Raw genomic sequence first — 61,173 nt, 5'->3', positions numbered from 1 at the left:
CCCCAGCAGTCTGACATCAGGAATCCACCCATCTTACTTTATCCTTATCATTACTTCACTCATTTCCCACTTCTTGGAGTATCTACACCACCATGCTCAAGAGCCCATCAATGGATCAGCCTGGATGCTCACCCCTTATCAGTAAGCAGTCTATCAGTAAGCAGTCCATCTTCTGGGAGGCCTGATTAGAGAGTGGAGTAAGGAGGAGGCCCAGGCAAGCCAACACCTACTCCACCCTAACAACCCTCTGCCCAGCTACTTCCTTTTGGGCCGGGTTCCCCCTTAAGGGCAGGGATTTTGTATCTATAATCCCTATCATTTAGCACCGTGGGTGTTTATTTAATAAATGTTTACTGAACAACTCCAGGCAAAAGTGAACACTTTTCCTTTCACTCTTATTTTGAGCTGGGTTTATATCTTGGAACCCCTTTTTTCAACTCCTGAATTTTACAGATGAGAAAGTTGAGACCTCGAGAGGTGGTGTCAACCAGGTTAGGAGCAGGTTCAGGTCCTCCAATGGATTTCAAATCGTCCTTTCCACTGTACCACAAAAAGAAGTTGAGAGCCCACCCCAAGGGGCAGAGTAACTTAATCCAAGTCAGAGAGGGAAAAAAAAATCCTGTTGAAGTGTTAAGTGGGATCCCAATTCTGCCAGACTTCAGGGTGTTGTGTTCCCATTTCTATAGTATCTGACCCCAAAGTAAATCTTCCCAGGTATGCTTGGTGTGAGCAGGTCATCCTGGGTTTTCCATCACAGCACAAGTACTGACCCCATTTGACTAAAATGGCAAAGCTTTGAAAGCAAGTCTCCAAGCCCAAGGCCCGGCTCAGAGGGCAGCCCACAAACAAGACCAAGAGGGCTCTGGGAATGCAGGTCACTTACACCTAAAAGATTACAGTTTTTTGAAGAACCCTAGTTGGAGACCTGTCTTAAGTTCTTTGTAAAAAAGGACTAGTTCCTGGCTTGCGCTAAATTAGCTAGATTCCCAAGAACAGAAACCACACTCAAGGAAAGCTATTTTTGAGAGGCTGGATTCTATTCTTTGTAATTCAGTACCCTAAAGTTCAAAGGGTCATTTTTGTAGGCTAGCTAACATTCTTTTGTTCTCAATTTCTGTCCAGTTTCTTCTCTCCGCCCCCCCCCCCCATCATCTTGGCAGCTCTACTGAAGTCAAGGAAAAACAGGCTATACATATAATTGGAGATCAGAAACTGATGCCAAATATCTGCCATTAGATGTCAAGGCTGACCCTTCTGGGCTGAGGATGTCGATTTGCTTGCTTATGAATTATTTCTCTGTTCTATGAGTGACTGAAGGATTTAGACATGAGCCTCTTTTCTACCTTAAGTTATTTTTCCACTGCTCATTTTGAGAAAAATAATTATTACTGATGAAGGTTCAATCTACTACCTAAACCTAGTTACCCAAATCAAATTTCCAAACTGTGCTGGAAAGAGGAACAGAATCTGAAGAGGACATAAATCACAACAGAGACACAAACAAAATTACAAAATGAAATTTATTCCAAAAGCATAGGGGAACATTTACATTTGAACAAGGTGATAAACAGGTGTCTTTAAAAAGGGGAAAAGAATCACGCATGTGACGTTTTTGTTCTCAAATCTGGAGCAAAAATAGCCCTCCTCTAGTATACACTATTGCCTCTGGAAGGACGAAAGGGGAGGGAAATAGTTGTGGGTGTAGAGAATAGAGAGGAAGACAGTCAAACCAACATCAAACTTCAGTGAGCAAAATCACTTATGCTCAGGTCTATGGATCTAAAAAATGTACTTCAAATTAAAAGAGGAAAATAAGAATAAAAAGGCCCAAATTTACAAAAATGTAGTCGCAATAGTTTCTAAGGTCAAAATGGCCTTAAGCCACCTGCTGGTCTGAAATCCAAGGGCCAGACTAGCTGGTCACATCTTTCTCAATGGTGTATATCTATTCCTATGTTTGTCCAGATTCCAAGTGAGCTTAGGTTCAATTCAGAAGCTTATGGAATGTTTGAATATTATTGCCACCACTCCAAACTGATCAATTACCTCTGCTCATTTGTTATCATTATTTTAGCTTTAAAAAAATTTCTTTTTTCATGACAAGGTGCAGTAGTATCAACAAGAGGGCTTTAAACCCCCCCCCCCCCAATGCAGTGATAACTACTAAAGCACAGTGAACATTAACAAAGACACCTTGGCATTGGAATCACAAACTATTCCCCACAAAGACATTAAAATACCTAGAAAATGTTACCTAGGTATCCGATTTGGGGATGAAAACTAGGGAAGGGGGAAGATTAACTCCTGAACCAAAAAAATATGAAAAAGCCTATGCTATTAAAAAATACCGATGACATTTGAAAACTCCTCAAATTCACTTCTGGTGATGCCATCTAAGATTTGTTTCATCCACTATTCCGTATTTATTCTGTATTAAATTTGAATTTTGATTAACCTGAGAAGTTAAAAATTTCAAAAGTGGCAAAGCAAAATTAAGAGAGCATCTTTTCCTTATTAACCACTTTTGAAATATTTTTTTCCCCGAAGGTCTGGCTAACAGAATCCTAGGTTAACCCACCCACGCTGTGAAGGATGCTATTTTCAAGTCAGATTTAGTATCTGGTTATATTTGTCCAAAATATGGTTTATTTTTATGTATGTAGACTTTATGTGTTTTTATTTTTAAATAACAATAATGTTAAGTGCAAGTTGACTCATAACCCCTTACTATTAGGGGGGGAAAGTCGACCAACTTACTCCAAAGAGGACAATTACTGCATCACAGACTACCCATTCCTGAAGTGTTTCTACTTTTTATTGATTTGTTTTGTATAGTAAAGTTTCACAGCATATATATATGTGCACACACATATTTTTATACTGAACATTAAAACCTCATATTCCAAACAAGTTTGCATCACAACACATGGAGAAGAGTTATGTAAGCAGTGTAAAAGCAACTTACTTTGCCCCATTAATGTCATTCCCAGAGATTAACTAAATCAATTGTCTGCATTTAAGAAAGAGCTTGTAAATATTTTCCTGTTACGACAAAAAAAAAATCTGTAGGGCTGCATCAGTGTATGGCAGCTCAATTAAAAGAAATAAAAGAATGTGAACATTTGACTATTACACTCTTCTCCATATATTGGGTGGGAGGAGGATGGAGGGGGAGAGGAAAACCAGCAACACATCATCACTGATGTGAACCCTTCATGAATGATCCTTTCTCTCAGTTATCAAAGCAGACTCTACATTATTACATCACATTACATTACATGTTTTAGCCACAAACAGATTTCTGGTTAACATATAAACTGTCAAGATGTTTTAAGAGAAACCACATACACTATGATTTCCAAATTTGAATAAACCCTGAAGACACTGCAAAAAACACAAGTTTGCTGACAAAGCATCCAAAATACAGTGGTGATTTCTCCTTGGACACGTCCGTATTCCGTTACAAAAGTAGATCAGACATACAAAGGTATAAAGAACATTGAAATCTTTACCTGAAGGCAGCAGGCTTTAAGGGCTATTCCCAGCAACCCAATGAGTGGTAGTTTAAGAGTGTTTTAAGCTTGTGACAGCGCTGAAGAATGTGGTGTGTTCAGTAGAGTCTTCCCCGACTACGATTTCCTCGTCCTCCCCAACCTCGGCCACCTCTACTTCCCCTGAAGCCCCCTCTCTGCTCTACGAGAAATCGAACAATGAATTAGCTCTCGTTCAAGAATTGACAGGACAGCAAAGAGGGAGGGAACGTTGTTCTGAGAGCAGAACTGGGAGGGAGGCCCCAGAGGAGTGGGCTATTCCTCAGGGAGAATAGGTGTAACATGCACTCTGATGCAGAAGACTGACCTTAGTTTGATTACTATAGAATAATAAAGTTGCAATACAACTGTGCCACCTTATCTGCACACATTTAGTTGCCTAACTAGTTGCAGGTAATCAGAGGTTGAAATACTTTTGGTACTATAAAATTATTTCTATATTGAATGGACACCAAAAAACCACTAGCCTTTCAAAAAATATACAAGGGCACATAGGTATCCATTTCATGACATCAAATTAATAAGAATAGGATTCAATATACACAAAGACCCTCAGGGTAAGAGCAAGAACAAGAGGTGGGAAAAATAAGAGTATGCTAAAAAAATTAATCTATTCGTACATACTTTATTAAGAACTGCTTTGAATGGAACAAGAGGCTAAAGATAATGGAAAATGTTCAAACCTCAACAAAAAAACAAATCTGTAATCTGATACCACTGCAAAATCCTTCCTTACATGTAAAATGCTTTAAAGAAAGCTTCACATTTCTTGTATTGCAGTTAGTGATATAATGGATAATGGGCTGATCTTTAATTTAGAAAGAACTGGGTTCAAATCGTCTCTCCTACTCTATCTGGTTGGAAAACTGTAAACTCCCAGTGTTCCTGGGAACTATCAAATGACAAGAAATGCTTTGGGAGTTCCCCTATCCTGAAGAAATACTAACAGCCTCTCCTCCCTCCCAATCAGGAAATTTAAAAGCTACAAAGTTAACCCAGAATGAAACAAAGATGACTAAGGAGAGACATAAATCAAATGTTTAGTCACCTGATTCTTCAAAAAATACTTTTGAGGAGAAAAGAAAAATGATCCTGCTCTGAAGAAAATAAGCTTTCTTTACCCATTACCCTATGTCAAATCAGTTTGCATTAATATCACTTATACTTGCTCCCCCAGAGTCCTAGAGAGTGGCTGCTAATACCTCAGGAGCACACCCCTTGCCTGCCCGCCAGCCTCTGCAGATAGTATACCAGGGGAGATTCTCTCAGTGCCTAAATTATTCCTTGATTTTCAAGTGGGCACTTTGAGATGGCAAATGTCACCAAACAGTCTCATCAGTAGATACTCCCTGAACTCTTTCATCTATGCAAGACCACCTCAATGGGCAGGAGCCACTTAGGCACTGAGGGAATCGGGGTCAGGATCTAGATAGAACACTGGACTGGAAGCATTCTGCTCGCAGTCTAATTCCATGGGCTGCTACTTGTACCCAAACGCCAACGCTCACCATAATTAAAGTTGCTCAGATTGCTGCTGTATTTTCCACTAGGAGGATTATAGATTTGCCGAGCATCCCGTTTTGGTCCAGCTGCAGCTTTTTTGGGTGGTGAACCTGAAGTTGTATCTTCATTTGTCCTCTTTTGACTAAAAGAAAAGGATTTAAAACAAACAAAAAAAGTAACTTTAGAAAGTTCTGCTACCACTTGCTGTATACTTAAGTCCCCGATCAAAACCGACTGACATTCAGAGGATAGGAGCTGCTGCCCACCCTAGTCCTGCCCAATGGAACACACCCTGGGACTTCCCAGCCCTGGGAAGCTGGTTGCTGAATGAAGCCTGCAGCTTTGTAAAGGATGTAGCTCTAGGATCTATCAGTAGTAGTATTAAAGGGCAGACAAGAAACGAAATTAAATGATCAGAGTCTGTGTGCTTTCTCTCGGCCAGGCCCTGTGGGCTTTACATATCTGATCTCACTTGATCATCACAACAACAATGGGAAGTAGGTCCCATTATTACCCCATTTTAAGTTGGGGAAACTGAGAAAAACAGTGACCTGCTCAGGGTTACATGGTGAGTGTTTAATTTTGAACTCAGGTCTTTCAGATCTATTGCTCTATTCATCATGCCATTTAGCTATCTTTAATATTACTGTGCAATATTCCTTCAAGGACATTTACTGATTTGTAAAATAAGTTAAATTACTTATAATGCAAGGGACTAGTCAAGAAAAGCTACTTAATGCCAAAGAAATACAATTCTGAATACAAAATATCAGAAATACAAAAAAAATCAGAAATTTGTATTATGAATGTTAGAATTTACTTGAGTATTTCAGACTCACTAAGAATACTGAAGTATCCTATTTTGACAAATTCAGAGAGAACAGCTAAACCCCAAAGACTTTCCTTACCCCAATTCAGCCTTCTGTACAGGTTTCCAGGACAATGTCACTGTGCTCTTGTAAGAAGGAGGAATGTGAAAAAGGTCCTGAAAAGATAAAATGGACAATTTCTTCAGTCAAGTCAGTTTCTAAAAATCAAAACAAACCCCTCCAAGGAATTCAGAGAAACAAGAACTTCCCCGTGTTTTTTAAATGATGACAACATTAGCTCAATTATGCAGAGTTGATGTTTACAAAGCATTTTCCTAACAAAAAGAGCCCTGTGAAAGTAGAGAATCACAGATATGAATGCTAAGTGGCCCTGAGACCCTCACATGATGAAGCTGATGACTAGAAACTTCTCTGAAATAAAAGCAGGAGTAAGACCAATACAAACACACTGGGGAACAAGGAGAATCCTGCTGGGGACTTAACACGTTTTGAAGCGTTAAAGTAAATTATTTTGCTGACAAGTTTTACTTAAGCTTTTTTTCTTTCCTATCCCCTTCTTTTTTCATTAGACCCTTCTCCATTAGAGTGTGAGCCCCGTGAGGGCAGAGATAGTCTTTGGTCTCCTTTCTACTCCTGGTTTGACACAGAGGAGGCACTGAGTCAATGTTTAGTCACTGATTCTCTCCCTCATTCAGGTGCCTTCACTGTAACAAAGATTTTTAAACATCATCACACCACACCAGGGTAGCTGTACCCAACACATCCTCAGACTCTGCCTTTGAGCACATTCAACAGGAGAGGCAGTTCATTCATCTTTAGGAAGCAACCACCTGGGGTAGCCAGGGGTCCCTGTAGGTCAGAGGTGAGCACCAGGCAAACAAGTACAGGGATGATGATGCCTCTCACTGCTGCACAATATAGTATTTAATAAAAGAAGTTATTAAAAGATATTTAAGTTCCCAGATTTGTCCAAATTTTTACACCATAAGAATGACTAGATGTTAAAACCTTTCTTTTTTTTGTGTAAATCTAAACACGATTTGGATGACCTACTTACTATGGGAAGCATAGCAGATGCTAATATGAAGGAAAAAAGCTCAAGAGCTAACATACTAAATGTATGTTTTAACTAGCAAATACATATCAGTCATGTAAGAGGATACAATATAATCGACCACAAAACCATTACTTTCAACTACTAAATTAAAAAAAAAGATACATGCAATTCATTTGTAACTAGATTAGTTCTTTCCTCATCTCTTGTACTGTGGGAGATGCAATCACATAAGGGTCCTCTTCCACTGAACCAAAAGTATGAGTGTCATGGGGAAGGGGAAGAAGGGAGTGCTGCACCCAAACAGGAGTGCCAGGACCTGATGGAGAATTGGATCTTTAACCCATTCTATAAAACTGATCAGGAGAAAAGTATTTCATTGTAGAGAACCAAAACCAGTCAACAGATGATAAGTGAGGCCTCTTCCACAGAAGGGAATGAAGGAAAGTCTTGATTCTGAGTTGTTTCAATGGAATAAATAGGCTTCCTGATTTCTCTGACCAAATCTGGTGACAGAGTTCAGAAATAGGAACCTCAGGTTTGAGGCCTCCCCCTGCCACTTGACCAAGGTCAAGCCTCCAAATCTGAACTGAGTCTCCATTTTCTTATCTGTAAAATGGAAATACTAAGTACTTATTTAAAAGATTTAAACAACTTTTTGTCCCAGATAGACCAGATGCTCCCTGTAAATGATGTGGGATCTTTAGTCTTATGGAAAAAAAATGAGACTGAAAAATAAGGATTCTAGTTTCACTTCACTTAGGCATATGGTTTCTATGAAGAAAGTGCTTTGTATATTGTAGGCACCAATATGAAATATGCACCTGGGTTTTTTTCATTATTCAAAATGACAATCTTATCACGGGCAGGTAATCAACAAAAATGTGGACAAAAGACATTCTTTTAACATTCAAGGAAGAACAGATGGAGAAAGAATTACCTTGATTAAAACATTGATGTTGTTCGTTATTTTCAAAGCAACAACTTTAATTTTGTTCTGTAAAAGGAAAACAATGTAACAATTTTAACATTTGATTTTATATATTTTTCAGTTCAGAAACATTTATAATCACATCCAACTTTTAAGAACAATTGTTACAGCGAGGAATTCCCTGGTTTAAATCTCTAGAGGTTGACATATTCTTTGGCATTTAATGCTAATCATCAGTTCTGCCTCACTCAACTCTTGAGGGTGGCATCAGAGACTGGGACCCTTCCGTTACCCTTCACTGACTTTATCAATAAAGCCTGATTTACAATTTAGATGAAAAATAAAGGGAACAAAGTCACAGGCTCTCAAAAGGGAGCAGAAATCAATGTCTGATATTGAAAAACATACAAATAAAACAAGCAACCCACCCCCTTACCCCCAACCTTTTGCCCTATTTCTGTGGCAAAAAAGTACAGAATCCAAGTGCTAGGACTACAACATAACCAGAGGGTCTGATTTAACAGACTCTTCTGTTGAGGATTAACTGCCTACAATCTATTCCCTCTCTTTCACATGAAATTCAAACATTAAGGAACTACTGTGTACATGACAAAGAAAAACTAGATCCCAAATAAGCCCTGTGGTCAAAGGTTTTAATGAGAGGAAGAGGAGAGAGAGAGTAACTAACCCTGGAGAGGGAAGCAAGGACTCCTTTTGGGAGGCCTATTTTTTTTAGTTGTTTTTTTTGTCTTTTTTTTTTTTTTTTTTTTTTTTGCTAGGCAATGGGGTTAAGTGGCTTGCCCAAGGCCACACAGCTAGGTAATCATTAAGTGTCTGAGACCGGATTTGAACTCAGGTACTCCCGGACTCCAGGGCCAGTGCTCTACCCACTGCGCCACCTAGCTGCCCCAGGGGAGGCCTATTTTTAATACAATTTATTCAGTCTATTTGAAATTCTCCCTCATCTATTGAAAAAGGACTATGAAGGAGAATAATCTATATTATTTTACATAGACAGTTTAGTTTTACACATATCAATTTTAAGGGAGATGGAAACAAATGCAGAATGTGAAACAAATGCAGAATGTGGCAGTTTTCAAAATGATCACAAACACTACACTTTTTCATCCAGCATTTATAAACCTGCTATTATTCTTTCAAACTAATCAACAGATTGAATAAGATCAGAATTAATAATGTAATCACTGTAAGTATTAGTTAAATAACAGAAACTATCAACCCATCTAGCATTTCAACAAAAATCCTGCTCATCAGAAGTGTCAAAGAGAATAACAGGCAGGAATGGCATGTTTATTTACTATATAATAATCTACTATGCCATTCTGAAAATAAATTCATTTTTAATTTTATGAGATTCCAACACCCTTCCTCACACTGAGGCAAAAATGATGATGGGGTTTACTGGGCTCTTTTTTATTGATCCAAATAAATTTTATCGGAAAATGGTCAATAAAAAATGAGCTATATACACACACATTCAGCTACTGCTCTAAGCTGGAGCAGTTTCCTTCACAGGAAGGTGTCTAGCATTCTTACCTCTTCTGTTTTTAAGGCTTCACCTGTTTTCCCCTGGAGAGCCAAACGAAGTTGTCTGATATACACCTGTAAACCTCGGGCAAAGTACTGCAGCCTAACACAAAAAGACAGTTGTTAATTCCTGAACTCCCATGCACCTGAGAACATTTACAAATCAACTTTTATATTAACTATCAAAGAAAGACTGTACATTACTTCAAAGCAAAGAAATAAGAACAGATCATTTCTATCCATGGGTTGTGTGACTGAAATACAATCCCAAACTTTTAGGTTAGTGCAAGGGTCCTAAAAATAAGTTTCCTGCCTTTGTTACACAGGGATAGAGTTCTGTCCATAAGAAATGTCAAACATGAAGTTAGGAACCTGAAGTGTGGCCCAAACCAGATTAAATACATTATCAAAATAATTAAAATGCAAATAATTGACAAAATAAAATAAAAAAATCAATACAACTTAATGTTAACTTGGGATTTTCTAAGTCACAGACCTTTCCTGTGCTCAGAGGGCATCATTTGATAAACTCCCAACAATGAAAATATCCCAGATGTCACCAGGCTGGAGCAGAGGGCAGCAGTGGTTGGCCCGTCTGCCTTCTCCCCACCACAAATGTGGGCTAACTTGGAGGCACCAAAACTTTCCAGCCTTTCCCAGATGCCCTGATCACCTCTGGCCACATCTCCCCATCTTTCTTGTCACATGTCTGCCTCTATCCAGGGAATCCGGCCTAACTACCTGCCCCCTTCATGCTCACGCATCTGCTCTGCTCCAGGGAACCCTGGGGGTCTTTAGAGTCCCTCCAGTCCCTTGAGGCTGCTTCCCATCCCTACAACAAGCTGCAAACTGGGCTACCCTTCGTGACTCCAGGCAACTACAAGAGAAGCTACCTCGCCTGGCCATGAAGGAGAGGAATCTGCTCTTCTCACGAGGTTATGTAAAGGATAATCCCCGCTGCCCAAGGCCTGGATCCCTCTGTTCAGTTGAACATTACCTGATTTTGAAGTCCTTCAATTTTTCTGCATTCAACTTGGCTGTCAAGAAATCTGGAAGTTTTCTGCCCAGTTGGTGAAAACTGTACAACAAGCACTCTACATAGCTGAACTGCAACTTGGGCTCTTCATTGCCAGCATTCTCCCCATTTTCTGCTTCTTCTGGGGGGAGTGGCATGTATTCCTGATAGACAAAAAAGAGCGGAAATACATGAATGAGAAACTGGGAATGTTTCTAAGGATTACTGGTGACAAAACAAACAGAATCTAAAACCATTGTAATGAGGTTCTTCCAATTAACAGGTCAGCAGTCGATTGTCAGTCCTTGCAGAGTGACAAGTGTGGCCAAAATAGATTCAGGCATTTTCTATTCTTAAAAAAAAACCAAAAAAAACCCACAAAAAAAACCACACCAAAAAACCCCTTCCTTTTCAAGTATGCCTATTCACAGGTCCAAGACTTCTGAATGTACAACTTGGATCTATGCAATGACATGGCTCTCAGATGAGGTCTGCATCTGTCATATTTAAATTATGACATGATTCTCTTATGCATAAATGATAGCTCTTTTATGGGAAGACTTAGTAGACTTAGGGGTTCAAACTACCATTTTCATGACCATAAAACATTCCCAGAAGGATGTGAACTACTTCTTGAAGCCAAACAAATATCATGATACTACTTCTGATAAAGAAATAAGAGGATGTGATATGCCAGTTATAAAGAAGAATGGCACTAATAGCCAAGGCTATTAAAAAGAAATAACCTCTAAAACAAAGCAAAATTGATAAAATTGCAGACCAGGAATAAAGATCAGCAACTGGGAATTCCTTTGGTTAAATTCTATTTTGGTAGCTAAAAGAATATTCAGTTTGAGAATTGATCCTAAAATACCATTTTTTAGTTGTGTATTAATTAGCGGGGGGGGGGGGGTTTCCTTACCAACAATTTATCAAATAGTTTCTTTAAATTTGTTTCTAATTTTTCCATGTCACCACAAAATGAACTCATCTCTGCAAGTAGTTTCAAAACCTAAAAAGAAAAAATCATTGTTAGATAAGAATCTGGATTACAATCCATATTCATTATTTGTTCAATATTCTCAACAATATTATCAAAACAACTAAACTTGCTTTGCAACTCTGAATTTAAACAAATAGCTAGGTACAAATGTCTTAATTTTTTGATTAATTCTTCTAATTATTCACCAGGATATCATTTACTTTTTCCTCTTAAATGGGGAATTTTTTAATGTGAATTTTGTTGTTTCTTGTCTTTTGCTTTACACTAATTCATAAACAACTTTTCTGATTACTTTATATACCTCTTACTTATTGACTTTAATTACATTACAGCATTACAATGTATTTATGTACTATAATTTATCTAACCATTCCCCTATTGTTAAGTTATTTGGTAGTTGAAATTAAAACCTGTTAAATGAACTAGCTTTGGAACAAATCTTTGGATTTTATCAGGTTCTATTTTTTTGAACCTATTCCCAATGTACAAAGGCAAAGGGATTCTTAACCTGAAGCCCATAAAATTTTTTTTAAAACACTGTAGTAATAACTGAATATAATCAGTCTTCTTTATAATCCTACATATTTTACATTATATATTTAAAGAATTATTCAGAGAAGGGGCTCAAAATACAAAAAAACTTTTTGAGAATACTTGCACTAAGAAAGTAACCTTGTTGGACTGAATACTGTCATTTTTATTATAGAAGCCTGACTAATTTGTGATTATTGTATCTTCTAATTCTTTAGGCTTCTCTTTATTTCTATTATAGTTTCATTGCTATTCTGAGGCTGATCATGAGTATTTCTGGTTAGGTAATTTTAAAATCCATTGATGCCAGACACATCAAATTTAAGCAGTCTACTCACAGCCACTTATTTATGTGAAGGGAAATAAAAAGAAAAGGATCAAGATAAGCACAATAGCCAGATGATGGTTGGTTTCTTTACCCTCTCTTATTCCCCCTTTTCTTAAAAAAAAAAAAAGAATAAAATTCTTTATGATGAAGGATATTTCTCTAGGAGGAATAGAATAAGAGAAAGCTATCAAAACTATTTTAAAAGATGTATTTAAGTCTTTAAAAGCTAAAATGAATGTTTTTACAGTAATTATAAATCAATGTATAGAAGTGTCTAATTGTACTAATTTGTTAATATCATCATCAATACAATTTTATCCTTTAAATTTGCCTCTTGTCACTATTCTCAGGGTTCTATGAATGTTTTCTTTACACTCAATCATTAGACAAGCACCCTTGGGTCACACAAGGTAGGCAAAAGTGTGCATGTATAATGTAAAAGATGATGTTTTTTTAATCCTGAAGAATTTTGCAGTGGTTTTAGTGGTAATTCATACTTCCAATATTGAAAAGCTTTCATCAGTTGGGAGGCACCTCTCTCCCCAAAAGTTTAGTAGGGGGCTTCATGAAAATTCTCCAAATTCACCAGCTCGCAGGTTGGTCCCTGACACATAGCAGTTGTTGATTAAAATGCCTGTTGCCTGTTGCCTGATTGGTTGGCTGATGAAAAAGTTTTCTGGTTAATGGGCTTTTAGCAGATTATCAGCTTTTTCACTGCCTCTGGCAAGCTCCTAGGGCATAGACTGAAGAGAATTCTGGGCCCCTTTCACAACACAAGTCACCAGAAGATATTTTGGAAACAGTCTTTGTAGCATTATTATCATAGTACGATAGTCTTGTAACTGAAATTCCTAAAATAAAAATGTTTTTCTGTCTGGTAGGTAAGATGGGGCAACATGCGAGCTGCAAACACAGATAGTGTCATCTACTATTTAAATGCCTAATAAAAACATTCAAAAATGAATTAACAAAATTTATACCTAATGCAATGGAATATGAACCGGACCTGTGGTTTACTGGGTATAGGCAACTGCAAATGTGTAGCTGAGTCTTAGAGTACTAACAGGTTAAGAAATATACCCCAGTCACAAAGCCAGTATGTGTCAAAACCTGGAGTGATTTATTATGCATTGTACATAATTACAGAATTAACTCAAATATCGGCAGTGCTTTTCCAGTATTAGATGCTAATTGCCTGATGACAATGTGTGAAGGTTCTCTCTGTACTAAATAATGGTTCTTTATAATCTAGGAAACTTAATTAATCAAGGTCTTTAAATCATTCTGGTAAATATCAAGAACTATGTTCTTATATAAATGATAATTTTAAATTTAAAGTCATTAATAAAATGAGAATATATTTCATGATTCAGGAGAGAAAATGAATTTACCTCTAACTGTATATCAAGGCCTTCCACTGGAGTAGTCAAAGAGCTGAGGTTTGGCAGAACATGTTCACAGAAGTAAGTCACAAACCTTGTGGAATGAACATTTTTCTGTTTAAAAAAAAAAAAGATAATTATAATCATTTAGGACCAATACACGTCTAATTTAAACCACCGTCAAATTCACTAGGAAAGTAGAACTACAGTAGAAGATAGACAATAATAAGCAGCATCATATGGTATCTCACAAACTGGAGCTGAGCACTTTATAAATATAACCTCATTTCATTCTCAACAATCCTGGAAAGCAGATCCTATTATAATCCATATATTACAGTTGAAAAAAACCAAGGTCATGCAGTAAGAAATTTATAAGGCTAAATTTGAACTCAGCTGTTCCAGACTCCAGAACTCTACCCTACTGATCTGGGATGAGGAGTCCTAAGTTAAACTGCTACTTGTTACATCAACAAACTGATTTGGTTATTTTCCTTATTAGCCCTTTCTTAAGCCAGCCCTTATGACAGGGACCAGTTTCAAGACTGACTCTCCTGGGATGACTTCAACATTCCCTACCTGAATAGCTACTCTACCAACAAGGCCATTTATTTTATTCATTTTCTGGAAACTCTTCACGTTAAGCTGAGCTGTGATTTTGCTCAGCTGATCTCTGTCTGCCCAGACTTTTTTCCCCCCTTAGGTTTTTGCAGCAATGGGGTTAAGTGGCTTGCCCAAGGCCACACAGCTAGGTAATTATTAAGTGTCTGAGGCAGGATTTGAACTCAGGTCCTCCTAACTCCAGGACCAGTGCTCTATCCATTGAGCCACAAAGCCACCCCCTCCCCAGACTTTTTAATGTTCTAAGGGGAGATCACCTAGTGCTTGCAGCATGCTTTCAAAGAGAGACTTGAAAGTTAAATATTTCTTGTCTCATAGTTCCAGGAAAATAGGAGTTATATAACAAAGTAGAAGAGAAAGGGAGCTTTTGAGTTTAGCCCTTTAAGTCTGAGAGGAAAGTTCAAAGTGGCTCATGCTCACTACAGTTCATACCCGAGTACAGGATGTAGGGCAAAAGCCATAGCTTTTAAACTGGAACGGAACATATGTTAACATAAGGAGTCCCCCAATGTTGACACATAGTTAAGAAGGTGAAATTTCCAAAGATCACAAAATCACAGAACTGGAAGGGGCAGCAGAAATGATCTAGGCTAATCTATAGGTGAATAAAGAATCTCTTTGAAAGAGAATCTACTAACAGCCACAGCAGTCTATTCCACTGTTGGATAGTCTGAATTCTAACAATTTTTCCTTGCATCAAATCAAGTTTAAAGTTGCCTCTTCCCAACTTTTAAACCCATAGTTCTGACCTCTAGTGCCAAGATGCCAAGTCTAGTCCCATTCCTCAAGGCAACTCTTCAAATACATGTAGAGAACTAATGTGTACCTACCCCTTAATACCTCTCCAGACTAAATGTGTCCAATTCATTCACTTGATCTTCAAAAAGCACAACTTTCATTAAGCATGACCTCAAAAGAATCCAGTTTTTTCAGTGTCTTGCTTGAGACACTGATCAGCTTAATTTTTCCTTCTTGAAATGGGGCATCCAAAACTAGATAGAGTCTGACCAGGGCAGAGTAGAGCAGAACTAACTATTCCCAGCTTCTTTATTCTTAGTGGAGCTTTGTCTCTCAAATATAGCACAAGACTATATTTGCTTTCATGATCACCATATTACAATAGCAATTAATAAAGAACCTGCAAATATACTACAATCCACAGATCTTTTAGATTTCACGGAGATTTTCTCCACTCATAATAATACTTTATGCATTACCAATGCAACTGAATAGATTGTTTTGCCTCTTCAATATTCATAAAATTGATTTTTTGAACAGAACTGTAGGTATCACTTCATTCCAGGGCACTCCAACTTATTAATGCTTGGCCCAGTGGTCTAATACCTGTCCAAATCGGTTTCATTCCTGACCAGCAGTTCATCTGCAGAGGTAAGCATGCCAATGTCTTCATGCCACCTCAAGCTCAGACAAATGACCTTCTTGCTGGGTCGTAGTCAACAGTCCATACCACCAGCTCTCCCTAATGCCTGGATGCATTCTCTTCTCACCTCTGCCTATGAGTATCTTTACTTTCTTTCACAGTTCAGTTAAGCTTCAGGTTTCAAACCTGCTTCACCTTTTCTTAATCCCTGAAGCCTCTTCCAATCCTGCTTAATGCTAAGGCCTGCCCCTCTGGGCATGTACTCCTTTTTATCTCATAAGAACATAGCTGGTTTTATGCAGTCTCCTTCATTAGCCTATGTGCCCCAGGTCCAGCCCATGCTGGGAGCTAAAGTACAAGTGAACTGATCTTAAAACTGCTACTTTCCAAAAAGGGGAGGTGGACAGGTTCTCAGAGACCTTTCAACCGGACCTCCTCACTCGGCTCGTGATGAATGAGACCCTTCTGCCTTTCCCAAGGTTCACTGCCCTTGTGATTACTTAGATTAGCCAATCTTTCTATGTGGATAATGGAGTTAAATGTGCTTCGTTGAATGTCAGACTGTCCATTCTCCTGCAACCCAGATCCCCAAAGGAATAAGCCTAAATTTTCTTCTTTGTGTATCTTTGTCCATCTTTGTGTGTGACTCCAGTTATTCAAGAGAAAAATTAAATAGGACTTACAGAGAAAAGTGGGACTGCCTGCCGTGTACACTGTAAGAGTCTGTCCACACAGTCTGGATCAGCTGGGTTGAAAGTCTGCTCCAGGTCAGCTTGTTCAGCCACTAACTCTACGAGCTGCTGTCTTCCACTGACTGTCTGTAAGCTTTTTAACCCAGAGAGTATCTTCATGAAGAGTACAAATTCTTCACCTGTCACATCTTCGAGGACCTTAAGAATGAAATAAATCCAAAATGTGGCAAATATTACAATATCATAGGGACTGCCAGCTGCTGCTCCATGTGGCTCAGCTTTCTTTGTTAAAGAGAAGCATTACTCTGGTTCATGGGGCATCATTTAAAAAGAATGGGAAACTACTAATAGAGCTAAAAGAAAAATTTTGAATTCTTATCTCTACCATCTGATGGTCTTATAAAAATTAACAATGCAATAGCTTAAAAAATAAACAGCAAGAATTTCCATAAACTTGGAGATAAAAATCTTGTTTTGGAGAACAATCTAAATTCTAGATTATTTTTTTAAGATAATCACTATAGGAACTTTTTAAAGATGCAACATTAAAAATACATGCTCCTCTCTATTAAAAAAGAAGGTAATTACAGATACCAAGCAAGACACAAATGAGTACATTTGGTGAAGCTCCCTGAAATCCAAAACCAAGTCATTCTTTGGAGTTGGCCTCCAACACCTTGAAGAGCCACAGAATGTTCTCCAAATGTATGTGGGCAGACACATGTGAAAAAGGAAGGTTCTGTTGGGGAGGGTAGATCAGGGAAATGACTGCTGTGAAAAATGAAAGGATTCCTTTGAAGTGAAGATGAATGTTCACAATGCCTTTAAGAATAACATACTTAAGTATTTCATTACAGTATTAATCAATACAAAAAGTAACACCCAAGTGAGTCACTAAATCACTAAATAAGGACATTGACACTCTTGGTGAAGACTGAAAAGAACACAGTCCTTCCATGTTTACAGGTTATGTTAATAAAGGACTGGAACTTACCTTCTTAGACTCAGTTAATATGAGTTCTTCAACTTCCTTTGTTAACACTTCATCTGGTAAAGTCTTAAGCTTTGTGGAAAGGAATTTGATTGCTCGTTCTCGGACAATATCTTCCCCTTGAAGAATCTGGCTGAACAAGCCTCCCAAGGTCCCTGAAAACACACAAAAAAGAATAAACAAAGTCTAACTGTCTGAGATAAACCAGAGTAAAACAAAATGTACTTCAAAGTATCCCCCTGAGAAATAGAATATATTTGCTCCAAATCAAACAGATGCCAACACACCACCTCCAATCCCATGAGTTGCCAGTTCAAGATGAGCTCTGGAATGGGGATGAACATGCAGTGTGTATGTGAATATGGAGTAAGGTATTTATGATTGTCGGGTATTCTCTACACTATATATAAATCATCTTTTTTCTTAAAAAATAATTTAGGTGTTTCTTAAAAGGGAATGGTTTCGTGACAAACTACTAATAAAGCTAAAAGGAAAATTTTGAATTCTTATCATTTGTACCACCATTCTGATGGCCCTATTAGGATATAAAAATCAACCAGGAAATAATTTAAAATAAAAACAGAATTTCCATAAACTTGGAGATAAAAATCTTGTTTTGGAGAATTCTTGATTATCTTCTTAATCATTATAAAGTGATTTTAAAGATGATACATTAAAAATACATGTTCTTCTCTATTAAAAAGAAGGTAATTTTTCAAATTAAAATTCTATTACCTTTAGCATCCATCTTAAATATACTCAGTAGGGCATTGTTCACCAGGTTAAATTCTGCAGAATCATCTAGAGAAAAAGTGGCACAAAGTAAAAAAAATATAAAAACCAAGCGCGCACACACACACACACACACACACACAAAACCAACAACTTAAAGAGGAAGTCTGTTTCATTTCTGATTTTCATGAAACAATTTTTTTCTAAGGACGTAAGAGTTTAATTATCATGTCTATGCAGACATCCCTCAGACCTCTATAAGTATCTTTTGTCTCCCTCCTGAGCTATAGATCTCCTTCACAAACTGTCAAATGGATTAACTTGATGTAACAAATCTAGCTCAAATTTAAAATGTTGAAAATATCTCCCAAATTTACCTCTTCCCTCTTTCAAACTTCCCTATCATAGGAACCACTATTCTTCTAGTCACCCAGGGCTGCAATCTCAGAGTTAGTGGATCTTCTCTCTCCTCACTCTTCATATCCAATTACGTGCCAAATCTTTTTTCCATTCTACTTCTGAAGTCTATCTCCTAGCGGTAACCACCATGCTTATTTTTTTCCAAACTTTTCAAGGCAATGGGGTTAAGTGACTTGCCCAAGGTCACACAGCTAGGCAATTAAGTGTCTGAGGTTGGATTTGAACTCAGCTCCTCCGGACCCCAGGGCTGCCCCTCCAAGTTTGCTGCTCCAGCAGGAAGGATCACGAACTCCCGCACTCCAGCTTGTTGCCAGCATAGGAGCCACCACTGATCACACTGAAGGCCGGAACTGGCAGGATGACTTCTTCACTGCTTTCAAGGTCAGCAATACGGTGGAACAAGGAGACACCTTTCTCAGCAGCCCTGGCCTTACAAACAGCTGAGATGTGGCATTTGCATCAACTTTAGATTTATTCTCAGAGCCATCTAACTCTATCATCAATCTGTCAATCTTTTCCTGCTCCACAACATTCAGTTTCTTGCCAATAGTTTTATTGATGTGCTCAAACATTGTTGAGACACCTTTCCCCATATAGTAGGTCTTATCATGTCTCAAGAGTTCCAGGGCTTCATGGATGCCAGTAGAAGCCCCATTGGGTAAAGCAGTGCAGAGATCAACTTCAACAGTGGGGTTTCCGTGAGAGTCAAAGCTCTCTCTTGCATGGGGCTTCAAAATCGCCATGTTGAGTTTCTGGATGGGTATTGCTCCACTGGGTTCAGAGAACAGAGGCAGAGGGATCACTGCCTCTCATTTTGAAGCAAGCAAGGTCATAATTAGGCATCCCCAGAGAACAAGTTATCAGTCAGCCAGGATTTTTAAAGGAACAAAAGCAACCCAGAAGCTAGATTGGATCACTAGTCACATCAAATCAAGCCCACCCCAGTAACTAACAAGAAGACTCAAGTGTCTAACATTGGTAAGGTGCTGATAAACAGCAATAGCCAAGCCCACAATAAAACAAACCCTGATTTGTAGCATCTGCTGATTTTCAAAGTTCAAATGCTCTTACTGAAGACTTACAGTTCTCTTGAGTTGGTCCAAGCAGACTCCAGTGCAGCCCTATTAGCTCCACAGCCCTTGCATTTCAGAAGGCAGACACATAAAGATAAAAAAGAGAACAACCAGATGTCCCACCTACCTGTCTGCAAAAGCTGAGTCAGAATGTCCGCCACTCGGGGAAGGTTCTCTCCAGTAGCAAACTGGGGCAGTTCTTTAATTGCTTGTCGTCTAATCTTTTGTTAACAAGAAAAAAAGCAACACAAATTCATCATTTTAAAATGTAATCTCATGTACAAAGAAACCATTGATCCTAAATATTTTTAAGATTATGCAGCTATCTTATACAATCTATATGTGGTACACTAGGAAAGATATTTCCAATATCATCAGCTTCAGAGGTAGGACACATGAATATTCATAGGAGTTTCAAAAATCTTCTGCTGGTTCTTGGTCACTGAAAGGCTAAACTAAACAAGACAGAGGAAAGGGATAGATAGAGACAAATGGTGAACTGCAGAACAAGGTATCTGTGATGACAAGAGCTGATTCCTGACTCCGTGGTAGTTTCTGAATTAACTACTATATGGTAACCCCAGGGGTTGGAAGGTTATATGAAATCAATAATTCCAAAAGCCAAACAAAAATAACCAAATCTAAACTCCATGAGGTCTGAATCTAAGTTGGACATTACTGCTGATGGCTTATTTTTATCTGAAGTCTGAGCAGCTGATCAATTCCTCATGAATCTGTGCTAGGTGAGGCACATAACTTGTTCTAAGAATTACAAGTTCCTAAAAATGACTTCCTTTTACCTTGCCTATTAGTAAGATTATTTATATTAAGGACTCCAAGGATCTGTGGTTGAATCAGTGTGGGCACTTCTGACCACTGTGAAAAACTAAGATACCTCTTAAATAAGTCTTTATTAGGTCACATAGTTAAAGAAAAACAAAACCAAACCCAATTCACAGGGTCATCAGCCTTCTGATAAGAAAGCTCCAAAGAAAAGTGGGGCCATCTCTTTATGGGCCTAAATTCAAAGATTTTTCAATCTGATAGGCAGAAACCCTGATGTCTAACAGCAAAGCTTTCCAGAAGCAAAGGTCAAATACATGTTCTAATGAGGATTGTAAAAAAGGAAAACGCTTATAAAGCCTTGGGAGGACTTATTAGACTTAAAATATGACATAAGCATAACAATCCCTTCCCTAAAGTACCCATATGGACACTCTTAAAGTGAAGGATTTTCAGAAAGTTATCAAGTTCCCATTAAAGAGGAAAGCTTGTAAATACATATTTGGTGGACTATGTGTCTGTTATCTCAAGGCCAGATTAGCTAAATTAGGGAGGATGGTAATAGGATGCTGAATTAGCCTTATCAACTCTCAAAGATTAAGTCACAGAAAGACTGAACTGCACTGGTAGAAGGAAAACCATACTGATGAAATTGTGGGTTCTTAAAATACCAAATTAAAGTAGACATACCACATGACAATTCTTAAGGAAAAACATGGTGTTACTTAACTTTAAGTCCACACACCAGTTTGAGAACAACCATCAGATACACAAAATGCACAACATCCTACACCCTGCTAAAGGTTGTGCATTATCTATCTATGCAGAGTAGCAGCCTGCTGTCAAAGCACTGACTTAGGGTTTGGAGGATCTTGGTCTACATTTCTGATTTGCTCCTCACTCAACATGTACTAACAGACAATTTCTTTAACATCTCTGAACTCTAATTTTCTCAACTGTAAAAGAGGAAGGCTAATGACACTGTATCATCTATCTCACAGATCTGCTTTAAGGAAAATGCTTTGAAAACTTTGAATTCCCCTCATATTCATTAAATTGTACAAGTACTGAAAATCCGCGTGGAGAATTTAAGAAAATGTCATTTTAAACCTCATTAAAGTTTCTAATAAAATACTTACTGACACATCTTCATCCTCACAGAGATCTAGCTGTGCATTAATAGCAGAATCTGCCAATTCTGGGAAATGCTTGAAGAATTTTGGAATAAATTGTGCTGCTAATCTTTTTTCCTTGGTGCCTCCTTTCACACCATCTAAGATCACCTGATAAGCATCTTTGTGCTGGAAAAAACAAACAAACACCAGAAAAGTAAAATTGCTGATTAGGTATCGGTCAGTATAGGACTGTATCATGATTGATGGTATTTTTACATAGGAGTAGGATTATTCTATGAATTTTTTCTCTAAATAAGCACAATCAACAAGAAGCCAAGAACTACCCCTTTTTGAAACTTCAACTGAAGTTGAAAAAAAAATAATTAACTAGGAGCAGAAACATTCTCAACTATTTAAGTGACTATTATTTCTAATTTGACTGCATAGTACAGATATATCTAATTATCTCAAGTCATGCCATGAAATGCACAAAAGTAAGAAAGGATGAGGTCTTTCTGAAATTCAGCTACTTCAAGATTGTTTGGCAGACTCACCATTACTGGGAGCAAGTTTACCCTCTTTCCTTCCAGTCCTGGTATCCCATGACCCATTTGAATTCTCTTAAGTAGCAGAAAGACTGAGCCCCAGTTGGGGCATGCTCTCTCCTTTTCAGCTAAACTGACTACTTTCTTAGGAAGTTTGAATGAGATTGACACCAACAATTCTATTCCTTCCAAAGAAAATCTAAGAGAGTCAAGTCGTACCATGTCTTCTGCTGCTGTCACATCTGTCCTGCTTCTGTAACCCCTGCCTTACTATCTATCCTTCCTGCCACTGTACCCCCTGAAGTTCTCCCATCTGCCCTGCTTCTGACTTTCCTGGTTAGTCTGTGAGCTCCTTGAGAACATGGCCTGTTACACTTGTATCCCAAGTACTTGACCCATAAAAGTTTTGGTAAATGATTTTTTACTAATCCATTTCAGAAGACTGAAGTCTATATCAAAACTAATGATCACATAATATCCTATAAAAAAAGAGCCCAAATTTCATTTTCCTCCAATTTTCCTCCTAGAAAGTTACACTTTAACTGCAGAATCTTAGCTCAGGAAGAGACTGCACAATCTAATAGTACTATACCTGAAGTGTAATTACTCAGCTCTTACTTAGACATCTCTAACGTAGGGAACCTACTATTCTACATGTTGTCCATTCTATCTTTAGATAGACCTAATTCTAACTAGCTACACTGTGGTCTTGGGCAAGTCTCTTAACTCTCCAGGATGCAGATATACACACATATATATGTATATATCTGCAAAAACAGATTATATATGTATGTGTGTGTGTGTGTATATATATATATATATATATATATATATGTATAGGCACACCATCTATAGCTTTGTCAATGTTAAACAGCAAAGGACTAAGCACAAATCTGTGGGGATTGTGCGTGGAGCATTTCCAAGCTGATCTGCAACAATTAATGATTTCACTTTGCTCTGGGTATTCAATTAGTTTCAGAGCTCATGAAATTCTACTAACAGCTAGTCCAAACTGCTCCATCTTTTCTGAGAGACCTTGTCAAATATTTCCTAAATTCAAGGCAAAGTCTCTTCACAGCTTTGCCAAAACCTCAGTCAGGAAACCACCAAAAAATGAAGATAAACTGGTATGAAGGGTTCTTGATAAAGTTTTGCTGGCTCTTTGTGACTACACCTTCCTCTCTAGATATTCAATAATTATCCCTTAGATAATATGCCCTGGAATATCAAGCTTAGAGTTTGAAGATTTTAAATCTCTTTACTGAAAATCTGGGGCCTTTGTTCTTCTCTGATCCTGTGATACTTCTACAGTCCTCTACCATCTGACAAAGATCAATGACAAAGGCTCAGCAATTTTATCTGTCAGTTTTTTCAGGAGGCTGAGATGTAGTTTATTTGGCGACTGAACTCCAGTCATTTTTATTCTGTACTTTCCAGTTCCACCATTATACTCCTTAGCAGAGAAAAAAGGAAAATAAGATACACCAGTTACAGTTTTGTCATCTTCTCATCCTACTTCCCCAAGGAGTAATTCCATCTATCTTTGAGATTCTTTTTTTAAACTTAACTGGTCTTAAAACTTTTTTTTCTTCCTCCAGCTTTTGTCAGTATCAGATCACTCTAAGTTTCCCACCCAGAAAAGGAATATGCAGAAATTTTATTTAAAACATTAAAATTTGAAACTGATAGCCCATCTGAAATCAGAGAAAACAAATATAAGGTTTAACTGTAACCTTTTAATCCAATTAAAATCTAAACTATTAATAAAATGAATTAGTATATAACAACAACCCTGAGATTTGTCTCAGATTTCTGTAGGTTATCACCAGAAGGTTAAGGGATCTATGGATTATCTCAACTGTGGGATTCAAAAAATAAGGCTAGAGAGAGTGTATCATTTTGACATCTAATAGTTTTAATCCTTTTTATAGAGTCTGAAAAGTTCTGTTACATTTGCTTTTATAAGGGTCATTTATGAGGATGAACAGAAAATAATTCAAAAGATATCACTAATACGTTTTCTATAAAAGACAGCTGTCTTCTTAGTAAGCCAGAATACAGGTCAGTCTCTTTCTCTGTATAATTCTTAGGCAGAAGTAACTGTTTCACTCAGCTTCTTGAAGGATTAATCCAACAAAATATTGTTGCTGTAGTTCCCTTTCATCTACAGATCTCAAAGATCTTTACAGGCATGACTTTTCACAATACCTCCACGAGGTGGATATTATCTCTGCTTGACAAAGCAGGAAACACACCCAAAGGGATGCTTTCTGGAAAGCTTCAAAGGGAGTCTGTGGCAAAAGGAGGGTAAACAGCAGAAATCAGCTCACAACTAGAGCATGGCACTGCTTTTTGTCTTTTCTTCTTCCAACTCCAATGGCCTCATTTCAGGCTTTCAAATACATAAAGTGCTTCTTTCACAAATTGAAAATCAGCTTTAATATTTGAGAAATTAACTATTATTTATGCTCTTTCCTCTCTCAAATCAACTGAACAAACAAGTCAAGTCTCAAAGAACATCCCTAGGGTGTTAAGAATAAATGCCTCATCCAGATCCACATTCATGCCTCTTAACCTACCACAAAAGAAAGGGCATCCCCAGACAATCCCTAGCCATTAGTCAGAATAGTGATTTCCAAAATACAACCTATTTTTAATAGTAGTAGTTCATGAACTATCAGAAGATAGGATGAATAGACTGCATTTAAGGTCCAAATTGAAGGAAGGACTGATTCCACCCAATGAATGACTTGTAATGCAACACAAGTATGTGGATAATCCAGGTATGTAATGCCAAGTATGTGGATAATTTCTTCCTTATACTGAAGGAAAAATTCACTTTGCAATTCACGCAAAAATAAGTTATTTTTAAATAAATTACTCAAAAGTTGAATGTATTAGAGTAAGCTATGAGCTTTTCTGGCACAATTAAAAAAAGATAATTACTAAAAGGTGATTAATGAATTATAATCACTGCATTTCCAAGGTCTTCCATCCTCTAAAATGAAGAAAAAAAGTAAATAGGATAAATTAGAGTTAGAATGATAATAGATATAACACAAACCCCACCATCCAATAAGATTTTTTTTCCCGAGTTAACAGAAAAACTTTAAATACCTAAATACTAAAATATGTGCATATTCTGAGTAGAAAATTTAGATTTCAAATAGATACTTTTAAGTCTGGGTGGGGGAGAAGCCTTTTCCTTTAAAAAATATGAACACAGTATAACAAACTACAGTATGATCTTGTATATAAAAAGCCTAAGAAGGAAAAAAAAATCTAACAAACTAGTCACAACTTACACAGTACTTAGTACACTCACCCTTTCTTATTTCTTTGTTTATTTACATCTCCATGGATGTACAGTTCTATTGGACTGAGCCTGAACTTGTGATTTTTATTGGTAGAGCCAACTCCTAGGTGAAGAAATTCCCTGAATCAATGCAGGTCAACACCTTAAAATCTCCAAGGATAATGAAAAGTCTAGTTATCACTTTTCAGTTATGTTCTGCCATGCTGATAGGTATTAAGATTACCACTTCATTACTATGGAAGAGAATTATTTCAAAATACACAGATACATACATACATATAAAAATGTTTTTTACAATTTATTTAAAATTTCAATGTCTCTACTGGTGACCAGACACTGTCCTAATGGATTCTATGTCAATTACTTGCAGAAAATGAAGGTTAAATTTTTATGATGGACTCTTTAATTTTGTAATCTTTTTGAGTCTAGTTTTTCTTTAAAATAAGTCTTATAATTACCTCTTTATCATATTTAAAATTAAGACTGAGAAAAGCCTCCTTTCCTTTTATGTTTCTCCAACCCACCCAATAGTCTGCTATCTTCTCTTTGTTTTTTAATTATAAAATCTTGTTTTGCTATATTCAAAAATGTCTTGGGGGCAGCTAGGTGGCACAATGGATAGAGCAACAGCCCTGGAGTCAGGAGTACCTGAGTTAAAATCCAGCCTCAGACACTTAATAATTACCTAGCTGTGTGACCTTGGGCAAGCCACTTAACCCCATTGCCTTGCAAAAACCTAAAAAAAAAGAAAAAAGCCTAGAATCATTAAAAAAAAGAGGGAGGGTTCAATAGGGAGGGAACCCATACATCTGAAGTTGCTTTTTATAATTGAGAAAGCTAACCCAGATGGGTCAATCTCAAAGGTCACTTCTTTCCCTCTTGAGGCAGGCCCTCAGTTAGCTGCCAGATCTGAAATTCCCAGAATTGACCATCCCACCTACTTTTCTGCTCTATGATTGAGTTCTCTTGAACAAAGAATCATGCATGTTTTCACAAGTGGAAAAGTTGCCTTGGGTGGGTGAATCATAAAAAGTATAAATTCTTTGGGAAGAGAACTTCCAGGGATACCCTCCTAACCTGCCTAATAGTCTTCTCCAGAGGAAGAAAGGTAAGTTAAATTTTCCAATGAAATTCCTATTATGAAAGGCCTGGGAACAAAAATGCAGAAAAGGCTGTTGCACAGGATAGATATGTTGCATGTTTGTTGTTTTTTTAAAAATTGGTCAGAAATTCAGGGGCCTAAGGAGTATGGGTGTGACTTTCAGAAAAAGAGGGAAAGCAGAAAGACAAATGGAAAAAGAGAATCTCTGTAATGGGAAAAAGAACAATCCAGTTTGCTTGGAGCAAAGATTACATCAAGAGAAATCAAGGAGGGCAATCTCAATTTATATTTGAGGAAAATAAAGCCCAAAGAGGTTACTAGCACCTTGCCCAAGGTCATACAGGTGACCTTGGCTGTAGTATGTTCAACGATGCTTCATGCTGAGTCTGGGCTGCCTGAAAGACCCTCCTGAAAAGGTGCCCTGAACCCTCTGGAAAGGTGAAGTTAAGGGCTGAATCTACAGATGAGAATTATCTGGGGAGATGGAGAAGAACAGGCCATTAAAGAAAAGAGCATATCAAAAGGACATAAGACCTATGGGCCAAATGCTAGAAAACATACTTTTTAGGGGTCAAAAGGAGTGAAATGAACTGAAATGAAAACTAAAAAGTTGTTAGAAAGAGGCAATACCTTGAAGCTATGGGAGAAAACAGTAAGGAAAAGTCATTCATGTCAAAGTAGATGAGAAATAGACAAAGACCATTCTACTTGTCAATAAAAAAGTCATAACTTTTGAGGAATATTCTCAATAATGATGAGGATTGAAGAGTTTGTAAAAGTCTAAAAATAGAATGGGAGTCAGGCAATGATAATTAGAAGAGTAATTTTTCAGTAAGTTTGTTGGTAAAGAGAGAATGGATAAATAGGAGGAAGTGAATGTTGTTAATTCTGTAGGCAGATGAGGAAGAATGGAAAAGAGGAGGATAAACTGAAGATACTCAAAGAAGGATGACAGCTGAAATGAGGTCCTAGAGGAAAGACAAAATCAAAAAACAGCTTTCTTTTTAAGAAAAAATGAACATAGAACTCATTTCTAAAATATAGAGAATGGAGTCAAATTTATAATTCAAGTAATTGATGAAGAAATTAACATTATCTAATAGTTATTTGAAAAAATGCTCCAAATCATTATTGATTAGAGAAATGTGAATTAAAACACCTTACAATTGTCAGGTGACAGAAAAGGAAAAAAATCAATGTTGGAGAGGATGTAGGAAAACTGGGAAACTTAGGCACTGATAGTGAAATTGTGAATTAATCCAACCATTCTGGAAAGCAAGTTGGAACTATGCCCAAAGGGCTATAAGCGCATACTCTTTGATTTAGCAATACTTTGACTAGGTCTGTATCCCAAAGAGACCATAAGAAAGGATACATGAACAAAATTATTTATAGCAACTCTTTTTGTAATGTCAAAGAATTGGAAATTGAGGGGATGCCCATCAATTAAAGGAACGGCCAAACAAGCTATGGTATATGAATGGAGCACTACTGTTTTGTAAGAAATTATGAATGGCTGGACCCTAGAAAAGTCTGGAAAGACTTGCATGAACTGATGCTGAGTGAGGTGACAAAACATAACACATTACTGGCAAAAATGTGAGATGGATCAACTAGCATGGAAGCAGTCCCTCTCAGTCATCAAAGACAATCCTGAAACCTGCCATGAAAAATGACATCCACCTCCAGAAAAAAAAAAAAGCAACACATTATGGAGTTGAATGCAGAACAAAGCCGTTCACTTTTAAAAATGTGTTTTGTTCTTTTTTGTTTCTTATGGTTTCCCCCCACCTAGTTCTAATTCCTCTCAGAACAGGACTAATATGGAACTATGAGAAACATGAATATACATGTTTGATGCCATAGAGAGGGGAAGATGGAAGAAAAATGTGGAACTCATAAAGTTGCAAATAGATGAATGTCAAAACCTACCTTTGCATGTAATTGGAAAAAAATGAAATAATTGAAAATTTTTTTTAAAAAGAAAAAAAACGAAAAGGATGACCAGCATTTCCTCCATTAAGCTGGTTCTACCCCATTCCTCCTTTGGTCAAAAAACTTCCCACAATTTTTGGGTTAATTAACTGAAACTCCAAGAACATTTCTTATTATTCCTTATTACTCACTGAGAAACAATAGGAGAAAAGTCTATCTCTTGCTAAATCTCAATATCATGATCTAATAATTACTTTTTTCCAAAAAAAAAAAACAAACCTCTGCCACTTAAACTTAGGAAAATCACTTCAATTTGTCAAGATCTTTCAATAGCCTGAAATTCTTACTTCATATTTGGGGGCACAGAACACACGTTTAAGACTGAACAACGAAGTTCTGGAAACTATATTAAATACGATGTAAAATGAGGTGAAATTTTGCAGGTGAAGATGCTGCAGGAATAGTCCTCAATAATAAAATTCACAATCAATCAACCCTGAGTTAGTTTCTTTCTTCCTCGGGCACTTTTGGCTCTCCTTCCCCTGGGTGGTCTGAATTCAAGGAAAAAAAACTGTTTTTCACCTGAAGCAAAACAATCCGGAAGGTGAAGCCACGCCCACGCACGAGGCATTTCGTCACCTTTCCAGAAACCCGAAGCAGGGCCGAGTCCCCTTAGCCCACAGGAGTGCCCGGGCCGGGGAGGCCACCGAGGCCCGCCCAGCCCCGGGCCACGGCCCTCGCCCCTCGCCCCTCGCCCCCGGGCGGGTTCTCTCTCGGTCAAGGTCAGGAACGTGGCGCCCCAAGTGCAGCCGATGCCCCGTACGTGGGGGGGCGCCGCCGGCCCCGGGGCTCGGTCCGGGGCGGCCTCCGCGCTGCGCGGCCGGGCCCCCGAGCCCGGCCCGGGCCCCCTGAGGTCACAACCGGCCCCGCCGCCCCGGGGGCCGGGGCCGGGGCCGGGCTCCCCGCTGCTGCCGGAGACGTTCCCCGGGGCGCTCGGGGTCCCAGACGCCCCGGCCGCGGCCCGCCGGGGAGGAGGCCCGGGCCCGGCCCGAGGCCCGCGGGGTAACCGCCTCCCCCGGGGCCGGACGCGCGCCGGGCCCGGGCCGCACAGGCCGCTCACCTGGCCCACTTGCTCCGTGGCGTCGGCCAGAATGCCGTAGTTCCGGTACAGCTCCTCCACCGTCGGCATGATGGCGGGCCGCGCCGGCCTCGGGCGCTGTGCCGGGCTCCGCTCCGCTCCCGCCGCCGCCGCCGCCGCTCCCGCCGCCGCGCAGACCTCCCGGCGTGCCCCGCCCCGCGCTCACGCCCGACGCGCCGACGCGCCGACGTGCCCGACGCCGGGCGTCCCGCCAGCGGCCGCCTCTCCCAGCGCCCGGGCCTCGGCGCGCCCCCTAGCGGCCGGAGGAACGCCGGCGCCGCCTCTCAGCCACGTGTCCCTGCCCTGGCTCCGTAACCGTGGCCCGGCTCCAAGCCGGCCTGGCCGCGGCCCCAGGCCGGGGCTCCTGGGCCAGCCCGGCGGTCCAGGCAGCCACGCAGAACCCGGGCGCCAGCCCGCCTGTGTCCCGTTTGCAGATCTGGGGGTGCTCTCCCGTCCAGGGCACACATCCTTCCCGCTCCCCTGCGTTGGGCAACCTTCCGAGAAAGGCTCCGGACCGAGGGAAGGACCGCAGAGACAGGGCTGGGAGCCGGAATCCCAGGGTCTAGAAGTCGGGGTTCGTCTTGTAGGAGGATAAAGAACCCCTTGCTCCTGCCTTGCCTTTTCCCCTGTTTTACACATAGCAGGAACTTCATGAATGTTGAGTCAACAGTCAATCAATCAATCAATGAACATTTGCAGCTACTCTGCACCAAGGCTATGGGGTGAGGACCAGCACCCTCATCCACCTTCGGGGTCCACCATCCCCTAGCTCCCGCCTTTGGCTCCGAGAAGCTGTTGCACGTCCACTTATGGAGGTTAAGCCAGGTCGAGGGGAGCTGTCAAACTTGTAGAGGAGCTAGGGAGATGTCTTCCCCAAATAGACACAGATTTCCTCCGGTGGAATGAGTGGATGAGAGCAATTTCTTCCAGCGGTCGTGAAGGCAGCTGAAGTAGATGCTGTTGTAGGGCTTGGTCAGGGACGGAACCCTCAAGGTTATCCACAGCATCTTGGAGCATCTCCTGCCATTTTGACTTCTGTCTTGCTACTAGTGGGTGATTCAGGAAGAAATGGCTTTGTGAAACTCTGCTTCACTTAAATCCAATTCATGGATCAGTTGAGACATCACCTATGATGTCATTGATCCTCTTTGAAAAGGAAGGATGAACAACTATCTTCCAGGCACCACGCTAAGCCTTTGGGGATATAAAGAAAAGTACAAGATAGACCTTACTCTCAAGGAACTCACAGTATAAATCAGGTACAATGCTAACAGTCAGCATAGAAGAAATAATTTACGAAGGGAATTAAGAGGGATTGGGGAAAGCTTCCCTTCCTTAAGAAAGAGGAATTTTAAATGGAACTGGAAACCAGGAAAACACCAGAGCAGGATATTGTTCTCTACTAATGAAAAGACCATTGCATACTAGTGGGCTTTGGGATTCAGCTTATCTATTTGATCTTGGAGATGATCAGGAGCCATTGTGATTTATTGAGTAAGGAGATGATGTGGTCAGATCTGTACTTTAAATAGTCCACTTTATCAGTTGACTGAAAGATGGATTGGAGTGGGGAGAGGCTTAAGGAAGCGAGACTAACCACAAAGTTACTGCAATGATTGTGGCATAATATGATGAGAACCTGTACTAGAGTGCTGGCAGTGTCAGAGGAGAGAAGGGGGATGTATATGGATATGTTAGGAAGGTGAAATTGAAAAGCCTTGGCAATAGATTTGATATGAAGATGTGGGAGAGATTTCAGACTTGAGGATGACACCTATGTTTTTCAGCTTGGCTCATTGGAAGGATGATAGTACCCTCAGAAGTAATAGAAAAGTTAGGAAGGCGGGGGAGAGAGAAGGTTAACATGATGAGTTTAAGATATCTAGGCAGTTGAAGATGGAAGACGGGAGTTTGGTACTGCTGGACAAGTAGCTCAGACTCATCTGGATGGAGATGATAACGGAATCCATGAAAGTCAATGAAATTCCCGAGTGAAACAGTATCTATAGAGAATCTCTACAACTTTGGGAGATTCCCATTGCTAGCTGTTAGTGAATGAGATCGGGATGAAGATCCAGCAAAGGAGACTGAGAAGGAGCTGTCCCATAGATAAAAAGAAGCTACCCATTTATTATCCAAATAAATGAACTATTATTAGTTAAACTAGCAAGCCACAAATATATAATAAGAGCCTGCTGTGGTTTAGGTGTGGTCAGGTGCTTTAGGTACTAAGATAGTCCTCAATCTAAGGAGACTTTTAATCATCCTTTTATCAAGGGAGATACATTAAACATAAATAAATGTATACAAAAATCAAAATCAGCTAAAATTGGGGTTGGAAGAGGTAAGTAGAAAAGATGTGTCTATGTCTCCCATGTCTATAATCAACTCCGAAGTTCTTCAAAGAGATCTTGAGAATGTTTTTGTAGCGATTCTTCTGATCTCTAAGTGGGCACTTATTTGCCTTGTATGAGCTCTCTGTAAAAATAGTCTTTTAGACAAAATACTGTTGGCATTTGAACCATGGAGCAGACCAACAGAGCTGTGCTCTCTGCAGTAGAGTTTGAATACTTTGCAATTTAGCTCAAGAAAGGACTACAGTGTCCAGTATTTTATCTTGCTGGGTAATGTTCAGAATTTCCTAAAACAATTCAAATGTAAGTAATTTAGTTTCCTGACCTGGCAATGGTGTTCTGCCCAGGCATCACAGGCAATGGGATCAGCACAACTTCTGGTGGTCCTTCAGTTTGCTACTACCTCTTTTCTCCTATACTTTCTTTAGGAACCTTTCAAACACTGAGGTAGCTCTGGCAATGCATGTATCAACCTCTCCATGGTAAATAAACTTATCTATAGTATTCAGAATTTAACTATTTGCTGTAATGATTGGTGTTACTTATGGATGGTGTGATGCTGGCTGGTAGAGAGCCTCTGTTTTCTTGATGTTTATTGTCAGGTCAAAATAGGCACAGGCAGCAGAAAACTGATCCATAGTCTTGCGTCTCAGCTTCAGAGGCTTCTTTGAGTGCTCAATCATCTGTGAATAAAAAAGTCACGTAACAACTCACCCTCTATGGTAGTCTTGGCTTGCAGCTTTTTCAAGTTAAATAAATTACCATCAGTTTTTTTTTTTACATCTTCATTGAAGGAGATTGGCAATGTCAATGAAACATCATGCTAAAAAGCATGGGAGCAGCACACAGTCCTGTTTTGCTCCATTGGTAACCAGGAAAGTACAAGAGCATCGTTTATTTATCCAGAACCAGTAAAAGTATGCTATTGTGAGCTGATGAATTTCTTTGGACAACTAAATTTTCCATGCTTTTTCAAATCTGACACTATCAAAGAACTTGGACAGATCAGTGGATAATGTGTACAGTCCTCTGTTCTGCTTTTGGCATTTCTGCTGGAATAAACACTGTATCAGTCATTCCTTGGTCTTTTGTTGAAGCCACGTTGGTTCTTGGGTAGATGGCAGGAGGATGGGAATTTGAGTCCTACCTCAAACACTTGATACTTAGTAGCTGTGTGACCTTGGGCAAGTCACTTAACCCTGATTGCCTCTCTTTCAGGGCCAACTCTAGTCGTCCTGATTCATATCTGGCCATCGGATACAGATGACTCTGAAGGAGAAAGTGAGAGTGGTGACTTAGCACATTATCCCCTTCACTCAAATCCAATTTATGTGCTCATCATAGCATCACCTCCTTGTTGCCATGGTCTTCTTTGAGAATGAAGGACAAAGTCATCATCAGCTTCCAGGTGAAGGAACAGCCTTTTAAGGAGGAGTCTGGCAAGAATCTTAATGGCAGTGACTAAGAGACACACCCTCCTGTTATAGTCACATAACAACCTATTTTCCTTTCTTTTATAGAGATGGACATCTTGGGCATCTTGGAACGCCTGGGGGATAACCTCTCACCATATAACTTGGAAAACTTCAATCAGTTTTTATATGATCAATGGATCCCTTGCCTAATAAATTTCATCTGGAATAGAGTCAACATTAGGTGCTTTGCCACATGAGAGGAGCCTAATACCATTCAAGACCTCTTCTTTGATAGAAGTTTGGCTAAAGAGGGATTGACTTCAACCTGAAGTTGATCAATGCAGGTGGCACATTGGATAGAATGCAGGGACTGGAAACAGGAAGACCTGAGTTCAAATATGGCCTCAGACACTTACTAGCTGTGTAACCCTGGATAAATGACTTAATCCTGTTTACTTTAGTCTTCATCTGTAAAATGAGCCAGAGAAGGAAATTGCAGGATCTTTGCCACAAAAAGTCCAAATACAGTCACTAAGAGACAAGAAAATGACTGAAAACAAAAATTAAAAAAAAATAAGAAAATAGTTTCAATATTGATTGATTGATGATGGTCTGTTGAGTGCATTATAGAATATTCAGTCCATCTGTCCAGGACTATGTCCTTATCATTAATCAATATGGATCCATCAGTGCTGAGTAGTTGAGATGTACCATAGGTCTTTGCCCCATAGATAGCCTTCAGGGCCTCATAAAAGTTCTTTGGATTATTACTATCAACATAAAACTGAATTACATCTGCCTTCTTACTGAGCCAAGAATCTTCTATAAGTTCTAATTATCTCTCTAAGCTTTAAGAGCTGTTCATCTTTCAGGTCTACTGGATTTGTTGTTGTCTATAAGTGTGTGCCCATTCCATGGACTAAGGGAGAATTGAATCATCTTCACAAAAGTTTTTTTTTTACATTTGTGTGTGTATGTGTGTGTATGTTTCAATCACAGGGTAAGATCTCCTCTTGCCATGGTAAGCAGACCAGGGTTAGATTAGGTGAACCTAGATGGTGCAGTAAGTAGATTGTCTGCTCTGTAGTCAGGAGGACCTGAGTTCAAATGTGACCTCAGATACATACTAACAATGTGACCTTGGGAAAGTTACTTAACCCTATTTTCCTTGTATCCTGGGCCATTCATCCTGATTCATATCTGACCACTGGACCAAGATGGGTCCAGAGGAAAAAGGGAGGCTGGTGACTTAGCACAGCACCCCCTCACTCAAGTCCATTTCATTTGCTTGTCATAGCATCACCTCCCTGATGTCATGATCGTTGAGAATGAAAGACAAATATCATCAGGTGAGCCAGATGATTTTTATGGTACTTTTCTCTAGCCCTTTCCTCATTTTAGCAAATGAATAGTGTGGTCCTTTAAAAAAACTACTTGGAGATCCAGAGAGCTCTTGAGTCCCACTTTTGCTTCAGACCATATGGCCTGAGCTACCTGTTTCTTACTACTGCTCCCAGTGTTCTATATATGCTGCTTTATCATCTGTCCATTGCTACAGGACTTTGAGGTAGGTAAAAATGATAAAATGGTATGGATGATATCTTTTTATTCTTGAATAAATTGAATTTATGTGAGGAAGAGTTGCAGGAAGTTCTTGGCTTTACTCTGTCTGCCAGAGTCATGGGAGCACAATGGTAAGATGAAGTTAGGACAACTATTGATGGCTCAGGATGCAGGGCAGAAAAACAGTAACCTTGATTTCTTGCCAAGCTCTAAGTTCTCCCCAGCACCTGCTTCTGCCACTTACATGGTTCACATCAGCCCAATCCACCAGGGCAAGTCTTCAAATTCTTGGAGTAGACACCCTCTAGCTCGCTGGCAGGTTTGAGACCTGTTGATTACTTTTAACCTGAATTAAGTCCATCAAGGTTGATCATCACTCCCATGTTGCTGTGGGATGTACAGTGTCTTTCTGGTTCTGCTCATCTTGTTCAGCACCAGTTCATTCAAATCCCTCCAGACTTCCCTGAATTCCCATCCCTCCTGGTTTCTAATAGAACAATAGTGTTCCATGACATACATCTACCACAGTTTGTTAAGCCATTCCCCAACTGAAGGACATTCACTTAATTAAAATGGTTTAGCAAGGTGTGGCTGCTGCTCACACTACAGCCTCTTGGAGCCACAAGGGAGTTTGGGTGGTAGGGCAACACCAAAGATGGTTGAGCCACCCTGCAAAGGGCCCAGGAAACCCTCATGCCACATGTACTAATCTTCCCTGAACATTTTTATACCCCATAAAAGTTAAATAGAGCTAGCTAAACAGACTTAGTTTTAGAATCTATAAATTTAGACCAGTTATATATTAACTATATAAACATGTATATATATATATATGTATATATATTATAGTTTAAAAACTAGGTGGAGCAGTGGATAGAGTGCTAGATCTAGAGTCAGGAAGACCTGAGCTCAAAATTGACCTTAGACATTTACTAGCTATATGACTCTGGGCAAGTCACTTCACCCTGTGTGCCTCAGTTTCCTCAACTGCAAAATGAGCTGGAAAAGGAAACAAGCAAACCCCTAAATAAGATCACAAAAAGTAGACACAACTGAACAACTATGACAAGGTTTAGAGTATACAATGGGTTGATTGAGAGGGAAGATCTATATGCCACAAGATTGGAACCAGTTGAACTCCTTCTACAAATCTTGCAAGTTAAATGCTTTTGAGAAGTCTTGACTCTTATCCCCCTTTTTACCCCAAGAATGTAAAATCCCATGGGATAGGTTTTAGCTAAATAACCTCCTAACCAGGAAATAGCCTGAACCCCAAATAATAAAAACCAAAAAAAGGAAATAAAATTTTCTTAAGATACTCTTAATTGATTAAATATGGTAAGAGAGACTGAAGAGTCTAGGATGACTCTGGTAGTCCAAAACATGATGCTAGACTTAGGAAAAGGATGGATATATGAGAAAAATAATGAGTTTTGTTTCAAACATGTTGAGTTTGAAATGCTTATGGGAATTTCATGTTGTGTTTTCCATCCCAAAGCTGATGATGAGTAATTGGGGACTAGATCTGGGACTGTATATTTGGGAATCAACTGTAAAGTCTAATTGGTCCTATAGGATCAGTGAATTACCAAGGGAAAGAGAAGTACACCCATGTGAGAATACATTCAGGCTATATTCCTCTTTCGTTCTCTGTCTTTGTTTCTCTCTGTCTCTGTTTCTCTCTCCCCTCCCTCAATTTCTCTCTCTCTCTCTCCAAATCTTAACCTGTCTGTGTACTTGGTCTCCTGCTCTTACCATCTTGCCTACAAGGATTGTTCTCTCTCCTTTGGAATGGAACCCAAATGTCTACTTCACTCTAAACCCTTTAAAGTGGTGAATATGAAGTCTGCCTTAGGGAGGGAGCTAGCAAAGACCACTGGGTGGTCTTTTATTGGTGAAGAAATCACAAGGCTCTCTGACACAGGAGTGTAAGAAAAAGTCATAAATTTTAATTCACAGGTTATTGCAAAAAGCTACAAGTTAATTCACAGTCTTGGTTTTTCACTTTTTAAGAAAGATTTTATTTTGAGTTTTTCAATTTTTCCCCCATTCTTGCTTCCCTCCCCACGCCCCACATAGAAGGCATTCTGTTAGTCTTTACATTGTTTCCATGATATACAGTGATCTCAGTTGAACATGATGAAAAGTATAAGAGATAGAAAAACTACACAATAAGATAATGGTTTTTTTTTTTCTAAATTGAAGGTAATTGCCTTTGGCCTTTATTCAAACTCCACAACTCCCTCTCTGGATACAGATGGCATTCTCCATAGCAGATAGCCCAAAATTGTCCTTGGTTGTTGCACTGATGAAATGAGCAAGTCCATCAAGGTTGACCATCACCCCTATGTTGCTGTTAGTGTGTACAATGTCTTTCTGGCTCTGCTCATCTTGTTCAGCATCAGTTCATGCAAATCCCTCCAGACTTCCCTGAATTCCTATCCCTCCTGGTTTCTGATAGAACAATAGTGTTCCATGACATACAAATACCACAGTTTGTTAAGCCATTCCCCAACTGAAGGACATTCACTTAATTTCCAATTCTTTGCCACCACAAACAGGGCTGCTATGAATATTTTTGTACAAGTGATGTTTTTACCCTTTTTCATCATCTATTCAGGGTATAGACCCAATAATGGTATTGCTGGATCAAAGGGTATGCACATTTTTGTTGCCCTTTGGGCATAATTCCAAATTGCTCTCCAGAAAGGTTGGATGAGTTCATAGCTCCACCAACAATGTATTAGTGTCCTAGATTTCCCACATCCCTTCCGACATTGATCATTGTCCTTTCTGGTCATATTGACCAGTCTGAGAAGTGTGAGGTGGTACCTCAGAGATGCTTTAATTTGCATTTCTCTAATAAGTAATGATTTAGAGCAATTTTCCATATGGCTGTGGATCACTTTGATTTCCTCAGCTGTAAATTGCCTTTGCATATCCTTTGATCATTTCTCAATTAGGGAATGCCTTTTTTGTTTTTGAAAATTTGATTCAGTTCTCTGTATATTTTAGAAATGAGTCCTTTGTCAGAATCATTAGTTGTAAAGATTGTTTTCCAATTTACTACATTTCTTTTGATCTTGGTTACAGTGGTTTTGTCTGTGCAAAAGCTTTTTAATTTAACAATCAAAATTATCTAGTTTATTTTTAATGATGTTATCCATCTCTTTCTTGGTCATAAACTGCTTCCCTTTCCATAAATCTGATAGGTAAACTACTCCTTGATCTTCTAGTTTGCTTATAATACTGTTTTTTATATCTAAATCCTGTATCCAGGGCAGCTAGGTGGTGCAGTGGATAGAGCACTGGCCCTGGAGTCAGGAGTACCTGAGTTCAAATCTGGCCTCAGACACTTAATAATTACTTAGCTGTGTGGTCTTGGGCAAGCCACTTAAGCCCATTTGCCTTGCAAAAACCTAAAAAAAAAATCCTGTATCCATTTTGATCTTATCTTGGTATAGGGTGTGAGGTGTTGGTCTAATCTAAGTTTCTTCCATACTAACTTCCAATTTTCCCAACAGTTTTTATCAGAGAGAGTTTTTAATCCCAATAACTGGACTCTTTGGGTTTATCAAACAGCAGATTTCTATAGTCATTTCCTGCAATTGCTCCTAGTTTATTCCACTGATCCACCACTCTATGTCTTAGCCAATACTAGACAGTTTTGATGACTGATGATTTATAATATAATTTTAGATCTGGTAAGGCTAAGCTGCCTTCTTTTGCATTTTCTTTTCATTCAATCTCTGGAAATTCTTGACTTTTTTACTTTTCCATATAAATTTACTTACAACGTTTTCTAACTCATTAAAGTAATTTTTTGGAATTTTGATTGGTAGGGCACTAAACAAATAGTTTAGTTTTGGTAGAATTGTCATTTTTATTATATTATCTCGACCTATCCATGAACAGTTGATGTTTGCCCAGTTATTTAAATCTGATTTTATTTGTATGAGAGGTGTTTTGTAATTGTTTTCCAAAAGTTTTTGAGTCTGCTTTGGCAGGTAGAGTCTCAGGTATTTTATATTGTCTGAAGTTACTTTGAAAGGGATTTCTCTTTCTAGCTCTTTCTGCTGTATCTTGCTAGTCTATATATGGAAATGTTGAGGATTTATGAGGGTTTATTTTATATCCTGCTACTTTTCTAAAGTTGCCAATTATTTCTAGTAGTTTTTTAGATGATTTTTTGGTATTCTCTAGCTATACCATCATGTCATCTGCAAAGAGTAAGAGTTTTGTCTCTTCCTTCCCAATTCTAATTCCTTCAATTTCTTTTTCTTCTCTTTTTTTTTGAAGCTAACATTTCTAATACAATATTGAATAGTAGTGGTGATAATGAGCATCCTTGTTTCACCCCTGATCTTATTGGGAATGCTTGTAGCCTATCCCTGTTGTAAATAATGCTTGTTGATGGTTTCAGGTAGATACTGCATATTATTCTGAGGAACAATCCATTTATTCCTATACTCTCAAGTGTTTTTAGTAGGAATGGGTGCTGTATTTTGTCAAAAGATTTTTCAGCATCTATTGATATGATCATATGATTTCTGATAGGTTTGTTATTGATATAATTAATTATACTAACAATTTTCCTAATATTGAATCAACTCTGTATTCCTGGGATAAATCCTACTTGATCATAATGTATTATCCTAGTGATAACTTGTAATTGTTTTACTTAGATTTTATTTAATATTTTTGCACCTATATCAGGGAGATGGGTCGATAATTTTCTTTCTCTGTTTTAACTCTTCCTGGTTTAGGTATCAGCACCATATTGGTGTCATAGAAAGAGTTAGGTAGAGTTCCATCTTTCCCTATTTTTCCAAAGAGTTTATATAGGATTGGAACCAATTGTTCCTTAAATGTTTGGTAGAATTCACTTGTGAATCCATCAGGCCCTGGAGATTTTTTTTTAGGGAGTTCACTAATGGCTTGTTGAATTTCTTTTTCTGAGATAGGGTTGTTCAGGTATTTAATCTCTTCTTCATTTAACCTGGGCAACTTATATTTTTGTAAATATTCATCCATTTCACTTAGATTATCAAATTTATTGGCATAAAGTTGGGCAAAATAATTTTGAATTATTACTATAATTTCCTCCTCATTGGTGGTGAGTTCACCCTTTTCATTTATAATACTAGCAATTTGGTTTTCTTCTTTCTTTTTTTTAAATCAAATTGACCAGAGGTTTATCAATTTTATTGGTTTTTTCATAATACCAACTTTTGGTTTTATTTATTAATTCAATAGTTTTTTTGCTTTCAAGTTTATTAATTTCTCCTTTAATTTTTAAAATTTGTAATTTGGTATTTGATTGGGGATTTTTGATTTGTTCTTTCTCTAATTTTTTTAGTTGCATGTTTAGTTCATTGATTTCCTCTATCTCCAATTTATTCATATAAGAATTTAGAGCTATAATATATCCCCTGAGAGTTGCTTTGAATGAATCCCATAGGTTTTGGTATGTTGTTTCATTATTATCATTATCTAGGATAAAATGGTTAATTCTTTTTATAATTTGTCTTTTGGTCCACTCATTTTTTTAAGATGAGGTTATTCAGTTTCCAATTTGCTCTTGGTCTATATCTCCTTGGCCCAGTATTGCATATGACTTTTATTGCATTGTGATCTGAGAAAGATGTATTCACTATTTCTGCCTTTCTGCAATTGATTATTAGGTTTTTAATGCCCTAGTACATGGTCAATTTTTGTGTAAGTGCCATGTACTGCAGAAAAGAAAGTATATTTCTTTCTATCTCCATTCAATCTCCTCCATAGGTCTATCAGGTCTAGGTTTTCTAACAATCTATTTACCTCCTTAACTTTTGAATACTGCCACCTTCAGTGTTTTTGCCCTCCTATATCAGCTCCCTCCCCTTTCTTTCCCTTTCCCCTTTTCCCTTTCTTCCCTTCCTTCTGTTAGTTCCCCCTTTTTTCACCCCCCCACTTTTCCCCTTTTAATGCTTGAAAGGTAAGATACATTTCTTAACTGAGTGTGTCTAAGTTAACTTTAAGCCAAGTCTGATGAGATGAAGATTCAGGTGGTTCTCACCTCCTCCCTTCTTCCCCTCTATTGCTTTAGGTCTTTTGTACCTCTTGATGTAATGAGATTTACCCCATTCAGTCCTCTCCATCCTCCAATGTCCTGACTGTCCCCCCTTTTAAGGAGCTATTGTTTTTAAATCATTCTGAGTCATAGAAAAATTGAGTGTACATCACTTCTGCCTAAGTATATTCTCTCTCTAATAGAATTACAATTCTCAAGAGTTATGAGACTCTTTCTCCCAATTGGATATATAGCCAGTTTCATCTTATTGGATAGCATTTTTTTTCTTTGCCCTTTTTTTAAACCTTTTCATGTGTCTCTTGAGCCTCCTGTTTGATGTCCAAATTTTCAATTCAGCTCTGGTCTTTTCATCAGGAAAATTTCATTAAATGTCGATCTTTTCCCCCTGGAAGAGAAGGCTCAGCTTTGCTAGATAGTGAACTCTTGGCTGCATTCCAAGCTCCTTTGCTCTTCAGAATATCTCATTCCAGGCCCTTCGATCCTTTGATGTTGATGTGGCCAGGTCCTGCGTAATCCTTACTGTGGCTCCTTGGTATTTAAATATTTTTCTTTCTGGCTGCTTGCAGGATTTTTTCTTTTATCTGATAGTTCTGGAATTTGGCCACAACATTCCTTTGTGTTTTCATTTTAGGATCTCTTTCTGGAGGGGATTGATGTATTCTTTCAATAACTATTTTGCCCTCTGGTTCCATGATATCAGAGCAGTTTTCCATCACTAAATCCTGTAATATTAAGTCCAGGCTTTTTCTCTTCAATGTTTTCAGGAGGGCCTAAAATTCTCAGGTTGTCTCTTCTTGATCTGTTCTCAGGGTGAGTGGTTTTGCTGATGAGGTATTTTACATTTTCTTTTTCTTTTTTTTAGGTTTTTTTTGCAAGGCAAATGGGGTTAAATTGCTTGCCCAAGGCCACACAGCTAGGTCATTATTAAGTGTCTGAGACCGGATTTGAATCCAGGTACTCCTGACTCCAAGTCCGATGCTTTATCCACTACGCCACCTAGCCACCCCAGGTATTTTACATTTTCTTGTATTTTTTCAATCTTTTGGTTTTGTTTAACAAAATCTTGTCGTCTCATGAAGTCATTAGTTTCTACCAGTTCCTTTCTTTTTTTTAGAAAAGAATTTTCTTCATTTATTTTTTGCGACTCCTTTTCCAGTTGGTCAATTCTGTTTTTGCAGGAGTTTTCCATTTGCCCAAGTGTAGTTTTGAGAGAATCATTTTTGTTTTTTGCATTTGCCCAATTGAGGATTTGAGAGAATTATTTTCTTTTTGCATTTGACAAATTGAAGATCTGAGATAGTTATTCTCATTTTGTACTTGTCCAATTGTATTTTCCAAGGATTTGTTTTCCCAGTTTTTCCAATTGATTTTTAAACTCCTTCCTGATTTCTTCAAGGAAGTCTTTCTGGGGTGGAGACAATTCATATTCTCTTCGGAAGTGTTAGATTTCTCTGGGTTAGAATCTATTTCTTCTACGTATTTTACCATGGGCCCCCCTTTTCACTGGCCTTTCTTCATATTTCTAGGATTTTGTGTTGGGGGGGCTGCCTCTTAAAAGTTTGCTTTTGAAGATCCTAGAAGCTTTGTTCACTTTGATTAGTAATTCCAAGGGCTGGCCAATAGGGAGAACTGGTTGCTTTCTCTGGAGTGTTTGGGGCCCTCAGCAGCAGGGTCTCAGTTGGAGGAGGGAGTTAAGCTCTTTCTGTTGAGTGATCTTTGTTGCCCATGCCTGAGAGGGTAGGGGTTCTTTACTGTTTGTTCTGGGCAAAGGGCTCCACTGCAAGCATGGAGCTCTGGTTCCTGGCCCAGCTGGTTATTCTCCAGGCATGCTCTAAAATTCTGTGCTGGAACTCATCTTCCCATAGCTTCTTTCCCCTCGGCCGTAGCTAAAGTTGGATCTCACACCTGCCACTCACCAATGGCTGAGGCTGGCCCTCTGGCTTCCTCCAGCTACTATCCCTGAGCTGACCCTCCGCTCTTGTCTCCTGGTTCACCCACAGGCCCCTGAGACAGACTTTCTTGGTAAGTGTTCTTCTAGCTTCTCTTTCTGGGTTTTGTCCATCAAATTTCTGTGAAGAGGTTTCTTTCATGTTGTTTTAGAGGGGAAAGAAGAGCAGTTATCACAGTGCCTGTCTTCTTTCCACCTTCTTGGCCAGAGGTATCAGTCTTTTTTTTTTTTTTAAGGAGGTAGCAAGGTAATGAAAGAGTATTTTTGGCAGATAGTGAAGCTAACAAAGGAAAAGGCAGGAGCATAGTGAAGCTAACAAAGGAAAGGGCCTCCATGAATTGGGGGATGGAGAAATAGGAAGAAGAGGATTATATACAATTATATACAAGTTATATATACAATTATATACAAAGTATAGCTGCAAGGTCATAGCTGGCCTGAGATCAGGAGAATTCAGAATATGGCAGAGAAGGTGGGGAGAGCTTTTAAGAAATCTGATCAATAGTGATGCTGGGAGGAATCTGGGGGAAGAGCCAGAGGGAAGAACCAAGGAGTGACCACACCTGGATATGACTAGGATCAGACTTTGTTGTTGTTTTATATTGTCCTTTCTCAAAGAGGACCATGACGTGAGGGAGGTGATACTATGACATACAAGTAAATTTGATTTCAGAGAGGGGGGCCCTGTGCTGTCACGAACCTTACTTTCTCCTCCAGAGCTAACTGGGTCCAGTGGTCAGATAGGAGTCAGAATGATTAGAGATGGCCCTGGGTGCAGTGGGAAACCTTGGTCTTTTTAAACTAGGATCTTTAACAGCTCTCAGAAAAGAATTCTTACTACTATACTAAATGCTCAAGGAGAATTACATTTAGATTAGAGAAAAATCCCAGTCATCAAGGAGCTCACAGAAAAATTAGGGAATCATTGTATATAATCCTGACACACAAGATTGTATTATACAGGGGCAGCTAGGTGGTGCAGGGGATAGTGCACAGGCCCTAGAATCAAAGGGACCTGAGTTCAGGTCCTGCTTCAGAAACTTAATTAGCTGTGTGACCTTGGGTAAATCATGTAACCCCATTGCCTTGCAAAAACAACAAAAAAAGATGACATTATACATGTAGCAGAGAAGTTAAAAAATACTATATGATATCAGAATGGGAAGGTTACTGATAAATATGTGCTGCTAAGTAACTTGCCCATGGTCACACAGCTAGGAAGAATCAGAAGTGGATTTAAAGCCAGGTCCTTTGACTCCTGATTGTCTTCACTCCCTGATATCCCTCCCCATTTTAGCTAGACTATCATACTTTTCCATTTTAAAGAAACGGTTGAAATCTGTTTGATGATGATAGGCATCTAGTTGGCTCAGAATAGGGATTAATTAGACTCTTTTGTAATATTTGCCAATTTCTGCAAGCTGGTTAGAGCTGATTCCAGTACACCCCTGGGAAGCCAATGTCTGACAACAGGGGGAAAAACAGGGAGCAAGGAAAATGGATGTCTACATTTTGCTCCTTCACAGTTTGAAGTTATTGAAAACCTTTAAACTTGGGATAGATGTCTGGGTTTTGGCTTATTCAGTACCTGTCCTTTCACTTTGTTGATGACTCCACCTCCAGGCCCAGTTTCCCATGTGGCCTAACCAAATAATTTTTCTTTTCAATGCTGGGAATTTTCTCTCTATTATCTTCTATTTGTAAGCATTAAATAAAATAAACACACAGCTTAGTATTTCTGTTAGCCAATACAGTTTTATGGCAGGCAAATAAAGTCTAAATTGAAAGTAATAGAAAAAGAACAAATAAGCTTAGACACCAAGCTAACCTGAAAAAAAAGACAAATGGCTTTGCTAGAAGGTGAAGGGGAGTCACAGGAGCCCTTCTGATCCACCCCCCCCATGATGCCAGAAGCACTAGTCTAATTCTTCTATCCTTTACCCCCATGCAAATCAGAAATATTTTTCCATAAAAAATATTGAGAGATTTCTGGAGAGTTGATGGCCTCTGGGGACAAAGGACTGAGACTATTGATGTTATTTCCTCATTGCCAGAATTCAAAGCAGCCTGGAGGAATTGGAGGGACTTTTGATGCTTGACTAGTAGTTCACTTTGCTCAGCTGAATCACCTCAAGGCATTGTTAATGCTTATTTTTGTTGAATATTCTCCAGCTGTGGTTGCTGCACATCTCCTTTAGTTAACTGCTGAATGGTCAAAGAGTATCTCATTTTGGTCCAATATTAAACCCAAACTTCCAGGAATCTGACCTGAGTCAGACCCAGGACCGAATGCCTGGTCCTCAGGCTCTCACTTTCTTAGGGCTAAGGATCCAGGGTATTAATCTTCTTACTGCTACCCACCTGTTCCCCATCATTCAATCAACAGAGCCCTCAGAGTGGATCTTTCAGCAGCTTCTCCTAGTAATGGCTCCCAAGTACTTCCCTTTGCTTGCTATGACTACCTCTTCCTTCCTGCTCACATTTTCCTGCCCACAAGACCCTTCCCAAAGTCAGAGTCACTGACATTTTGGATAATCAAGCATGATGTCCCCTTCAGAGTATTCTTTGTTGTATTATCAATGTTTTTCTAAAGAATTGGCTGGTCTTTTTCTTTTTAAGGGTCTTGTCATCACTGTTTTTATATATGTCTACATATAATTCCTCTATCATCGGCCACCTCTACCACCTCCATTGGACGTGATAGTGACTTTGGTTACAGATTTAAATTATTGAGCTTTCATAAATCCAAATTGGATTTGCCAACATACTGACTGGGAGTTCATACCACATATTTAGTAATACCAATAAATAATAATAATAATAATTAGCATTCAAAGAGTACATTAAGGATTGCATAGCACTTGATGCATAGTCTCTCATTTTAATCTCACTACACCCTTAAAAAGGAGTTATTGAAGTAGAGAAAATATTAGACAGAAAACTTATGCCAAATATTTTCTGAACTGGCCTTGCAAAGATTGTAGCTATCTGATTTCCATTCCATTGTTATATAAACAAATATTTCCCATTGTGGGCCACTTGGAAACTCACCCCAAGGGATAGCTCCATTTTATAGGCAAGGACAATGAGACATACAAACAGAAGGAAAATGACTTGCTCAAAGTCACACAGTTACTAAGGATGTGAGGTGGGATCTGAACTCAAGTCTTGTTGACTCCATAGGCCCAATGCTCTATTTACTCTGACACCAAATTGATTATTGTAGCACATTAAAAGGAAGATGAGGATAATATTTGAGGCTAGATTTCTTTTGAGACTAGAGTAGATAAGTCCCAGAATGAAAGCAGGAGTAATTTTGTTTTCACTTTCAAACTATTAGTGATCTCTGTTTTATGCACAGGGGGTTTTATATAGTCATTTAAAAAATATTTATTTTCTTTATTTTTGAGACTATATTTCCTTATCTCATCCAGGCTAGATGTTCTGTAACCATTCACAGGCACTATTCCAATACTAATTAGCATGGAAATGTGTTTTTCCCATTTGGGCCAGAGGAGGAAACTGAGCTGGAATGAGAGTAAGTAACTTGCCCATGCTCACACAGCTAGGAAGCATCAAAAGTGGATTTAAACCCAGGTCCTTTGACTCCTAATTGGCTTCATTCCCTGATATCCTTTCTCATTTTAGATAGAATATTATTTTATACTTTCCCTAAGACTGTTTTAAATAAACCTATGAAATCTGTTTGACTTAGATAGACATATCTAGTTGGACTCAGAACAGGGACAAATTAACAGAATTTAGAACCTTAATGGATAGCTTACATCTTCTACTAAGAAATTATTTAGCCATCTTCATCCCACTGACTGGGAGTGGCAAAGGAAGGTTTCCCTGGTGGGGAATGACTAAAAATATGAACATGTGAATGAATAAAGAATACTTCATATTGAGGTTTGAAAAATCCTCAACAATAGACCCATTTTGCAAGTGACATAACTGAGGTTCAGAGATACTTTGTTTATAAGGCCGCAGTAATAACTGACCCCAGGCAGGACTGAAAATCAGGTTGATGAAAGCAAAAATATTAGGGTATGGTCTAGTTTCTGGTTTGAGAATGTGATTCGACCCAGTATTATTCAGGAACAGAAAAGGTTTTAGGCAATAAAATAAACATATTAAATGGTGATGGAGATTTATTTAAATAAATAGAGAAGGTTAGGACAGTTGACTGATCAGCTTATCAGATGATAAGTAGCAGCAGCGGCATAGGAGAAAAATTAAGAATAGTTGAAAGATTGTTGCAACTGGGCTGATAGAAGCAGCCAGTAACCATCAAGGAGTAGAGATCACAGGAAAAGACTAACACAAAGAAATCTGAGACAATTGCAAGGTTCTATTTGCAAATGGTCTGATAACAGCAGCACCAACAGGGGAAAGGACAGAGTTTATATAAGGGAACAGTTCATGGTGCGCTGGGAAAGGTGTGAGGGAGTTATTATCTCAGTGGATTTACATCTTAGTACCCATTTGCTGGGATAGTTTTTTGGTGTATAGATTCCAGGTAGTCCACGATGGGAGCTATTTATCTAGATAACAATGGGATGGAAATCAGACATCCCAGACATGCAAGGTTAGCACAGAAGGAAATAATATTTAGCATAACATTTTTCTCTATCTAATATTTCCTCTACTTTAAAGCATCTCCTCCCTATAGGTCCAGAGATCTTTCTTTTACTCAAGACTGGGTCTGCAAGAGCTTTTCTTACTCTTACTAGATTGCGTAATGATGAAAACCAACTCTGAACCTGACAAGGGGATGCCAAGGAGGGCATGATATCCAGGAACAGGTGCAATGTTATTCCTTTCAAGCTCCATTCCCAAGGTTAACACCCAAGGAATGACTATTATCTCTAAAAAGAAACAGTCTATGTTTGAGTCCCAGGGTGTGCTGGTGTTTGGGTTGATTTGGCTTGGGAGGGTGATATAAGAACACTACTCAGAATCAAAGAATGTTGGGCAAGAGACTTAGAGATCATCTAATTTATCTTCTTCATTTCTCAAATGAAGAAATTGAGAGACATTAAGTAACATGCTATATTTATACCTATATCTATCTATCTGTATAATAGGTTCAAAGCTGGGAAAGGCTTTAAGAGGGAAATTTTTCTAATTTCTCTTCCTCCTCTCTGTCTCACTAATTCAGTCTGTCTCTCTCATTGATATTTTTAAAATTCATATTTTATCTTTCTCCTCAAAACCCATTCCTTATATGAAAACAATTCAGCAAAACTAACCAACAAATCAACTCCGTCTGACAGTAAATGTAATTTTGCACATCATAGTTTCCTACTCCTCCAATGAAGGAAAGGATGCGTATTTTCTCATTTCCTTGATGGCGACAAAATTATTCCTAATTACAAATATTCTTTTTATTGTTGTTCTTTCCATTTACAATATTGTAATCAATAAGAATATAATTTTTCCTAGTTCTGTTTACTTCAATCTAGATCAGTTTATATAAATCCTCCCAGGTTTCTCTGATTTCACATTCATCATTTCTTATGGCATAATAACACTACATTATAATGATGTATCACCATTTGTTCAGCTCTTTCCCGATCAATAGACATCTATTCAATTCTCTACTACCATAAACAGCTCCTATAAATATTTGGTGAATGTGGGACCTATCTTTCTGTCTTTTACCTCCTTAGGGAGCATATTTAGTCATGAATTCTGCATCTAAGTGTATTAGACATTTTAATAATTTTTAAGCATATTCCCAAATTGGTTTACATAATAGGCAGACCAATTTGCAGCTCTACTAACAGTGGGCCTGCTTTTCCACATGACTACTTTCATCTCTAGCCAGTTTGCTGGATTTTGGGTAAAACCTCAGAATTTGCATTTCTCTCATTATTAGTGATTTAGGACAATGCCATATGATTGCTAACATTTACAATTCTTTTGAGAACTGTCTGTTTACATATTTTAGTCATTTATTCATTCATTGGAGAATATCTTGATTTTATATATTTTCTTATTTCCCTATATATCTTTTATAATAGACTCTTATCAGAGAAACTCAATATAAGGTACTCTTCCCCCTCCCTCATTTGACAAGTTCCTTTCTGACTCTAGCTATATTGATTTTATAGGTGCAAAAGCTTTTTAATTAAGTATCATTGAAATGATTTACTTTTTCTTTTAAGAGCTTTATGATCTTTATTCTTTATTTGGCTAGTAATTCTCCTCTTAGTGTTAGCTATGAAAGTACCTACCAATTTCCACATTTTTGTAAGGGGGAAATTGAGGCTTTGGCAGATTAAGTACCTTGCCCAAGATCACATAGCTAGTAAGGGGTAGATTTGGAAGTTGATTTCAGGTCTTCTAACAGTTTGAAGCCCACAGTATCAGCATTGGTATTACAGAAGGATACTGGTCCTTAGAGACCAGGCTAGACTATCCAGTCCAATGCTCCATTTAGTTTTTTAAGTTATATTTAAAATATTGTTGGCTTTTTAAATGTATCCTACCATTTCTCTGGTATATTCTTGCTCACAGAGTTAAGCCAGATTATGATGATGATGTTTGTCCTTTGTTCTCAAAGAAGACCAGAATATCTGAGAGGTGATGCCATGACAAGCAAGTGAACTGGATTTGACTGAGGGAGTGCTGTGGTAAGTCACCAGCCTCATGTTCTCCTCCAGAGCCACCTGGGTCCAGTGGCCAGATATGAATCAGGACTACTGGAGATGGCTAAATGACTGGTGCAATGAATGCATCTGACAGTATATGGACCATGTAACCTCACACTTTACAGAGAAGAAGGAAGTGTGTTTCATCTATTTTCCAGGACCAAGGATGATCATTATAGTTAATTCAAGGTATAGGTGGCAAAGTAGATAAAGTGTTGAACTTGGGCCCCGGAAAACTTTAGGTTCAATGTGGGTTCATTGAGTCAGAGCTCTTATGGGCCAAAGTGACCAATAGAAACCCTTTTGTGACCTGTGGGTTGTAAGTTGGATACACCTGCTTAGATAATTCTATTCAACTCCCTCATTTTACAGAGGAGAAAAGTGAAGGAAGAAGGTTTTGTTCTTGGTCACACAACTAGTCTGTCATAGAGGTAGAATTCAAATTCAGGTCTCTTGTCTCTGGGTCAAACTTGAAATTCTATGTGGAAAATCAGTTTTCAAGAAATGAGAGGATTTGACAAGTTATGTAAGGAACTAAGTTAAAGTAGAACTCAGGTCTCTCTAAATTCTAAATCTAGCATTTCACTCTCTATTTTAAGGGATTTTAGGCTTCCTTATGTTCATAATTTATAAGAACAAAAGATCATAGATTTACCAGTGGAAGGAATTGTAGAAGAAAGTGAAGCTCATGTCAGCTAAGTAATTTGCCCTAAATTTCAATAGTGTCAAATGGCAGCACCAGGATTTGAAACCATGTCCTTATATGCCAAATTCATTGTTATTGCTTCATTTATGACCATGAGGTGATGAATAATAGGGCTTGAATGGTGGTCACAACCTGGGATGGAGAGATCATGCACAAGAAATTTCTTTTGTGCAGGTACAAGGATCCTTTTTTTTGGGGGGGGGGGGAGCAGAACTGTTTGCTCTAGGAAATGGGGAGGAAGTGGTAGTGGTGGGTGGAAGCAGAGTACAGAATAAATAAGGAAATATGCAAGATGATACCCAATATGTATCTTTGCCTTAGGAACTCTATTCTCCCCTTCCCTACAATGAAGTTGGAGGTTTATAGGTCTCCCAGTGTGGTATTGCCATCCTTATTCATCGTGTGTCTCTTGGAGGAGTTGGAAGGACAATGAAGAGAGAGAACTTGGATGATTTATATTGAAAGGGTTAAATTAATGAGAGTGAGATGGGTGGATTAAACCAATATAGAATTTAGAACTAGAAAAAAATGGAGATTGTCTAGTCCCATTGCCCTCATTATACAGAGCAAGAAACTGGGGCTCAGAGAGGTTGAATGACTTGTCCTAGGTCACCCAGGTCTGGGACTTGAATTCTGGCCTTCTGACTCCAAGATGATTGTTTTTTTTTTAATCTGTGATTTTTTTTTTCTTAAGGGTAGGGTAGTAACCAGTTCTGGTGCCTGGGAAAAGCAAAACAAAATGTACCTGGGAACAATCAGCGTGAATAATGCCTTCCCATGAGCTTTTTAAAGACAAATTCACTTGTGTGGGAGTTTTTAAGGGAGAGAGACTTAGGGAAAAGAACTGATCACCAGGAGATCATTGTTGAGGAAACTATAGTTTGGAGATGCAGAAAGGCAAGATTGAACTAGTCTGGGGAGCAACTCATTGGAGTGTAGTTGTGGTAAAAGGAAATCTTGGCATTGAGACTAGGTTATTAGATGAGATGAGAAATGGAGGGGGGTAAGCACATGAAATGATAGCTTTCTATTTTAATTAATTATTTTTCCTAAATAGGTAATATAATCAGTTTTTTAAAAATTCTTTTTTTTTAGGTTTTTAAAAATTCTTGCCTGAATTTTGTTATCATAATCTTCTAAACTTTAGCACCCTGGTTCAAGTAGCTCCACCCCAAATACAACTTGGATCAAAGTCCCTTTCAGGTATAAAACTTTGATTTTATAAAATAACTGGTCTCTTTTTTGAAATCTTAAAGCATTGATGATAAAAAAATAGCTCCTATTTGTTTGGTGCTTTACAATTTAGGAAGGGTATTCTTTATCCAGAAAAGACTGTACTTGAGACAAGACCACTGCCAAGACTTTGGGCATTTATTCTTTCCTTTTTTCAGGTCTTTCTAGAAGCAGCACCAGTTAAATTGAATAACCTGATCCAGCTTCCAAGAGGGAGGGAGAGGAATGGAAAGACAAGGAACAAGAGGGCAGGACGTTTATCACTGAATCCCAGGATTCATTGAAAGATGCTTATTTGAGTAAGGGGTTAACACATTGGATACTGAAGTAGAGAATGGGAAAATAGGACTGATTCTCCTTACACTGGCTAAGCATGGAAAAACCAACACTTGTCTGAATAATGCAAGCAGGAACTTTTCCTACATATGGCACCCTGATAAATCTTTGGTGCAAAGGATAGATATTATGAGTTAAAGGAATACAAAATTAGAAGCATTCTACTTTGCAGGTGGGTTGAGATTAAATACAAACAGGTGAGGCACTGGTTGTTCCATACAAGAGAACTGTTCCATGAAGAAAGGTGATGACCACCATCTACTGGAAAGTGGTAGAACTACACAGGTTGACAATAGAACTGCATTATCAATCAATCAGTGTTGATTAAATACTTGTTTTGTGCTAAGGATAAAAAGAGAAGCAAAAAATGGTCTAATCTTCCAGGAACTTGTCATCCCCTGGGGATAAAACATGCAAACAAATATATACAATGGAAACCATATACAAGATGATTCATTGTAGTTTATCCTACCTTTTCTTTTCTTTTCTTTTCTTTTCTTTTCTTTTCTTTTCTTTTCTTTTCTTTTCTTTTCTTTTCTCTTCTTTTCCTTTCTTTTTTCTTCTCTTTTCTTCTTCTCTCCTCTCCTCTCCTCTCCTCTCCTCTCTCTCCTCTCCTTTCTTTCTTTGTTTCTTTTTTTAGATTTTATTTACTTAAGGCAATGGGGATAAGTGACTTTCCCAAGGTCACACAGATAGGCAATTATTAAATGTCTGAGACTGAATTTGTCTGAGACTGGACTCCAGGGCCAGTGCTCTATCCACTGTGTCACTTTGTTGCCCCCATCCTATATTTTTCAAAGAGGACCAATAACATCACAGGTGATGTGTTGACTACTGATGAAATGGATTTAAGTGAGGCAGTTTTTATGGAGTTATCAGCCTCATTCTCTTTTGCTGAGTTAGTGAAGTCCAATGGCAAGACAAAGTCAAGACCACTGATCATGATTCAGAATTCTTGGTGACTTCCATGTCTAACCAAATTCTAAGTGCTCCACTTCATGGCCTTCATGGCCATTGGAACAAATTGTTCTTATTCACCCATTCTGCCAGGGGGAAGTCTACACATTCTTGGAGTAGATATTTTTCTGACTTATTAATGGGTTTGAGGACCATTACCCTTGCCCTGGTTTAGCCTGTCTACCAAGTTGGTTTACCAAGGGAATGGCTGCTGCACAGGCTACAGCTTCTTGGAACTAGGGGTGAAAATTGAGTATTAGGTGGATATCAAAGGGGACTGAGCAGTCCTGAAAAGGACTTGGCAAGCCTCGCACTGGGAGTGCTAGTCCTTCTTCAACTGCTACAGGATAATTAGGAAAGGCACTTAGAATGAAGAGATGTTGGAAAATACTTTCTGTAAAAATTATAGAATCTTAGTTGGGTTTGAGAAGGGAGAATATGGGGGATAAGCACGAGAGGAGGGCAAAAGAAAATGTTGGATCAGAGAAATGGCATGCCTTACAGAAGACAAAGCTGCAGTGAACAGTGATTGAAGCCTCTAAGATGAGATTTGCCAAGAAAAAGAAAGATGGTATAGACAAAGGGACCCTGGAGGGAAATACTGAGGTGGAAGAAGAAACCCTGGATTCCTCCCATATTGAAACTTAACTCAGGTAGTATCAATCAAGCCAAGTTGACAAGCACTTGTGAAGTGCCTACTGTATATCAGACACTGCATAATATATGGAGACTGTCAAGTCTCTCAGAAGGAATCTACTGAATTCTCATTCCTTAGAGATCTCTACATAGAGACTGGATATAACTTATCAAAAGATCATAAATTTAGAACTAGAAGAATTTTACAATCCACCCCCTTTATTTTACAGATGAAGCTCAGAGAGATAAAGGTACGTGTTGAGGGTTATAAGTGACTGAAGAAGTCTTCCAATCTAGGCCTTCTTGATTCCTAGTCCAGCTCTCTCTTTGCAATGAATGTTGGCCCTTGCTGATAGGTTCTAGCACAAATTCCTTTTATATGTTGCTTGGGCTATCTGGCCATTGAGGTCTCTACCAACTCTCAAATTTTGTGATTTGATGATTTGGGGTTACCCTCAGGGTAACTAAAACCAAGACTTGGATGTGAATATTTGCTATCCTTCCTACCCTTCAACCCTGTCAATGGGCTGAATGCTTTTTTCCCTTTCTGCTATTTCTGCCTGCACAACATCTTTTATATTTGTCCCTTTCTCTCTACTCACACATCTACCATTTTAGTTCAGGCCTTCACTTAGATTATTGCAACAGCTTCCTAATTGGGCTCCCTGACTCATCTCCTCCCACTCTAGTTCATCCTACACATTACTGCCAAAATAATTTTCCTTAAGAACAGATCTCATCATGTGACTCCCATGCTGATAGATATTGCCTCTAGAATAAAAAAAAAATAAACTCCTCTGGTTAGCTTTTAGAGCCACATATGCATCTCTAACCTAGGTTTCCAGGCTCATTGGTCATGCTATCCATGCTCTGAGATCCAATCTTCTCTCTTTTCTTCACATGTGATATTTCTTCCTTGTCTTCTTGGCTTTGCATTGGCCATCTCCCATGCTTAGAATGTATTCTCTCGAACTATTCCTCATTGAGTCTTTCTTTTCTTTTAAAATATAACTTAAGCACCAGCTTCTTCATGAAGCTTATCTGACTTATCCTTATAATGAACTACTTTGTGTGTGTTTATATTTATTTTTCAATGTATTTATATTTATATACATGTATACAAACACGTATGTATATGCATATATCCTTTTTTCCATATATTTCTTGTCTCTCCCAGTGGAACATAGACTTTTTACAGGAAGGAATCATTTAATCCTTTGTCCTGTTTCCCCAGTCCAGGCCATGGTCTGACATATAGCAGGTGCGTAATTAATACCCTACTGTCTATTTTGAACCTAGTTAGCTGATGACTGTCCTTGGGCAAATTCCAGAAAGTGATGTTCCTAGGCTCAGTCTGGGTGAAGGCAACAGTCCAAGGATGTGGGAGATCCTCGAAATGTACTTGGGTCACTCATATTAGGGAGTAGTCCTGAGGGCCGGGAAGTTTTGCATTTTGTCTTTGATTCCCTAGGGCTGGTGGGGTACTTTGGACATAGTAGTTGTTTAATACATGCTTACTGAATTGAATTCAATTGATTCAAGAATGCATTCACAATTTCTATGTGAAGGAGTTGGCCTCATAGTTTCCCCCAATACAGAAAAATCTACATTAAAGTGAAATAAGCAGAGTCAAGAAAATAATATATATATGACAACCACAACAATGTCAATGAAAAGAACAACCTAAAGTAAATGTTGCAAATTATAAAGAACAAATATAATTGTTAAAATAAGGTAAACTGAGGCACAAATTCCAAGCATGATCAATTTATTAATAAAATCTGAATTTACTGATAACTAGGACCTCAAATTCCCCAATAAGCTAAGACCCCTGAATGAGGCAGATAGTTCTGTTTAAATGTTTTGGTAATTTTAGAACAATAAACAGAGCAGAGTAGGAAACTTTATGGGATTGAGAACAAAATGATTGGTAGCATAGTTGAAGAATGGGGAATAATAGAATTGATGAGAATTTGGAAATTAAGGGACCACCCCCTCTTTCTCTCTTAAGAAATGTACATTGTTTAAGTCCACCCACTTTGGTGAGTTCACCAAGGTTAAAAGATAGTGGCCTGGACTTTTATTGGATAGCAAACCAGACATCTTTACAATATGGTTTGGTAGTATAGATACTGGACCAAGTTCCCCAATATCCTCCCACTTCCCCTAAGGATAGTAGAATTCCTTGAGGCAAGAATAGAACAGTGATTAGCAAGAGAACTACATTTAACTCATTGCAGGCCAGTTGAATTTGTGTACTAAATTCAGAGACAAGGAATCATGACTTAAACAGTTACAAGACAAGATCAATTTGTTATTGATAAAATCAATAAAAAAATACAGAATCAATCTTGAACATTTCACAAGAATGGTTTGAAGGAAGGGCGGCTAGGTGGCTCAATGGATAGAGCACTTCAGACACTTAATAATTACCTAGCCGTGTGGCCTTGGGCAAGCCACTTAACCCCATTGCCTTGAAAAATCTTAAAAAAAGAGAATGGTTTGAAGGAAGAAACATGAAGAGGTCCCACAAATCTGAGAAATGTTGCAAATTCCACATATTTTCAGACTTTTTTGATATATTGATCAGTAATGGTGATTCCCCCCCCCTTTTTTGTCTTAAACATTATTTATTATAGAGGATGGCCCTCTGAGAAGGAGGAAGGGAAGACACTAAAAATATTTTCACATCTAAGATGTGAAATCTATAAAGCAAGTATATTTTTAGACATAAGGAACTTTTCTTCTTATCCAGCAGATGGAGATAAAGACCTATCATTTTTATTTTGTGATCAAAAACATTTCCAAATCAAAACAAAACCCTCAAACCAAAACCCACAACATAAAACCCCAACAAAAAGCACTTATCTTATTCCTTTCAAATTGTTTGAAGTTGGGTGTGACGGGATTCATTTAGCCATTGGGAGATACTCATACATTCCTTTGGGTATGTGTGTTTATGGGAGGAAATTTGGGGAGATTTGGTTAGAAAGCATTGTCAGAAACTTCACAGAACAATTGAACATTCCCTAGATTTGCAGTGAGAGGACTTGATTTTAAACCTGACTTCTACTTGATACTTATCCCTGTGACTTTCTGCAAACTTCTTAACATTTCTCCAGGTCTCAGGAACCTCATCTGTAAATGAGGCATTAGATTAGGTAACCTCTGAGGTCTGTTCCAGTTTGAATTCTATAATATTATGATGAGAATCATAGACTTTTAGAATTTGGAGGGACCTTAGCAACTATCCAGTCTCAACAGAGTTCCACCATAATAGCATTCTTAAATAGATCCTGGTTCAGACTTTGTTCAGACCTCCTATGACGGATAACATACCCTCTGAGATATAATCAGTGGAAAGAGTAACAGACCAGGAGTCAGGAAGACCTGGGTTTAAACCCTGTCCCATACACTGCTGTGTAAAGCACTCAGTGTGCCTGGGCTTAGTTTCCTTCTGTGTTAAATTAAGGGATTGGCTTAGATGACTTCTAAGGTGTCTTCCAGCTCCATATTTTTGAAACTGTAATTTTTCTTGACTTTACCCATTGTTCTTGAATTAACCCTTTGGATCAAACAGAATACATCTAATTGTTCTTCATTTCTAAGTCAGTCCCTCAAATACTTGAAGATGACTGTTTTGTATAGCTTGTCTTTTTTCCCCCTCCAGTTCAATAAATATTTATCAAGTCAATAAATGTTTATCAACCAGTTAGATGTACAATGGAGACTTGGCATCAGGATAGATCTGAAATCAAATCTACTCTCAGACACTCACTAACTGTGTGATCTTGGACAAATCACTTAACCCCATTTGCCTCAGTTAGAGGCATTTTACATATTCCTGACTTTAGGATTTTAAAATTCTCATTTTTCTCTCTCATTCTCAAGGTGAACTTGATAGCTCTTTTTTTTTTTGATAAAACTATGAGAATGATTAGCAGATATCCATCCCTGAAATGAGTTAGGGAATGAAATGGCAAAGCACTCCAGTATCTTTGCCAAGAAAACTCCAAATGGGGACATGAAAAGTCAAACACAGATAAAATGACTGAACAACAACAATGACAGATGGTACTTGGAGTCAGGATAGACCTGAATTAGTCACTCTCTCATATCAAACAAATCACTTAACCTGTATCAGTCTCAGTTTCCTCATCTATTAATAGCAGCCTTTACCTCAGAGGATTGTTTTGAGGACCAAATGAAATCATATATTTTACACACACACACACACACACACAAACACACACACACACACAGATATATATATATATATATACATAATATTTACTATTTCATAGTGGCAGCTAGGTGGAACAGTGGATAGAATGCTGGTGCTGGGGACAGGAAGTCCTAAGTTCAAATTTGACTCAGACACTTATTAATTGATCCTGGGCAAGTCACTTGACTTCTTTCTGCTTCAGTTTCCTTAATTAGAAAATGAGGATAATAATAGTGCCTATCCTCTAGGATTGTTCTGAGGATAAACTGAGATAATATATCTAAAATACTCTGAAAACTTTAAAACTCTCCATGAGTGCTATTATTATTAATAATAAGGAGCAACTATTTGAAAGACACTAGGCTTGACCAAAAATTCCCCCAAATCCCAATAGTCTCCTGCTATAGTCTACCAGGAGGTTACAACCCATAAATAGATAAGTAACTAATAGTTATTACAATAGCTAGCCTTTATATCCAATATTCCATCTAGCTGCCTTTTCATTAAATACAAGATTTATTTGAAATTGTAGAGAACACCTGGGATGATAAGGAAAGGCATATTGGAACAGGTGATCACTAAGCTAAGTTTTGGAAGAAGTTAAAAGATTTGGAGAGGCCTAGGAGGTAACATATTGCATGTTTGTTGGATAACTTTTGAAAATGCTATAGAAAAGTAGATGACACGTAGTCTGCTTTGGTCTAAACACAGGACTCATGAAGGAGAATCTGAAATCAGGTGGGCAGAAAGATTGAACTTGGACTGTAGAGGACTTCAAACACTAATCTTAGGTATCTATAATTCATTGAAGAAGAAAGAGGGAATCACTGAAGATTTTTGAGTAGGGAGAAGACAAGATCAGAGTTGTGTCTTGGGAGTAGTCTTTTAGCAGATGGAATGACAGAATATCAGAATTGGATGTGACTTCAGAGGCTATTTTGTTCAACTTATATACCTGAACAACAATCTCCTCTTTGTTTTCTTTGTATCGTCAGAATTTCTATCTTGAGAATTTTCTAACTTTCTTGGACTGCTTTTTTGAATTCTTTAATCTATTCTCAGAAAACTCCGTACCTGGATTTCTTCTCTTCCATCACAAATTCTATGATTCAGTCAGTGCTCACTCTCCTCCAACCTTCCTGTTATTCCTACCCCAACAACTTGATTCTCCTTGTTGGAAAGAATCCAGGTCAGAAGTCCTTCTCATTGATTTCTACATTTTTTCGTTTATCTGCTAATCATTCTCATAGTTTTATCAAAAAAGAGCTTCTCTCAAGTTCACCTTGAGAATGATAGAGAAATGAGAATTTTAGAATTCTAGGGTCAGGTATATGTAAACCAAGTAACAAGTGGAAGGAAGGAAGTTTTTCCCATAGGCCTCCTAATTAATGTAATATCACAGAAGACCCAGAATGTAATAAATATAAGAAAGGGAATTTCATTCCCCATCTCAGCTGACATAGTCAAAGAAGCAATCAATCAATCAACAGGTCCAGAATGTCACCACAAAGATTCTAAGGAATTTTCCTGAAGTGTGTAGTGTGTAAATAAGTTCTTAATCGACTCCAGAGGATTATAGAAATGTGACTTCTGGATTAAAAGTAACAGATGCTACACAGTTAAACATAGTAAGTGAATGGTTGAAAGAATCAGTTTTTCAATGTGTCAAAACAAGTAAGTATGGGAGTTCAGAGTTCTGGGCAAAGCCAAGACTGTGATGCAAAGCTAGGAAACTCCTGAACCTTTTCCTGAAACAATTTTAAATGAAGCCTCTAAACCAGAAGTGGGAACATATGTGGGCCGTATAAGACTGATAAAGTGAGCTGGTCTGTTGTTGCCAAGGCAATTGCAGGTGGGACTCAAAATTCAATAAATCTAGATATTTAGCAGGCAAATTTTTAAGTTGATAATTTTGTATGATTCTTGATATGATGATATTATAAATATCCAAATGACTCTTGGCAGAAAAAGGTTCCCCATCCCTGCTCTAAATAGCCCCTTTTAAAGTGATAGAACTCCCACCCCCCAAAAAAGACCAGAGTGAAACAAATTCTTAATTCAAGATATCATGGAGGAACTTCAGAAAAGGTCTGTTTCATATGGGTAAAAGAGGAAAATAGTCCAGCATAGATGGGAGAACTTGGAAGCCAGTTGGAGGTTCTTTGCCACAGCATAGCTCAGCAGGATAGCTGTATAGCAGACCAGCTGTGAGGGGCCCAACCCCAACTCAGAAGGCAAAATTGAAACTGGGGAATGCTAGTGTAGCAGGAGGGACTGGGTTGAGTTACCCTAACATAGGGAACAAACTGTGAGCATCTGATATACTAGAGTGAAAAGTCAGGGACCAGACCCCTGGCCCCCAGGAAATAAAGCTTAGGATGAGCCAAGAAAAAGAGAACACTTATCAAGCAACTATTCTGATAGGGATAATAAAAATGCCATCTCAGAGCAGGAAAATTGTTGACAAAATAGCTATAGGTGAAGTGAAGTTTTAACTCTTGAAAGAGTTCCAAAAGTATTTTAAAAACCAAAGAAGAGAGGAGAAATAAAAATTGAGAAAAGAAATGAGTCATGGAGGAGAATTATAAAAAATTGGCTGTAGAAAAATCTTTAAAAGTAAAATTGGTCAACTGGAAAAGGAAAAAACTCATCAAAAAGTAAAATTAACCGATTGGGAAAGGAAAATTCATTATCTAAAAGTAAAACTATCTGGAAAAGGAAACAAAAGGAAGTTCTTAATAGAAGTTTTTAGTTTGGAGTTTCTTGGAGTTGGAGACTTAAGTGGAGGAAAAAGCAGGCTACTGTTAGGGAATACCCTCTGGGGGAAAAAGGAGACTTTCTTTCATTCCTACCTTTCACTAATCATGGCACCAGTGAGCCTTGACCAGTAGAAGAAAATGTGTCCAGTTAGAAGCATAGATATACATTATACTTGAATGGCTATGGAGACAGTCACCCAAGAGACGAGGCAACTTCAGAGATTTTGACCTCTAGTGGCAAAGAGAAATAGATTTGCAAAAGGAGCAGATCTTGAGAGGCTTTCCTCATAAATAACACATCCAAGAGAAAGCTGAATCACTGGGGAGTTTTTGTGATGATTCTACAAAGAGAGAAAAGACTTTTTTAACTTGGAAGTCTGTTACTCTTTGTAGAGTCTATACTTATGTATTACTACCATTGTACTCTAATTTTTAGCTCATTTTTCTCATGGATGCTGTGGATAATCATGGGTAACTGAATCTTAGGCTTTTTGGGAGAATACTTTATAACAATAGTTCTTATTATAGTATTATATTTAGTTTAGTAAATACCTTTCCTAGAAGTGAATCAATTTACTGGAAGATTGTTATTGGTAAGCGTTCTTCTGGAGGCTTAAGAGATTGTGTTAGTAGTATCAAAGGGTTGTTTTTAGATCCTGAGGCAACAGTTGATTAAAAATGGGAATGTGAGAGCAAATTGGAGGACTATTCCAGAGGGGTTACGACATATACTTTAGACAAACAGAATAGTATAATATTTGGGAGTTCAGTTACAAAAATGGTAAATAT

The 61,173-nt window shown here is 38.4% G+C and overlaps 1 protein-coding gene and 1 long non-coding RNA gene across 3 annotated transcripts; one reads left to right on the top strand and one right to left on the bottom strand.

The window, feature by feature from the left end:
- Positions 1–1,502: 1,502 nt before the first annotated feature.
- On the bottom strand, positions 1,503–29,656 carry API5 (apoptosis inhibitor 5). 2 transcript variants are annotated; one of them, XM_074230499.1, is made up of 14 exons: positions 29,503–29,656; positions 21,509–21,670; positions 19,714–19,807; positions 18,097–18,162; positions 17,365–17,516; positions 16,362–16,568; positions 13,686–13,790; positions 11,355–11,444; positions 10,415–10,596; positions 9,427–9,520; positions 7,879–7,935; positions 5,963–6,039; positions 5,060–5,196; positions 1,503–3,693 (listed from the first exon to the last, which is right to left on the bottom strand). In XM_074230499.1, exons 1-14 carry the CDS (start codon positions 29,569–29,571, stop codon positions 3,611–3,613), a joined length of 1,575 nt encoding a protein of 524 aa, XP_074086600.1. In that variant the 5' UTR covers positions 29,572–29,656; the 3' UTR covers positions 1,503–3,610. The 2 variants fall into 2 exon arrangements, with proteins under 2 accessions (XP_074086600.1, XP_074086601.1); XM_074230500.1 differs by having other exon boundaries at positions 1,503–3,688.
- Positions 29,657–29,852: 196 nt separating this feature from the next.
- Positions 29,853–33,702, top strand: LOC141516552 (uncharacterized). The gene is made up of 3 exons (XR_012476738.1): positions 29,853–30,779; positions 33,093–33,282; positions 33,395–33,702. It is a non-coding gene; the product is annotated as an uncharacterized LOC141516552 (long non-coding RNA).
- Positions 33,703–61,173: the final 27,471 nt, after the last annotated feature.

This window comes from Macrotis lagotis, chromosome 3, assembly GCF_037893015.1.
Source record: "Macrotis lagotis isolate mMagLag1 chromosome 3, bilby.v1.9.chrom.fasta, whole genome shotgun sequence".
Classification (NCBI taxonomy): domain Eukaryota; kingdom Metazoa; phylum Chordata; class Mammalia; order Peramelemorphia; family Peramelidae; genus Macrotis; species Macrotis lagotis.
This window is presented reverse-complemented; position numbering and strand designations above follow the sequence as displayed.

What these genes read in the sequence shown, in the direction of transcription:
- API5 (XM_074230499.1), bottom strand. Translation starts at nt 29,571, where the DNA reads ATGCCGACGGTGGAGGAGCTGTACCGGAACTACGGCATTCTGGCCGAC. An exon ending in GACTCAGCTTTTGCAGACAG is followed by an intron (nt 18,163 to 19,713) that starts GTAGGTGGGACA and finishes CTTTTTCTCTAG; the next exon opens with ATGATTCTGCAGAATTTAAC. An exon ending in AAGCCTTAAAAACAGAAGAG is followed by an intron (nt 7,936 to 9,426) that starts GTAAGAATGCTA and finishes TTCCTTTTACAG; the next exon opens with AACAAAATTAAAGTTGTTGC.